The sequence below is a fragment of the Lipotes vexillifer genome, unplaced genomic scaffold (assembly GCF_000442215.2).
Source record: "Lipotes vexillifer unplaced genomic scaffold, Lipotes_vexillifer_v1.1 scaffold520, whole genome shotgun sequence".
In the NCBI taxonomy this organism is placed as follows: domain Eukaryota; kingdom Metazoa; phylum Chordata; class Mammalia; order Artiodactyla; family Lipotidae; genus Lipotes; species Lipotes vexillifer.
Window position 1 is genome coordinate 603,877 of NW_006784004.1, and position 60,809 is coordinate 664,685.

A 60,809-nucleotide genomic window follows, 5' to 3' on the forward strand; every position below is an offset into this window, starting at 1 on the left:
GTGGAAGCTTTGTTTCCTTTCCCCGTACCATGTATGCATCTTTTCCGTTTGCCTGTTTCTGAGTTATATCCTTTTATAATAAACCAGTAATCTAATGAGTAAATAAGTTTCCTAAACTCTTGTTAGCAGCTCTAGCAAATTAATCAGATCCAAGGAGGGGGTCATGGGAACCTCTGATTTATAACCAGTTTTTCAGAAGCACAAGTAACAACCTGCGCTTGCAACTGACATCTGTAGAGAGAAGGAGGCTGTCTTGTGGGACTGAGCCCTTAACCTGTGGAATCTGATATTATCTCCAGGTGGATGGTGTCAGTATTGACTTGAATTCTCAGACACCCTGCTGGTGTCAGAGAATTGCTTGTTGGTATGGGAAAGCCTTCCCCACACTCACACACTTTACAATTGGGTGCAGAACCCAAAAGAATTTCGTTGATGATTTCATTTCCTGTGCAGAAGCATTTTAGCTTGATGTAAAGATTCAATGAAATACCTATAAAAATTCCAATGGCATTTTTCACATAAATAAAAAAGACAATTCTACAAAAAAAAAAAAAAAAAAAAAAAAAATTAATAGCAAATATGTTGTGGATTTCTCAGGCGTTCATTCATTGAGATAATCATGGCTACAAAAAGAGCCCCAAATTCAAGAAGCCCATAAGCAAACATTCATTGAGCCCCTACTGGATGCCTGATACTATGCAACAGATTAGGAAGAGAGCAGTAAATGAGATTGAGACATGGTCTTTGTCCTCTAGTAAGGAAGCTGGACATTAAGTAATTGAACTGTGATGAATATAAAGGAAGGGAGTTTAGTGAATGGTATATAAGGAGAAGCCTGACCTAGGCTACAGAAACTGGGAAAGCCTCTCATAGATGGTACACTCGACCAGGTAAGTAAGAACTTTGTTCACTGAAGTTTCCCCAAGGCCCCAAACTTTGACTAAAGCTCATTATATATGTGTTGAATGAGTCAATGAATGAAATTAGGTGACATTTAATCTGAACCCTAAAGGATAAATAGAAATTAGCCTGATGAACAAAGAAAGGAGGATTGTGTGTTAAAGGGGAAGTGTATTAGCTGTTTTGTTGCAAATTACCCCAAAACATAGTAGCTAAAAGATGACACTGACATGTATTGTCTCACATAGTTTCTGAGGGTCTGGAATTCAGAGGTGTATTTAGTCCAGTGATTTTAGCTCAGAGGTCTCTCACGTGGTTGCAGTCATAATACTGACTGTTGCTGTTAGTCATCTGAGATTTAAGGTTAGAATTTCCCTTCCAAGATGGCTCACTCACATGGCTGTTGACCAAAAGCCTCAGAATCTCACCATGAGGACCTCTCCATCGGGCTGTTTGAATGTCCTCATGAAATGGCAGCTGGCTCCCCCTCAGAGTGAGTAATCAAAAGGAAGCTAAAGCCACAGAAGTTTTTGTCATCTAGCCTCAGAAGTCATGCATTCTCATATCTACAATATCCTAATTATTAGAGGTCAGGTCTGTTCAGTGTGGGAAGGGACTATACAAGGGCATGAATAGCAGGAGGCAGAGATCTTTGAAGGCCATCTTGGAAACTACCACAGAAAATTACCGGTGTTGCTCTTAGAACCATTCATTCATTTATTTTATTTAATTTATTTATTTTGTTTGTTTATTTTTTGCGGTACGCGGGCCTGTCACTGTTGTGGCCTCTCCCGTTGCGGAGCACAGGATCCGGACGCGCAGGCTCAGCGGCCATGGCTCACGCGCCTAGCCGCTCCACGGCATGTGGGATCTTCCCAGACTGGGGCACAAACCCACGTCCCCTGCATTAGCAGGCAGACTCTCAACCACTGCGCCACCAGGGAAGCCCCAGAGCCATTTATTTTTTAAAGAGAAGATAGAATAATACAAAATAATTAGTATGACTTCTGTTCATCAATATAGGTAAAGAAAATGTTGTAATTATTACAGATACTTAACTCCATGTTGAACTTTAATAATCCATTAATATTTTAGTAATTCTGGTTTATCCTTTAAATATTTACTTTGGAAGATGATATTACAATCCTATCATGTTCTTTGGATTGGGAGCGGGGAGACGTTTCTGCTGATTCATACATATTTTCTCCCCTTTCCCCTGGAACTAACAGTTGCAAAATGCCCAAGAACTAGTAAGTAAATAACTGAATCACATGAGTTTCAAACACCTGGACAATGTTAGCTTTATGTGCTAAGGAAGCCAGTTTGTCAGATTCGAGATAAAACTAATATCTCTTAATAAAAGGTTGTGTTGTTTTTAGAATACAGAATACAAAGGAGAATATTGGGCAGAACATCCTACAATAAAAATGTTTTGGGAAGTATTTCACGAATTACCATTGGAAAAGAAAAAGCAATTTTTGTGTAAGTATTTCTAATTTTGTGTTTTATGAGAATGGAATCTAATAAACTTATTCTCACAGGAGGTTAATTGATTCACTTTAGTGGATAAGGTTTTTTCCTTATTATTCCAAGGTCCTGTTTTTAATTTTTCTAATCTACATTATTACATGTGTTTTCATATTTTGAAAGCTAAATTCAGTTAGCTTCCAAAATAGAATTGTTTCTTACAGATGAAAGAAAACAATTTATAACACTGATTACAATAAACTAGGGATGTAATTCCTTTTAGAATTTCTAAAAAGATCTCTGCAGTATAGCTCTTTTCTGTGTTCAGTCTTCATTTTCTTTTTCTCTTTGCTTCTGCATGAAAACTTTGGGAATTGGTGTAGAAAATAGAACTCTTCTATTCCAGGACTTCTCTTATTTATAGCCTAATCTGTGTCTGTTTTGCATATCATAGGATGACAGGTCATTCTTCAGTGATTGGAGATTTGGCTGCCAATTATAAATTTCTGTTTAAAAATGACAGAAACAAGACAAGTAGAAAAAGGGATCATAATCAAAACTGCATTTTGTTTATAAACTAGTTCTAAATGGCTATTCTTTTCAAAAAGAAGTTTTCTCAGAGTGTTTCAGGGACAATAGTAATTCATGTATCAAACATTTATTAAGCATCTCCTGTGTGCTAATATTAAGATTACACTTTTAAAGAAAAAATATTGTTTGGATGTGTCTCAAAATCATGCTTCCACAAATTCTGGAGATAGGCTTCCAGTAGAAGTAACATTTCCATTAGAGCAAATGTTACTGTAAAGCTTTGCTGTAGTGATTGTCTTAATAACTTGATACTCCATATTGTTGTTTTGATAAAAAGTAGTTGGCTCAATGGTTTTTTTCTTGGCAGTATTTTTGACAGGTAGTGATCGCATTCCTATTCTTGGTATGAAGAGTCTAATACTAGTCATCCAGTCAACAGGAGGTGGTGAGGAATATCTCCCAGTTTCCCATACCTGTTTTAATCTTCTGGATCTTCCAAAATACACGGACAAAGAAACTCTACGCTCTAAACTGATCCAAGCTATTGACCACAATGAAGGCTTCAGTTTAATATAACTTTGGAGTTATAACTATTCAGTTTACTGCAAAAGCATTAAACTATTTGTGTTTTTTTGTGGTGATGAATGCAGCAAGGTGACAGAGGTACTATTATAATTCTTACTTGCAAAATGTTCGATGCAATGAGTATTCATGAAAGCCAAAAAACATTAAAGGAAATGAACAAACTGTGTTAATATTAAACTTACTGTACAGAACCATGGATTTTTTTTTGCCATCTTCCAATAAACATACATGTATTGTGAATACATGGAAGTTTTACTAACATGAATTTTAAGAGTTTGCGTATTTCACAAATGATCTGGTGTGTGAGTGCATGAAAATGTTGCTTAATTTTTCTTCAATCACAGCTGAAAAACCTTTAACTTTGGCCTGCAATAGTCATTTGATTATTTTTTCATTTTGTAAATACTGTTAAGTTTTGTAATAAAATAGTTATGTTCTGATACCAGTACAGTTTCTATGGTTGTAATTGAACTGAGCTGACTTTTAAGGGTTAAAAATTATTATTTAAACCTTATTCTGAGAATCTATGAAAGCAAAAAGTTAGTATGGTGAAAATAGTCTTTGCTTTTTTGCTAGAATACATGTCCTTGTGCAAATCTAAATTACAAATAGAGTTCTCTAAATAACTTATAGTTCTTTCCTTTTGTGACTCTTGAGATACTATTGATAAATGGGAGGTTATCAGAAAGCTTAATATTTAGTAATGGAAGAACTTTGTCCTACAGTTGCCAGAATACAGTCACTGACTACTGTGAGAACCAGTCACTGGGTTATAGCTTTTAAAACTATTGATGCTGCAGGTTGGTATTTAAATGGAATTTTCAGTGCTTTAGAACTGTTTACTTGAATTTTAAGAAACATCTTAACAGTTTTATGGTGCTGATGCTTAGTTATCTCCTGTCATTAAATTGTAACACTGAGTGATGCAACACGTGACTTTCTACTATAATGCAAATATTTTTTTAAATTTATTTTTTAAATGCCATGAAAACTGTTTAAATAATATTCATTGGTTTAATATTTAAACTTTCATTGGTTCTCACATAAGATTCCAAATTCTTCAAAATGAGTAATGTCTCAGGGAAGGTCTCTTAAAATTTTGGATTGATAGTTCCCATTCCCATACAAATTCATCTATTTTATAGAGGTCCCCAAATCTCTTATCTGTAATTCTGAAATCCAGAACAACTCTGAAAAAAAATTGTGTATATAATTTTACAGCAAAACCTGATCTGAACTGTTGAGGCTATTTATGGTATTAAATGGGACTATTTGTACGTTTTACTGTGGCAATGTTTAATGTTTGATTCCTTTCTGTGTTTGATCTAGGTGCTGCCTCAGACCTCTATGGGTTGCTACGTGATGTGTGCTTTAAAAAATTCTTTAACATTCATAATTCCAAAATGCTGCAAATGACCCCAAGGGTTTTGGAGAAGGGATTGTGGACCTGTACTTTTATTAACTTCATTTATTTATTTATATTTTGTCTGCGTTGGATCTTTGTTGCTTCGCACTGTCTTTCTCTGCAGCAAATGGGGGCTACTCTTCGTTGCGGTGCATGGGCTTCTCACTGTGGTGGCTTCTCTTGTTGTGGAGCACGGGCTGTAGGTGTCCGGGCTCCAGTAGTTGCAGCACGGGGGCTCAGTAGTTGTGGCGCACGGGCTTAGTTGCTCCACAGCATGTGGGATCTTCCCAGACCAGGGACTGAACCCGTGTCTCCTGCATTGGCAGGCGGATTCTTAACCACTGTGCCATTAGGGAAGTCCCATGGATGCCTGTACTTTTCAATAGTTTAACAAACTTTGGTGGACCACAGGTGTCTTTCTATAGATACAAGCCAATAATTTTCCTTAAAGTACATTTTTCCCAATGAAAATTCTTCCATGTATCTGTTATTATACTGTTTCCCTGCACATCCATTCCTTGAGAATATTGATTATTCACATCGAAAACTAAATGTTACGTATCAGATGCTTTTTTTTTTTAGTAACCTCTGTTTGCTATGAAGCTCACCTGTGAAATAGCAGCCACTCTGGATTAATACAGGTGGAATTCGTTTAACAAATATTTTAACAAGGGCCTGACATCTTATCTGGGAACACAATAGTACAAGGCATAATTTGGGTAAGTCTGATATTTTCCTGTTTCTGTTGCTGCAGACCTACAGTAGAATTAACAGCAGGGAGATTCATGGTAGAAAATTAAAATACCACTGAAGATTTTTCAAATTGCCATTTGCTTATTAAAAAGCAACAAAAATACCGAGCTTTATAGATTAGAAAGTAGGCAAATGCTGACTGAGTTCATTAAATTATAAGGACCATGATTAGTGAGTTAGCTAAACTTTTGAAAATACTTGGCCTCCACACAGACCTATTTATAAGAGCAACTGTATGTTTTTAGCTCTCCTAAGTCAGTAGTAATTTTAACCAATAGCCATTGTTCAGACTGATTGAGAAGGCAGTAGAACCAAGACACGCCTTTAAATTGGCATGAAATAAAACCAGAATGCAGTTTTCAAAACAGAAATCTAAATTAAGAGCTCCAGCCTTCACATAGGGCCCACTCATAAGGACCATTCATTAGCGTTATTTCTAACAGGTTTGTTTTTTTTGCATTGTAGATGATCTTCACTGCATTTAGTTTAAGCAAGTCTTTTGATGAAGTGTAACATGTAGAAGGCAGTCTTCCTCCGCATATGGTGAGCTCTCTGAAAGCACGGGGGAGTGGCCCTGCTGCTCCCAGCCTCTTCCCAATCCCCAGCCTGTTTTGCACTTGGGCCACATCCAAACTCCTTATTATAGTTTTGTTCTCCCTTCTGAATAGCTCAGTAGCTGCCCACTCTTACACTGCTAACACTTCTAGAGATAAATTGGGAATAGTCTGTTTGTTTTATGTAAGTCTGCCTTACCTTCCCTGTTAGGCCAGCCCCCGGGAATGGAGTGTTAAATGCAGAAGGGAACTCCCCAACTCCTTTCCCTTCTCAACCCTTTCTATACTTTTTAATCACCTGGGGCTACTTTTTAATACTATGTGTAAGCCCCACCTTAGGCCTGTTAAATGTCAACCTGTAAGTGGTGATGCTCAGGTTACTTTCAAAAACTTCCCAGGTGATCTTTAATCCCAGTTGGGAGGCACTTAAAAAGAGGAGTCATTAGACCATTTCTCCCCATTTCTGCTAGCATCCCAAGGCTGACTCTGTTCATTTTTAAGGAGTCAGAAGAGCTTTTTGATTATGTCTATGCTGTAAGGCAGATGCTAATTAAACCATGTACCAGTGGATATATGATGCATTAACCAAGGGAAGTGGAAACAGCACTGAATACATGGCTTTAATTAAGTCAGGTCTTGCCAGGTACTTGATTAAACGACCACGTACCCTCCTTTTTAAGGTGTGAACTACCTGACTTCTTTTTCCATTTTGTGCATATATGGAATGATGTCACTGTTTCTTATTTTTATAACATCTGTGGATGGGGTTTTACAGGTAATTTTTCTAGTGCAAACAAGATATACAGGGGCAGAGGAGTTTTCTTGTTTTTAGATTCACTTCAAGTCTGCTGGGGAGGAAGGCAAGCGACCTGAGAGCAGGAAACTGCCAGTCAAGATTTATTCATTACATCTTTGTAAGGGGCGTGTTCCTGCCCTCTTGAATAGTAGGTTTCCGGGTCAGCCTCAGAAAGTTCATACCAAATGTGATCAAGAGTCATTTTTTGTCCACCCCTTGTGTTTGGACACAGGATTACAGCACATGAGTTCAAAGTGCTGGTCCTTTGTCAAATCTTCATATGTCAAGTTATTCTTAGGCAGGGTTAAAGGAGGGGAAAAGTCAGGGCCTAAGGCTCCTGGCCTAGAGTGGTTGAAATATTAGTTTTGAAACGTTTGGTGATACACCAGTTGCTACAACCAGAACTTTCACTGTCAAAGTACTGTTCTGGTGAGACTGATAAGATATAAATTGAAGAAATGTAGTATGAGAAGAAAGCATCTAATATAGCCCTCAAAGCTGTACAAAAGCTGCAAAACTTTTAAGATTTTATACCTTAAACCATGTAAGTTAACAGAAAAAAGTCAAATGACAATTTTAATAGACTTTAAGACAGTGTACAAGTATAAAACACTGGTTTTGTATTTCAAAAGTTGGAGGAAGATATCCAGTCATTAAACAGTCTACAAAACATATGCCAGTAGATTACATAAAAGACTGTACAGTATAAAAAGAGCTGAAAACAGTCTTCACTGTAAAAATAAGTTAAAACAAATTTTTCAATTTAAAATATTATCTATAGCACAAGCACAGATCATGCAAATGGCAAACTGCATTCTTTAGTGTAGTCAAATAAATTCAGATTGAGACATCTTTCAGGTAGGGAAATGACCATTCAATAAAATTCTTTTCTCTGGCAGTAGCTGGGTATTTTATGCTTAAAGAACAGCTATATTTCAAACCCTTTTTGTTAAGTTGTAATAAATACTAAAGCAACACAGGAATACTTTATTTGAGAGCAATGTTGGGGGAAAGGTCTGCAAAATAAATTCTTACTGTGCAATTTTATAAAGTATGAACTTTTTTGAAAGGCTAGAAGCTTCTGCAGCTGAAAAAGTTGATCTCTAGTTTTAAGGCAGGCTAAGCTTTTAAATACGTTATAAGAACTAGTTTAACTATTCTGCTATTACAAGTTATACCACGCTTATCTCCGCTTATCTCCATAATACTAGGCTAGTAGTTTGGTGTTTATTACACACCAAATCCTCCCAACAGGAAACATGTACTTACTGGCTTTGAAACTGTAATCAGGGGGTCTGCTGCTCTCATTAATGGGGGGCGGGGGGAGAGGCAACAACAGTCCAAGATACTACACTCTCCCCCCCAGTTGAAGTACCATTATTATTGATTCATAAAGGCTTTGCAAATTCGCATCTTGGCAGTTTAATACTTATGGAAAGAATCAGTGCAAGCTCTACCACCGTGACTGATAGGTATTTAAACAACAATGGCAAATATTCTCGAAACTAAGGGGACCCAGGCAGGCACTATTGTTTCTAAAGCAAGCGAAACATTTCCAAAGCATTTATTTGTTTTTTAGGTTAGTTTTATGAGCCAATATAGACATTACTATATGTCCACAGGAAGTACAAAAGCCATCTTCATTTGAACAAATATTCCTGAAACTGTTAGCACCAAGTCTCACTTTAAAAAGCAAAGACAACTGAGTGCTCTCCCACATATTGTTGACTTCCTTCTACTCAGATTGCATGTCATGAGATATTTTAAGTTAGCTGCCACAAGTTCTGGAAAATGCCAGTGTTTGAAAATAGGTAATTGTGCTAATGAAGAATCAAAAGTTTAGCGGAACAGAATGAGGATTTCAAACCATTCGGTGTTACAAAGAAAAGTGTGAAAATACCATTCTTTGGTCTAGATTAGCTGTTCCCTTTACATTAATTTAACATTCCAATGGCTTTTTGAAAAATTTAAAATGTTGAACCTCACTAGGCAAAAACAAAATTATATATACATATGGATGTATCATACAAATGAACCTTTAAAAGAAAGTCTTGTCCAACAGCTGATTAAAGATACTTAGGTACCTTTCTGTTTTAAAAAAAACTTAGTGTTTGAGTGTATAAGCACAGAAATAAGTAAGTTAAAAATTACCCATGGGGAAAAAAACTGTTTTACCAGTCTATAAATATTATACCTTTCTGGTGTCCTTGCTCTACTGAGTTCACAAGTAAACATTCAATTTGACATGCTCAAGATCCTAATGCTGGTGGAACAATTCCTGTACCTGGACAAATTCTACATTATGATTTGTTCGATGGATAGTTAATGCATGTTGCTTCCTGTTTCATAGATGTAGCTTCATTAACTGCCTCTTGATCACCTCCATCAGCTCCAAATCCAGTTCCTCCGGCTCTCTCATTAACATCAGCATCATCTTCCAAACCATTGTAAAATTCTTCAATCTCACTTTCATCCTCCATAGGTTCTTCTAAACTTGGACTCTGGCATGTTCCACTATCACTGTTACTGCCACAAGAACTAGAGGATAAGACATCATCTTCAGAGTCTGAATATACCTCAGCACCATGGAAAATATAACGGTTTGGTGGTAAAAACAGATATTGATTACCTGAAATACAGTAATAAGAGAGAAGTGGGTTATTTCCAGTTTTCTAAGACTTGGTCTGAGTGGGCTGTCTGGAATAAAGTGTAGCTTTTAGCCTTTTACCTGAGTATCATTCTAGAGGCTATTACTGTAGTTTCTCAAACACAAGCTATAGACTCAGTCCTGCATGAAAATCTTAGTTCTGCCACTCATCAACTTTGTAAATTGGGAGAGTTATCTCTGTGCCTCAATTTCCTCATCTGGATATGAAATAATTTTCACAACCCTATGAGGCAAATGAAAAAAATGTAGACAGCCACGTTCAATGAAACTCCCTTTGAACAGATTTGATGAGATGAAATGAAGTATCCAGCCCACCACCCACCCCTCTGAATCTATTTTTACAAGAGTCCTATCACGTTAAAGTGTGAGAAGCACTGATCTAGCGCTGGCCTTTTAAGCTTTCTTTCCCAGCGCCTTCCCAAATTAGCATTTGCAGTATAAGATTTGACCTCCGATGGTAAGAAGTATTCCCTGCTTTTGTTTACATTTTGATGTAAGTGAACGGGTAGGAACCTTAAACATTAATGATGAAATGTTTTATACCCTTATATTCACAAGCACCAAGTACCTTCTGACTTAAGTCTGTTATCACACCGTGTTATTATTGCACCATATCACAGACTGATTCACAAAAGCCTGACTAACTGCATAGTTTATCTGGAGTGACATAACATCTACCAAACGTACCTGAGTTTCTCTTCAAAATGACTTTCAAGCTTTTTTATACCCCATCATGACCCAGTTCTCACCTATTATGTGTTGCAGCATGGAAACCACTTATTTCATTGTGTTTCAGGGACTGGAGAAAGAAAACCCCACCTGGTGCTTCTAATTAGGGCCATGTCCTTTGAATCACATCCCCTCGCAGTCTGTTAAAGGGTCCCAGCACATGGCTCTCCTGCCCTTTCCTTTCTATAGGTTAGGCCATGTTTATAAAAAGAACACTTCAGGGACTTCCCTGGCAGTCCAGTGGTTAAACTAAGACTCTGTGCTCTCAATGCAGGGGGCCTGGGTTCTATCCCTGCTGGGGGAACTAAGATCCTGCATGCCATGCGGAGCAGCCAAACAAATAAATATATTAAAAAAAAATTCTTTCTGCTCTGGCCTCCCCTGAAGAACTGAATCATCTATTTCTCAGTGGAAGTACCCTATACCTATCTGTTTCTGCCCTCTTGGCAACCCTCAAGACATTTACATTTTACTTCCTATGTGCTCCAACTTCCTCCCTTTCTGCCTCAACCTCACAACAAACAGTGGCAAACTAAAATGAGTAAAGTCCAGCTGTTTGGTTTTAACCGCTAAAAATGTTAAGTTTTACACTCTTTACATCCGTTATCTTTTCAGATGCTCACAATGCTATGAGAGAGAAGTAGATCTGACAACTCAGTCTAATTCCAAAGCCTGTACCTTTAAAGGTCTAAATTGGTAGACTAAAACCAAGGTATAATACCACTTTCCTGGAGAGTTTTGTATGTTTGACCCATCTATCAAAAAGACAGCCAGAGAATGCTGCCAGTGCCTAGGGAGACTTTGTATATGATAGAGACTTATCTTACCTGACTAAATCAACAGTAATTTCTCTGCTTCTGACTCTTGCCACATTTGAAAGCGTAAAGTATTCTTCTATGGTCTTTCTAGTTTTCCCCACGGAAGACGTTCCCTTATTACAGTTCAAGACCAAAGTCAGAACTTAGGTTTTTTAGAAAGCCTTCAATAACCTAGTGCCCTCCAAGTAGCATAAACCTTTTAAAATATCACCTATTTTTTTCTCATTCACCTATTTTTGTAATTATATACACAAATATCAGTAGCTTGATCAGTGTCTCCAGAACTTGCTGTATGGAAAATGCCCAAACGCTTATTCAACTGAACTAAAATTTATTTAAAGCAAATGATTACAACACTTAATACATTTGTCTCAAATTTCTTATCAGTTTTCACCATGTATATAGTAAGTGGAATGGGACTTGATGTTTTAAGCTGTACAAAGTTGTTGCATCTAAGAGCACAAGTTTCTGTTTGATTAATACTTGGTCATAAGTGGTTTCAAAAAGTAGAAAGTGATTTCTCTTATGTTAATACTTACGGATAGGGACTTCCCTGGTGTCGCAGAGGTTAAGAATCCGCCTGCCAATGCAGGGGACACGGGTTCGAGCCCTGGTCCGTGAAGATCCCACATGCTGCAAAGCAACTAAGCCCGTGTCACGGGTTCGCCTGGTCCGTGAAGATCCCACATGCTGCAAAGCAACTAAGCCCGTGTGCCACAACTACTGAGCCCTAGTGCTGCAACTACTGAAGCCCGTGCGCCTGGAGCCCGTGCTCCACAACAAGAGGAGCCACCGCAATGAGAAGCCCACGCACCGCAACGAAGAGTAGCCCCCGCTCGCCGCAAGTAGACAAAGCCTGTGCACAGCAACAAAGACCCAATGCAGCCAAAATTAATTAGTTATTTTTTTAAAAAAAACTAATTGATAAAAAGACTTCCCATGTGTCAAAACAGGGTAGATGGTATTTCTGATACTCAGTGGTGAAGAACCAGCTGTTTTCTAGATCTGAAACAACACGACCTAATGGTTAAGAGAACCCAGAATCCACCTGGTTCTTCCACACCCTAGTTGTTACCTTGCCTGGGGTACTTAACCTCTATGGTCCTCGGTTTCCCACCTGTACCAGAGTAGTAATCGTTCCTGCCTCAGGATACTAAAATCAGAAAATGTGGAGTCACTGCCCCACAGTAAGTACCCAAATCTCAATCATTTCTACTAGCTAAAGCTCTCTCCAGAAAATGGCACAGCACTCAGCATTTCCCAATTAAATGCTTACCTTCTCATTCCCTAGGGAAACACAAGGTACAGAGCATGCTTTCACACCACTTTTCCCCCATATTACGGAAGATACCGTTTATCTTTTTCTGGCTTAAAATCTCAACTTTACAGTTTCTCTAAACACAATCAACTATTACATTTAGCCGCATAAAATTACCCTAACTAGCCTGCCCAAATTGCTCACTTCTTACAAATATTTTAGAATAATTATAACCTTCAAAATGTTTCAACAGCCTTTCTTACCATCAAGCCGTTTACTAATCTGCTCCTTTGCGAGTCTAGCTGGCCAGCATTTTCTCACTGTTTCAGCAACTGAAGTTCTTTCATTTTTCTCCCCAGTATTGGAGGCAACATTCTTCAAATCCGGACTCTCCAACTGTTCATTAACACTTTCAATGCTCCTAGCAGAAGTCTGTACTTCCTGTGATTTTTCTTCGACACAGTTTTTTGATTCAGACACATCTGGATCAGCAACATTACTCTTTGTTTCTTGGTCTAAAAGAGTGACAATCACTGAAGAATCTGCTGGTGAGGTTCCTTCTGGTGAACTCGAGCCTTCTGAAATATTGAGGGGTGTGGGTGGCAACTCTGACAAGTGAGCCAATTCTTTTTGTGTTCGTGGAGGTTTTTCAGTAATTTCTGAAAGCTTTACAGGGTTGCAGCAAAGTTTGGCGTATTCACCACCTAACCTGTGACACAATTCATTAATAATGACATCACAGTCTCCAAGAAGCTCTACATCAAAATGCAGGTGAGGCAAAGGTTCCCTATTAATTAATATCTGAGGCACTTCATGGGGTATGGAACCTAAGAATAGGGTGAAAAAAGTGAGAATTAGAGAAAGGAAGAGAGGTACACTAATAAAACCAAAAGAAATGCACTATGTAAAAATCTAACAATTCCCTGGCAGTCCAGTGGTTAGGACTCTGCGATTCCATTGCCACGGCCAGGGTTCTATCCCTGGTCGGGGAACCAAGATCCTGCAAGACGTGAGGCAATGGCCAAAAAAAAAATCTAACATGCTCCCAATACCAAAGACAACTCTAGTATTCAACCAAGCTATTACATACCATCAAACTATCAAGTAAACAGATGGGCAGCAAAATTTCAGGTTCTGCTCCTGTCACCTGGTTACCTCTGGGTAATCGCCTCACTTTTTATTCTGTATTCAATTTCCTTGTCTGTATAATGGGGTAATAACAGTACTTCTCCACAAGCCTGCAGTGAGCATTGATATGCAGAGAAGAGTTCTTGGTGCAGTATAAGTAATAGTTATTCTACTAAAATGGCTTCTGATATGTGAAAATTCATACCAGTCTGTTCTCCACTATTATGTACCCAATGTCTTACATTTTTTAAAAAGTACCTTTGCCTATCACCAACATGTTTTACTACCCCACAGGAATCTTGGAAGAAGTTCTCTGCCTCACATTTAAATAGAAAAAAATAACATGCAAATAAGCTTATACATTAAATTTTCTTTCTTTCTTTTAGTTACAAATTGTTCTATAATCTACTTTAACAGAATTTCAAGCTACTTGGGGAAGGCTGAGTTAAACTGCTAAAGCCACTACATGTGGGCTAGGAAAAAGATGCAGGATTGGAGAGCTTAACTCTTTCTTCCAGCAGTTTGCTCTATCTGTTTGCTGGTATGAGGGTCCAATTTTAATTCTCCAGTTAAGGGTTTGATATACTCTCCTCTCCTCTCCTCCTTCCCTCACTTTTATGGCACAAATGATGCTACTGAATTAGTCCCTCTATCTTCCTCCCCCTTGCTTGCTCACTAGAGGGAGAAAAAAGGTAGATGGGAGCATGGATTAAAGAAATATTCCTGAGAATAATAGGGACTTAAATTGTTTTTGAGCATTTTTATACACATGAACACCCTTGTGGGTAGAGCTGATCCACATACAATGATTGACAAGGCATGACTGTTATTCTTACAAAACAAACCAATCATTGTGAGCCCCAAAATTCTACATGAGTACGTTACACATCTATCAAGCTATACATCTGAACTTACTGGACCAAAAATCAATTACATTTGAAAGATCAACTACTCAAATTAAGACTAAAACTACAGATTATTTTTAATATGTTTCCTCAGTATATGTAAAATTAGGTCATGCTAACTCCTGCCACATTAAAGCACATTCCACTGAAAAGTTTAAGTTGAACTGTTTCCCCTTGTTATTAAGAAAGCCCTCTTCCCCCACTGAAATGTCAGATTAACCAATCTTCCTGAGCAAGAATATGTCACCTAAAACAAAGTTTGGGGGCTTCCCTGGTGGCGCAGTGGTTAAGAATCCGCCTGCCAATGCAGGGGACACGGGTTCGAGCCCTAGTCTGGGAAGATCCCACATGCCACGGAGCAACTAAGCCCGTGTGCCACAACTACTGAGCCTGTGCTCTAGAGCCCCCGAGGCACAACTACTGAGCCTGTGCTCCTAGAGCCAGTGCTCAGCAACAGGAGAAGCCACTGCAATGAGAAGCCCGCACACAGCAATGAAGAGTAGTCCCTGCTCACCGCAACTAGAGAAAGCCCACGTGCAGCAATGAAGACCCAATGCAGCCAAAAAAAAAAAAAGTGTGGCTCTTCACTCTTGAACAAAAAAAAGAATAAGATCATTGGGGTCTACTCTACAGACCCACAACCCATGGCAAAATATATAGAAATGGTTCTCTAAAAAAAATCATCACCCACTTACTCGGAATTAGTGCTACTGGTCTTACTTTCAGGGAAGACCCAATAACAATGAGAAGATCAACTTCATCTTTGTCATACTTCATGGCTCTATGAAACTGTTCTGGTAAATTTTCACCAAAAAAGACAATCTCTGGTTTCATGATAGCAAGTGGTTCATCAGCTGGGCACCTAGGACATCGAGGAACCACCTGCATGTTCCAGATTTTAGTTGAGGTGGGAAAGAGAAGGGCAAGCCCGAGTTAGAGTCAACATTTCCACACTTCCCAAGAATTCATTTCAAAATTATCAAAGAAAACAGAAAAGCTGAGGATAAATAGCAGGGAAAACTGGATAAAACCTAAACATTAACTATCAATGACCCGTTAAGTTTATTAACATACAATGAAATACAATTTTGCTATTATCTGTGTATGCTGCTATTATATCTGTATAGACCTACATTTGATATTCAAGAGGCCATTATAAAGAGGAAAAAGCAGCATGTGTATATATGTACACAGATGAGACTTAACTTTTAAAAAAATTAAAGTTTGTAAAATACGATTCCATTTTAATATGCTATCGTCTCATAATTATATGATTAACTATATATGCAGCTAAGCATACAGAATTTACTTCTGGATGGTTTTTATTCTCTGCCAATATTTTCCTGTATTTTTTGGTCAATGAGCGTACATGAAATTTTTTACAAAATGAATCTGACAGGCACTTTTAAAAAGGGAGAGTAAGGAGAAAAACTAATGTTAAGTAACACCACACTTAATGATCTGGGTTTTTATTTTAGGCTTATATATTAGGTAGTCTACTTCATCAATCAAGAGATTATGTAGCAATGTTTTTAACTTAAGGTTTTGAAAGGTTTTTGTGTATTTCTCTGGAATTCCCAATGGTTAACATTTGTTTTCCTGGATGTTTCTGTACCACATAAATACTTCCAGAAAAAAAGGACTGAGGTAAAAGAAACAGATCAGAGACATGCACAGTTCCTAAGATATGGGTGATAAATTACCTGATTAAAAATATCTCCTCGTACAGCTTCACAGTCAACTTTATATTTACAAATCAGGCAAGATGCTGTTGCAAAGGAACCTAAAAACAACCAACATGTAAGCTTGACAACAGAAAAGCTAGCGACTTTAAAATTTTTAAGAGACTCCACGCGAGAGATGCTGATATAATGATGCTTCCTAAAGCTACTCTTTTAATAAAATATACCAACTCCTCCAGGACTAAAACTGCAGACTTGGAAGGTTACAACTGTATTACCTTAGCTTAACAGCTGTGTTTCAAAAACAGTTTAGATACATAAGAAAATGGTCTGTTCATACTTGTTTTAGATTTAGTCTTCAAATTTCTGAAGCCTACATCTGAACTACTCAGCAGTTCCTTTGGTTTCCTAAAGATGCCATGTTTTTTTCATCCATAGCTAATATTACTTTTGTAATCAAAAAAGGTTATTTAAAAGAATTTAATGTTACATAATTGCTGCATCTTTTGAAATCCAAAAGCACATTAATATCTAACATTTTGTACAATTAAGTGTCAAGGCCAATATTTCTGGTTTCATATTTTTGCAATCTACTTTCCTTCATTTATCTACAATTCATCAGATAACATGATTAAACAATAAGGCTTAATCTCCATTCCTGGATGGCAGCCTTTTTTCTAATCCTAACTTTTCCTACAAAACTAATATGTAACAGAAAAAGCAATCCTGAAGTTTACTAACCATGACACTGAATTATCCTTTGGATTCCTGCAACCTGTTCCAGTGTATCTATGTTCTGAGTATAGTTGCGAAGTAGTTTTCCTTCCTTATCTGACAAGGCTATGAATTTGTGACAAAGAGATGGCTGGAATTGTCCAGGATATATTTCCTAGATAATGCAAAAAGCAGAAAAAAAGATTATGTAAGTGTTAACAAATGTCACAGGTTTAACAACAACAAAAAAACAAAACTACCAATGATAATTAAAAAACAATACATGAGTATCTCAAAGCACCTATATAGATGGATGCCACACACACTTACGAAAGGATTGTTGCTGTCATGTGTAAAACTCAGCAATTAGTGAACATGGCCTCTTGAAAAGGATAAAGTCGACCCACAAACATCTCTTATAAATGCTAATTGATATTTTAATAAAAGTCAGAAGAAATACATACCTTAATATATATCTAATTTTTGTTGGCTGCAAATGATTTTTTTTGTAAGGAAAAAGGGAAAAAGTTTAAATTGAAATTAAAGATATCAAAGATATGGTGACTTTTTTAAAACTAAAAAAGGCACTGTCAACATAATATTAAAAATTTTTTTGATTCATCATTTATTATAAATATCAACCTGTTGGGAGTTTAAAGCTGAAGTTTTAATTCCTTACCAAAATTGTTTTCCTTCCACTGCACAGGCACATACTGGTATAGTATAGAGTTGCTCATGAATGCTGAGTTGCTGGATTTTGTGTGTGTGTTTTTCCCCCCAAATAATGCTTCAATGCTGTTTCTTCTTTAAAAACAAAGAATTCAGATATACACATGGCAAAAAGATCAGAGAAAAAGTATCAATTTTGGTCCTCTCAACTTTTGACAGTGTTTTCATTAAACTTCATTTAGTGACTATGGCAAAGGAAGTTTCTTCTCTTTTTTCTTTGAAGTAGTAGTTCTGCCTACTTCCTTTCCATTCATTACAGCCTCTAACCTATTACAATGCTAGCAAAAAAAAACAAGATACAACCGTATGTCCATCAAAAGAGGACTGGTCGGAGAAATATGGTACATCCATAATAGTGGAGTATGCAGCCATTAAAATGAATGAGGGAGGTCTCGATACACTGACCTGGAAAGATGGCCCATGACATATGTGAAAAAAAATCAAGCTAGTCACCACTATGTATAGCTTTGTTTTTGTTGTTGTTTTGTTATTAAGCAAAAATGGGAAGTATATGCAAAGAATACAGATACATTAATTTAAACATCAAGTCAGGAAGGATACAAAATCTATAAAATGGGGATGGGGGGGTAGGGGACTTCACTTCTGACATTATACAAAAAAGTTTGACAGTTAAGATTCTAGATGACTACTTCTACTTAATATTTCAAGTTTAGAAAAAACTACTGGGATACCTTTTAAGTAAAATATGCAAATCTCATTATAAAGACTATCACATCCATGTCCATATGCTGCTGAAAATGTTACATAAAACCCAAGAATTCTGCCTCTCATTCAAATTTTTATCATAAAGTTCATGAACTTTGCAATTTAAGAAAGACAATGCATATAGAAAGAAGTAACAAGTGAAGAGTTTATTAAAGCTAATGTTTATAGAAAACTGAAAGCCACATTATGTTTTGGACCATTAGGTAGTGCTCTCTATTAAACCACTGTTTTCTCCCCAGGTTGCTTTGTTCTAATACATTTACATTTAGAGGATTAAACACCAGCACCTTGCAAACCTCCCCTCTGGAAACAGCTGTTAAAGAGTATTTTAACAAATATTATAATATTCTAGGCAACAGATAAAATGGGATCTAAAGTAGTAAGGAAAGTGCTAATAGCATGCCAAAAGCAGCACAAGAACAAATGGCTGACTACCTCCAGAACAAGGCTGGGCAGAGTACCAGGACTCCATCCTCCTGGAATGAACTTTTGTGTGCCTTATCCCCACCCTTTTTTTTAAAAAGGGAGGGTGGGCTTCCCTGGTGGCGCAGTGGTTGAGAGTCTGCCTGCCGATGCAGGGGACACAGGGATCCCACGTGCCGCGGAGTGGCTGGGCCTGTGAGCCGTGGCCGCTAAGCCTGCGCGTCCTCCACAGCGGAAGAGGCCACAACAGTGAGAGGCCCGCGTACAGCAAAAAAAAAAAGAGGGTAAAAAGAACAAAAACCTGTGGGACACTAGATTCAGCTCTACACTCTAGTTTCCCTTCATGTCCTATCAGTTCAGGGAAATTTAGTCCTTAAATTTACCAATCAATTCCTGTAGTTGGGAATAATTTATGAAGGGTTTGTTTCATCTTATAAGCCTACATTTTATGATGACTTGAAACTTAACTTTGTCTGTTTTCTTTCAACTATGTAGTGGACCATGTCTGAATCATTAGATTTAATACTGTGTTCAAACTAAGGGATATAATCTGAAATAATGGGAAAAAAATTACTCTGAAAGGGCTGTTTTTTAATAGAAATTACTCCTAAATCAGGCTCTTACTTAACAAGGAAAGTTTGCTAAAAACTAATTGGAGATACAACTTTCAGATAAAATAAAGATTAATTCTTCATGTTGAAACTGTGACACTTTAGTTCTAAGCAAGACAGGCCATCCCAAATCTGAACCTCCTTAAGGCCCATTAAGGAACCAATCATGTGGGCTGGACCATTATTATTGCCACAGGGATCCATTTAGAATAGCACAGTTGGGACCAAAGGCTCAAATACTATTAAAATGACAGGCTGCTTTCACAGCAGTGTCCAGAAACACGCGAACAATCCAGTAATTGGCCACAGGCAACCAATGTGACCAAAACTAAAGCTTAGAACTATCTGCCACAGTAAGCTTTCATGTAGAAATAATGGTTTTTCTCCAGAGATGCTGGTTGTTTGCTTCTTAAAATTTCTAGCATATGAATGAGATTCCAGTCAAAAGCAGGGGTGTTAACTGCAGCCCCTCAAAACTAAAAGGACTCATCAAAGTTTGAGATGCCACCATGTGCTAGGTAGAGCTGTTAAGAAACCAGAATTTACGTTCTCCATGCTGTCAAAAAAATAAGTGAAACTAATTGATCCTGGTAAGGAAAATCCTCATAATCCCTGGTCTTGTTTCATTCATTCCACTAAACCATAGACTACTCAAAATCTTACCTAATCAATACTTGCAAATTAAAGTTAAGTCACCTGACAAATTCAACTACTTTTTTCCTGTGAAACATGTGGCTTCCCCAAGGAACTCAAGCTTCAGCAAACTTTTTCCACACTGGGACACCAGATAGCAAGTATTTAAGGCTTTGCGGGCCATTCAGTCTCTGTCCTTACGGTCTATGTGGCAACCACTCAAGTCTTCTATTGTAGTATATCTGCAGCCACAGGCAATAGGCCAATGAATGAGCATAGCTGTGTTCCAGTGAAGCTTTATTTACAATCACTGATACTAGAATTTCATATAATGTTCATATCATGTGAAGTATTATTCTTTTGATTTTTTCCCCCATCCATTTAAAAATTTTAGTTCACAGCTGTACATAAAAAAGGCAGTGGGCCACATTTGGACTGAGGCTGTAATCTGCCGGCCCCTGTACTAATCTAACACAAGAGAATTTCGATTAGTCAAGCATTCGTTACTACTTAATATAAGTAACAGGCATAACAGGAGCACTTTATAATAATGCTGAAGACTGGGCTGAGGACTGGGTTTTTACATTTTTAAGGACTGTAAAGGAAAAGAACACAGTATGACAAGAGTTCCCATGTGGTCCACAAATCAGGTTACATTTACTACCTGGCCTTTTACAGAAAAAGGTCTGCTGACCCTCCTGTAGACATGTATCCCCCATCTTGCAGATGAAAAAACCAAAGCACAGAACGCCAAAAGTCACAAGAGCTAGCCAAGTAACAGAACTATCATTCAAACCCAGTTTTGATGCCAAAGTGCAGCTGTTAACCACTATGCAATTTCTGATCCCTCAACCTCATGTTTCCTATTTTTCCTTTAGGCTAAATACCATTTCTATTAGGTACTGCAAATCAGTCCACTAAAACTAATCTAGTAAGTATATTTCACACTGCACATCCTTCACGGGATTAGTGGAGACTGGAATTCCAATCACCCTCTAATGTAAAAACACTCTTCAAGAATACATGTTCTCGGGGACTTCCCTGGTGGCTGGCTGGTGGTTAAGACTCCGTGCTCCCAATGCAGGGGGCCTTAGTTTGATCCCTGGTCAGGGAACTAGAACCCACATGCATGCTGCAGCTAAGAGTTCACATGCCACAACTAAGGAGCTGGTGAGCCACAACTAAGGAGCCCACTTGCGGCAACTAAGACCAGGCGCAACCAAATAAATAAATATATATATATAAAAAAACAAAACCCACACATGTTCTTGGGAATTCCCTGGCAGTCCTGTGGTTAAGGACTTGGTGCTTTCACTGCCATGCCCTGGGATCAATCCCTGGTCAGGGAACTAAGATCCACAAGCTGCAGGTTGCAGCCAAAAAAACGCATGTTCTCACAAATCAGTATGAGAAAGAAAAGCATCTCAATGGGGGGGGAAAAAAAAAAAAAAAGCTAAGGACAGGCAACTCAAAGATATACACATGGCAAGTAGTAAGAAGCAGTCATCTACACTAGTAAACAAAAACAGAACACTAATGAGAACATGCTAATTTTTTATTACACTGATAGTTTTAACTGCCTTAAAAACAACTCTAGATATCCACTAACAGGAGACTGATTATATATATTGGGGTACAACTATCAAACAGTACTATGCAGCCTTTTCTTTAAAATGAGGTATACCTAAGTGCCGCAATGAAACTACTTCCACGGATATTAAATGGGAAAAAAGCACTGTAGAGAAAAGGGTACGTGATTCTGTTGGTAATCATTTTTAAAGTATTATCAGAAACTTACAATACCTCTCCCCCCTACACACACACAAACAGGTTTACCCATTTTTTTTTTCCTAGAAGGAAACCCAATGAAACATTTTACCATGGTAACCTTTGAGAAAGAGATTAGAGGTAGGGAAGACTGAAGGGAGAGGCCAACTATCGTTTGTTGTGTACTGTTTGAATTTCTTTTTAAAACCATATTCACAACATACACACCAACACACACACACACACACTTTCTAAAAAATACTTTAATACTAATGACATATCACGGGAGGCTTTTTTTGTGGGGAAGAGGGCATGGGCATGCTAAATCAGTTTTCTCGTACACTTCTACACTTCTGATGGGAGTATATATTATACTTCTGATGGGAGTATATATTATACTTCTGATGGGAGTATATATCGCTGCCTGCTTTCCAGGCAGCAGTAAGGTAAAATAAATCAGGACCCTTAGCAGTTTTGCTTTCAGAAATTTATCCTAAGAAAATTATAAACATACCAGAAAGGACAATCAGAGCAATACCTTTTTAATAACAGAAAGCAGGAAACATCCAAAAGGAACACTTGCAGGATTAGTTACAGTAGACAACTTGATGAACACTATGACCGTTATCAAGTACTCAAGCATCTGAAAGTTCATTAAACAGAAATACTACAAATCCAAAGCAGTAGGTAAAAGAGCTCATTTTTATAATATACACCCAAATATAATACTCTACACTTATATGTAATCCACCTACACAAGTCAGTATTAACATACTGTCTTCAAGTGAATGGGACTGTGGCCTTTTCTGGGGGTGGGGGTGTGTGCTTTTTTTGGTTTTTAAGTAATGAGCTGGTTTTGAGATTTCTTAGCTTTATAACTACATAATCTGGTATATCTGCACATTATCAATAAAGTGACAATTTACTGAATAAATATATGTTTTTGGAAGTTCATATTTCTTCCTCTACTTTTTCTTGAATTTTATCACTTTAAGGGAAAGAACACTCACTGTATTCAATACGGGCGAGCAACTACACTCTCTGAACACAGTCCTTTAAAAAAAAAAGTTATCTTATACAACCTCAGTTTCACCTTCACTGACTCTTAAACCACTCATTTTTATCAGCACCAGTGAATTTAGACTCCTCAGGACCATGACCACAACCTCATTATCAATTTAAACCCTTATTATGCAAGAGGACAACAGTTCAGAACAAGAATATATAGCTTTAATGTTGGCCTTAATTGTTCTTGTGTAGAAGAATTCAAAGTGGTACTAAAGCTAGGCGCACTTAACATGCTGGTGCTCAAACAGGGAGCAATTTTGCAGGAGACATTTGGCAACATCTGGACACATTTTTGACTGTCAAGACTGGGGTGGGGGGCTAATGGCATTTAAAGGGAGGAGGCCATTGGTTGCTGCTAAATATCCTACAGTGCACAGAACCGCTACTCACAGCAAAGAATTATCCATCCCAAAGAGTCAACAGGTTGAGAAACTGCTCTAACGAACCAGTTACCTCTTTCACACACCTCTCCGTTACTTTTGAGTTTCCAGTCTAGATGAAATCTTGTTTCTTCTCATATACAATCAATGGCTTGATACATCTGTAGAAACTTTCCTTCCAAAATGCCTAAATTCACAGTATTTCCTGTTTTCATGGCTTTCTATTAAATTTATTTTCTCTCAAAAGGAACCCTCCTACCCTATTGGTGGGAATGTAAATTGGTACAGCCACTATGGAGAACAGTATGGAGGTTCCTTAAAATAAAAATAGAGCTACCATATGATCCTGCAATCCCACTCCTGGGCATTTATCCAGAGAAACCTATACTTCAAAAAGATACATGCAACCCCAACGTTCACTGCAGCACTACTTACAACAGCCAAAACATGGAAGCAACCTAAATGTCCATCAACAGATGACTGGATAAAGATGTGGTAAGTATGTACAGTGGAATTTACTCAGCCATAAAAAAGAATGAAATAATGCCATTTGTGGCAACATAGATGGACCTAGAGATTATCATACTAAGTGAAGCCAAACAATGACAAATATATCACTTATATTTAAAAAAAAAAGAGAGATACAAATGAACTTATTTACAAAACAGAAATAGACCCACAGACATAGAAAAAAACTTATGGTTACCAAAGGGGAAAGGGGAGCGGGGGATAAATCAGGAGTTTGGGATTAACAATATACACACTCCTATATATAAAACAGATAACCAATGAGGACCTACTGTATAGCATGGGGAACTATACTCAATATTTTATAATAACCTATAAGGGGAAGAATTCAAAGAATAGATACACATATATGTATAACTGAATCACTTTGCTGTACACCTGAAACTAACACAACATTGTAAATCAACTATACTTCAATTAAAAAAAATTCATTTTCTCTCATAACTAGCAAAGTAACTATCTTTTAATTAACGTTCTCCTTAGTACAGACACTGGAAGAAAACTTTAGGTTATGACTATTTTACTCATGTATTCTTTTCGGAATCCAGTAAAATATTACAATATTTACATACCCTCCCCATCCTTCATTTTTAAATACTATCCTTTATTCTTTGTCCTTACTTATTTGTCCTTCAGCATTTTCCTATTCATTTTTAAACCCAAATTAACTCAGTCTCTCTTACCTATTACTATTTATTTTAAGTGCTATTTCACCAACTAGGTACTTTCCTTTTGGCAGTTCCTAATGTAAGAATTGAAGTACAACAATCCTATATGAGTGGTAGTTATAAAGATTATTTATTTAGCTCCTACCATAACAAACTTTCATAGAGAAGTGAAACATGCTGCCCCTCCAACTTTTTCTTCTCCTAGGTACTATGAAATCTGTACACTGTAACACATTAACACTGTGCCATTTTTACTCCAATTCAGGTATTTTATTTTCTCTTAAGCACTGTCTAGATTTCTATTATGTGTATTTTTATAATTTGTCTTCGTAAGAATAATTCTTAATTGCTTCTATAGATTCTTACATGTTAAAACCAGTTTAAGCTAAAACTGAATACCCATTATATACATTAGACAACTAAGGTTACAATCTTTCTCACCATGCTATTTGTATTCTCAGTTACCACATTTTCCCCAAGTGTCAGGCAATTTAGTATATACTGAAGTGATGGGGAAAAAGCTGAAAAGTTAGTTTGAGCATGTTTTTTGTTTCCTCTCAGAACAAAGAATTTACAACAAAAACCTTGTGAGCATTACATAAATGCACTAGTTAATCAAGCTCTTATAATCAGATGCAAGATCAAAGTAAATTCTAGTTACTTGATGCCTTTCTTAAAGTGCTAATTTCTGGGGAATTCCCTGGCAGTCCAGTGGTTAGGACTCCGCACTCCCACTGCAGACTGCAGGATGCACGGGTTCAATCCCTCGTCTGGGAACTAAGATCCCACATGTCATGCAGCACAGCCAAAAAAAACAATTGTTAATTTCTGATAACTAGAGCCAGTGTCCTAGGTCCAATTCAAGAAACCAGTAACTAAGTGATATTTCATTGGTGTTCAAAATCATGCAGTATAACCCCTAGCACGAGTATGTTAAAAACAGTGAATCTTCATGAATTCATATTCTTGTAACAAAGGAAAAGAGATACTCTACATTATTTGTTCAATTTAGTGTGAACCAGCTGTCTGTTCCAAAGGCTAGATATAGATGACCATCATCACTGCTGATACATGAAGTTCCAAATTTTTTATAAGTTTCAAGTTGATTACTGGAAAGATTCAAATTTCTTAGTAGCCTACAAAATTTTCAAATTTAGTTTTCAGTTCTAGCAAGTAAATCATATCCAAGAAAATCTAATGTAATTTCCCCATTTTACTCTAATTCCCATTTATAAACACACTTGCACAAAACAAAATTACTTCTTTAGGTAGTCCATCAATCTAAGCTAGCACCATGTATTCTGAATTGGCAGAGCTTTTCTTATAGGTATGTAAATAGACCACATGATTTGAAAGTAGCTGAGGTTATCCCTTAATGGAAATTCAGGTCCACTTCACTTCTATGCTCATTAAAAAATAATCACTAGGGCTTCCCTGGTGGCGCAGTGGTTGACAGTCCGCCTGCCGATGCAGGGGACGCGGGTTCGTGCCCCGGTACGGGAAGATCCCACATGCCGCGGAGAGGCTGGGCCCGTGAGCCATGGCCGCTGGGCCTGCGCGTCCGGAGCCTGTGCTCCGCAACAGGAGAGGCCACAACAGTGAGAGGCCCACGTACCGCAAAAAAAAAAAAAACACTAATACAAAAGACCCTTTCAAATATACTAAAGTTTAGCAACAACAATTTTACAATTTCTTTCCATAAAGCTAAACTACAGAAAAGACTTCTAAAGTAAAATTTCTTGGGACTTCCCAGGTGGTCCAAAGGCTAAAGACTCCACGCTCCCAATGCAGGGGACCTGGGTTCGATCCCTGGTCAGGAAACTAGATCCTGCATGCCGCAACTACAAGATCCCACATGCCGCAACTATAAGATCCCGCGCACAGCAACTAAAGACCCGGCACACCCAAATAAATAAATAAATTTTTTTTTTTTTTAAAAAAAGATAAAATTTCTTGGGTATGGTATAATACATAGTTATCCCTCCATATTTGCAGGTTCCTCATCCTTGGATTCAACCAACTGTACACTGAAAATATTCAGAGAAAAAGAATTCCAGAAAGTTCCAAAAGCCAAAACTTGTATTTGCTGCACCAGCGACTATTAACATCATATAAGCATACCTCTGAGACATCATGAGTTTGGTTCCAGACCACAGCAATAAAGTGAATTATCCCAGTAAAGTCAGTCAAGTGAATTTTTTGGTTTCCCTGTACATATAAAGTTATTTTTATACTATATGGTAATCTATTAAGTATGCAATAGTATTATGTCTCAAAAAAAAGTACACACCTTAATTAAAAATACTTTATTGCTAAAAAATGCTAACCATCATCTAAGTCCTCAGCAATAACAAAGATCACTGATCCCAGATCACAGTAACAAATAATGAAAAAGTCTGAAATACTGTGAATAACCAAAATGTGGCACAGAGACACAAAGTGAGCAAATGCTGTTGGAAAAATGGCGCCTACAGACTCACTTGATCACAATCCCTCAAATTTGTAAAAACAAAAAAAGCCCACAGAATATGTGAAGGGCAATAAAGTGAAGCAAAATAAAACAAGGTATGCCTATATTAGGTATTATAAGTAATCTAGAGGTGATTTAAAGTATACAGGGAGGGGACTTCCCTGGTGGTCCAGTGGTTAAGAATCCACCTTTCAATGCAGGGGACATTCAATCCCCAGTCAGGGAACTAAGATTCCACATGCCACAGGGCAACTGAGCCACGCTCCTCAATTAGAGAAGCCCCTCACACCTCAACGAAGATCCAGCAACTAAGACCAAATGCGGCCAAAAATAAAATTAAATTAAAAAAAAAAAAGTATACAGGGAGGATGTGCATAGATTATATGCAATTACTATGCCATTTTATATAAGGGACTTGAGCATCCTCAGATTTCGGTATCTGAGGGATCCTGGAACTAATCCCCCTCAGATACCAAAGGAAGACTGTAACATCAAACTTTAAACTCCAGAGCAGAGCTGCCAAATAAAACCATAATATGAATCATATACACAATTCAAATTTTCTAGTAACCACATTAACAATGTGAAATCTTCCTCATTTATAACCCAATATCAAAGTATTATTATTTATACATATCATTATTTATATATATATAATATAATAAAATTTATATTTTGCATGTTTTTTATACTAGGTTTCCAAAATCTGGTATGTCTTCCACACTTACATAACATCTCAGAACACTTATGCACTCAACAGCCCCATGTGGCAAATGGCTTCTGAACTGAACAGAGCAGCACTAAAGACGCTAAAGCATAACAGATCAACCCTGACTCAAATGCAATCTAAGACTCTTCTCCACCTCTAATCACAAATTTCTCAGGCACATCCTCGTGTGTTAAAACCTAGCTACTATAAAACATGCCAGGGCTTCCCTAGTGGTGCAGTGGTTGAGAGTCCGCCTGGCAATGCAGGGGACATGGGTTTGTGCCCCGGTCTGGGAAGATCCCACATGCCGCGGAGCGGCTGGGCCCGTGAGCCATGGCCGCTGAGCCTGTGAGTCCAGAGCCTGTGCTCCGCAGCGGGAGAGGCCACAAGAGTGAGAGGCCTGCGTACCGCAAAAAAAAAAAAACATACCAAAGGCAGATGTTATAATCTTTATGATTCATAAAAAATATTCAAAATCAAAACAGTGATGTTACTTTTATATGATCTACTAACCTCTAAAAAAGCCTGGACAATGTAAAGGCCATTACTGAAGCGCAAATCTGAAAAATATGCAATAGCTTCTTCTTTGAAAATAAGCTCAATCCTAAAATGAAGAAAAGCAAATGACAATCCCTTCTGGGAGGAAGGGAATTCTGACTAAAATGACTTTATTTCAATGATTTTACTCCACCACAGTACTAACAGTCAATTTACTAGACTGCCATTCAAAACAATTTTTCATGAGAGAAGGTCAAAGAAACAACTGGAAGAATATGTAGTACCTTTGCAAACTTGAAGAATGGTCTTGGATCTTTTCTGAAATATTCAATGTCAAACATTGCTTGAGGATCTGGAAGGTCTGGAAAGTCTACTGCAAGGCGAGCATAAATACCATCTCTTGACCTGAAGTCAGGTATTCCACAAGAAACAGAAACCTGAAATACGCATGGCATAATTTGTATAATTAAATCTTCTACTGCTACCTTAATAATTATTAGTCCTCTTATCACACAATTAGGGAAGAGCTGAAAAATATTTTTAGTCTGAAACTTCTTTTGGGGAATGGAGATAATGCCCTACTTTAACTTCTAATGGAAATAAAACACTTAGAAAACCAATATAATTAAATCCATCACATATTCCATTCATAATGGGGTAAAGAATTTTAAGTCAGGCTAACTTTAAACCTTTATAAGCATTTAACCAACAAATTAAAACAATTCCAACTTGATTGAGAATGAAGTAAACCATTCCAAATTATTTTAACTAGAAAGCAGGCAAGAATTTCTATCACTGAACTATTTCCAAAGAAATCCCTCTTCTGGGTTAGAGTGCTACTACTTCAAGAACGCTAAATTTCTTTATTTTCCTTAAAAAACTATGTTGTAAAAAACAATATTTCAATTTTTAAGAATAGATTTAAACACTATGCTTTTTCTACAAATAAAGCTTGACATTACAAATAGGGACTTCAGAAGTTATCCTTTTGTTTCACAATTTTGTCAGCATTTACTCCACTTTAGCCTCAGAGCAAAACAAACTTGCCTAAATCACATCGGGGAGCAAAGTGCAACTATTCTTCATGATCATTTAAGATTAAATAACACCCTCCCTTAACCAAAAGGTTAGAAAGCAGGACTGATTTTTCTCCAACAGCTGTCCTGGTCGCTACCATGTAACATATTCTGCATTCAACACACAATATGAAATAGCCTAAGTAACTAGTTATTTGAGACCTAAAGTGGAACAACCCACCACAATCACATCACCTTAATTTAAAATGGAGGAGAGGTAGGAATCTGTTACCTTTCCAACACTGCATTACTTGCCAACACATATTAGGCTCCCCGTTTCCCCATGAAGGTCAAACAAATAACCAATTTCTCTATTAGACCCTGACACACTTTAATGCAAGCAAAATTCCCTGCATCTCCTTAGAAGTTGTGGTATAATGTAGGTAAAAAGCTTGCCTTAATTCCACTTACCTACTGTGCCAGTAAACAGACGTGAATCTTTTTTAAGGTTATTGAGAGGTTTTTAAAAAACTGAACCAATTTAGTAATTGCTCCTGCACTCACTTTTTAGCAGTTTCCAAACACAAATGCCCATCATCATATAAGGATAAATTCTACACCAGAAAAATGTTTCTGAATTGGGCAAGGCTTAAGAAAAAACATACACCACCCCCCATACTAGTGTTTTATACATCTTACATACCCCAGCTCCAGTTAGAACTATTATTTTTTTGCACTCTTGCAGTAATTTCACAGCATCTTCAATTGTATTAATATCTTTTCTTTTTTTCCTTTTTGGTGGTTCTGAAAGGATATTAATAACAATCTGCCAGAGTGTCATATCATCCAATTCAGGTGGAGGAATTGTTTCTGGCAGTAAATCTTTAAGAATCGTTCGAGGATCTGTGCCAATCATGAGATGTTGCTGAACAAAAGTATATGGACCTATATCAAGAGAGAAAAGAACTAGATCAGATCCACTTCCAAGTAATTGAAAATCTCATTTATTTTTTGAAGTAAGAAATTAGCAATGCTTAACACTGTTTTGCAGAGTAAAAAAATGCACTATAAAGGTGTTTCATTCACAGCATCTTCAGATCTAATGCTATATCCCAAAGAGATTAGGGAGATCAGGAGTTGAGCCTGCCCCTAGAGCTATAAAATACCAAGTATGTATTTTAAGAGTCAAACTAATTAACTACTAGAATTAAATTTCTATGGTTAAAATCTAGAAAAATACAACATAAACATGACAGAAGTATGTACAAAAGGGTTCTACAAATCAACACAGGAAAGATCTTACCAGTCCCGAAAGCCCAAACTATTTACCATTAAAGACATAAAGAAAAAAGAAAAGGAAATCTATACTTTACTATCTTTAAAATTTTTCCAGTAATAATCTTCAAGTTAATCTTAACCAGTCTCCCAAAATGATACATACAATGCTGATGTTCTGAGCTTTAATTCTCTACCCTGAAATTTCTTAGATCAGTTCCTAGCTTGAGAAAACCAAAAATACAGTAAATATAAACACTAAAAATGAACTAATCATTACTATGTTTAAGCAGTCAAGGCATTTTTGAAAAAACCCAGCACATTAAGAGAAAGAACATTTTGAGATGGTCATGTTACTACCTTGGTATAAAAATCTGATACTGTGCTCTACTTCAAAATATTTCTCATTTCATCAAAATACTTAATAAATAAATACTGAGGACAAACTATGTGCCAGGCACTTTTCTAGGCACTGACAAAACAGTCTACAAATCAGTCAGAAATCCCTGCCCCCGTGGGACTTATATTCTAGCACAGGAAACCAGCAATAAAAAACTTACATACAGAGATTATTTTTAAACAAAAACAGAACAAAGCACTAGACTTTCCCCTAAAACCAAGATGATATTAAATCTCATCAAACACCTAAGAACCTCATCACCAGGCTACAAGAGGACAGAAAAATATATTTTTTGCTGACATAAAAAGAGAATACTGAAAAAGATAGCTCTCTTAAACTGTGAAACCATACCTATCCGTGGTCTTGGAGTCCAGTCACTAGAACTCGCATGTGAGGCTCTATCATCCTCATCACTTTCACACGAATGGAAACCGTTGGTGATGATTTCATCACCAAACAGAAGGTTATCTGCAAAAGAAACCAAAAGTAACTCAAGGTTTCTGAAACAATCTGCATCTAAAATTACGAAGATCTATAATTATGATGCAACAATTTTCAATGAATATAACACTTAACATTCATACTGCCTGTGTAAAGAATGCCTACTGGATCAATCTGCACCATTCACAGCAACAGTATATCCTCATCTTTAGGGATTCTGCTCGGAATCTAAGTTTCAGTTCATCAAAATCTAGAAAGAAATTATGTCTACTTAATCAAAACACAAAAAAGTAGTAACCTAGTTAGACTGAATTTATCGATCACAAATAATAGTTCATAAAACTTATCAAATAAAAATTTACCCAAAAAAGTCGTGCAAATATCACCATGGCAACTTGCACTTCTCTCATATAACACTAAACATACAAAAATACCTTTGCATTATTCGTTTCCCTTATTAAACTATGTATCTTGAAAACAGGGGTTGTTTCTCTAATCCAATCCTTAATGCACACGTTGTTGCCTTTTGATATGATCAAATGGTCCACTGACTGGATTTACTGATACAAATATTAATAAAGACGCACATCTATCCGGATAGAAACTCTGAAACACTCAAGGATGACAAGACATATACAACTATCACATCTGCTTTACTATGCCAGAAAAATGTCAATTCGTGTTTCAGGGTTACATATACACACACAAGAAGATATTTAATCTAAGAACACGATTAGAGGAAAAATACTACTCAAAGTACTCTAAAACTACTATTACTCTCCTATGCCCACTATTAGTTGCACCACAGAGGGGTAACGTCTTTAGAAGCAACTACACTCTTTAAAATTTAAAACAAGTTTAAAAATAAAGGCCCTCCAAAAAAAAAAAACCACCCACACACAAATTGCACAGGTGTCAGTTTGCAAAACCAACTGCAAAAGGTTGGTGCAAGGGACAGTCAAAAAGTTTCAGGTTTAAGTGTGCGGGAGGTGGGGGGGTGGGCGGAGAAGCAAAAGACATTTAACAAAAGCAATACGTTAAAAGAGTAGGAGGGGAGAGAAACTTTTTCTAAACCAGCTGCGAGGCTAGCTCGCCCCGCGGCTGCGCAAAGCGCGAGGCCACTGGGGCGGGCCGCCGGCCGGGGGAGGAGGGAGGGGAGAGAGTGAGGGAGGGAATGAGTCCTCGGGCCGCTCCGGCAGCCGGGCCCGCAGCTCCGGAGGCGCGCAGCTAAGAAGGGCCCTAGTGGAGAGGGGGACGCCGCAGAGCCAGCCCCGAGCCCCCAGCCCGCCCGACACTCCCCCACCCCAGGAGGGGCCCCGGGAGGAGGGGGGATGCGCAGTCCCGGCCCGCCCGCGCCCTGCGCACCTCGGTACCCAATAGCCGCCGCCGCCTCTTCCTCCTCCTCGCCCTCGTCGTCGTCGTCGTCGTCGTAGAAGTCGTCGGCCGGCGGCGCCTCCCCGGGTAGGCCCGGGCCGCCCCGCCGGGCTCGCCCGGGCTCCGCCCGACGCCGGGGCCGTCTCTCCGCGGCCTCTTGCGGAGCGGCTCCCCGGCAGGAGGCGACGGGGCCTCCCTCTCAGTCGTCACTGCCGAGGGGGAGCCGCCGGGCTGAAAGGCGAGCGCCGCCTCGTCCGCCATCTTTCAACTGCCTCTCTGGCCCTCCTCCCTCGCCTCCTCTCCTCCCGCTCGACTCGCGGCACTGGCGCCCCCGCGGCTCCGGCTGCGGGAGATTTAAACCCCGTCACGTGACCCGCCCCTTTTTCGCCCCCGCCCTCCCGCCGCTCCCGCCACCCACGCGGGCCGGACCACAACACGGCGGGTCACGTGGCAGGCGGAGGCGGTGTGGGCCTGGAGGAAACGCGGCCGGGGCTGCTGCGGCCCCACCCCTCGGCGGCAGGCGAGTCTTACAACCAAACTTGTCTTTCAAACTGTCGTCAAATCACTGCTGCCTGGTTGGGTCAAGTTTTGGTTCGTACTGCGAGTTTCCGCTTTTGCCTGAAGTGCACACCTTGCTCGCCTTACTTTGTCTTTTCTGGATTTACGCTAAGGGTTAAAACTTAGTTCCTGAAAGGCGATCAGGAATGAAGCTGGCCAAGGCTCAGCTTCCTGAAATACGCTAGGTAGTCGGTCTCTTTGTTAACGGTTATCAGTAGACGCAAAAGGACATAGTTAACTCTTCAACCTCCTCACCCCATTCTGACAACTCCTCTTTGCCTCCTTTTTTCTCGTTGCTCCTCAACTGAACCAGTTGGTTTTTCTCCCTCTCTCCATCCTTTGTAGGGTGGTGTAGGTTGTCATATCCTGAAAGGCGTGTGTCAGCCCTGGAAAGACCTTTGACGGGGGTGGGAGGGTGATCAGCCTATCTGCTTTCTGGCCCCAGCTTGGCTCCAAATGTGGGATTTACCTTCTCTGGGCTTCATGGAATTAGTATACAGGGTAAAGTGGGGCGTTATGAGGAGAACTGGACTGAGCATGACTTGGCCCCTATAAACATCTGGATTTGGTTCGAATTTGAGGTCCTTCCCTTCTAGCGTGAGCACTTTATTTAGCTTTTCTAAACCCAATGTCTTCATCTCTAAAATGCTAATACCTATTTTGTAGGGTTGTTATGAGTATTAAATAAGATAGCCAGATGTAAAGTGAGGGGTACATAATAGCTAAAAAATATTACTTTCCTACTTGAAGGCCCTCTACTTTCCACTTTTCCTGAAATTTCCAGGACTCTGTCACTCCACATCTAGCCTTAAGTAAGGACCATATAATACATGGCAGATCCAGAGCCAAACTTGGCAGGCATCTCTGCCTCTGGACATGGCACTTCTATCCACTTAAGGGACCTCTGTGAGTTTATAGTATATCAGTCCTTAAGCTTAAAGTGGGTTCTGTCTATACCATGGCAATTACTGTTTGAACTTAAGAAACCAACTTACGGTGTTTCTTACTTAAAAAAAAAAAGTTCTAATTTTGAAAATGTAACTCTGGGGTCTCATCTAAAGCCAAAAGTCTTTGTACCTCAAATTAAACTGAGAATCTCTCCTTACAGCTGGTTGCTTCATTTCTGAAAGTGATGATCTCCTTCATCCTAGAAGCCTTGAAATCATTGAAGTGTTCCTTCAGATTGATGCCCTCTACTGAATCCGTCAGCAAATCCTGTTGTCTTTTCTTCTCTCCTACCCTCTTTCCAGTTCCTAACTACATAGGCACCTCACCCTTCCTGGCTGACATACTTGGCCCTGTTTCCTCCCTACTTCATCTATCTTATCTCACAAAATATTTCACAAATTGATTCTCAGCTATGTTGGTAGGATGTAATATATAAAATGAGAGTCAGTATCCTATCAAAATAGAAAGAGAATTCCCAGATTTTTTGAAAGAGACATTTGTAAGCTTATGGACATCCTATTATTTCATTCATTCATTTATATATGTTGTGCATAAAAGACACTTGATGGTGTTTATTAAATGCTGTGTGATCACTGTGATTACTACTGTACTGAAAGGTCAGATGGGGCACACATGGCCGGTAGGATAAATGAGAGACAGAAATTGTATTCCAAAACAAAATGAACCCTCCTAACTAGAGTTATGGCCTTACCAGTAGTTGAAAACTACTTGGGTGAAATTCAGATAATTCTTAGCCCCTAAAGCTGGCAAATTCACATTCAGTTTTTCAATCTCCCGTTAATCTGGCGTTGACCTTCTTGTAAATATGTTTAGCATTACTATTCTCTAAATTGAGCTTTTCATATTACAAAGCCACTTTTTTAAAATGAGGAAGCTCTTTTAAGTTCTCATATGGAATGATCTCCAAGTTGCATAGTGCAAAATGTAGAAGTGTGTACAGTATAATGCTATTTGTGAAAAAATAAAAGGGGGTGTGTGGAAAGGAGACCAAATGTATGTATTTGCTTCTATACGTGCAAAATAACTCTGGAAGCACTTAAAATACATACGTGCCTGCCACGTATTTGTCATACTTTTCTGCCTGTGCCTCCTTCCCTAGAACAAGTCCGCTCTACTCCTTATTCAGTACATTAGACTCTAATGATTAGAGAGCACATTCCCTATTTTATTTGTTAACTTATTTTTCTCTGTTTTATTGACTGTCTCCCCCAACTATAGCAGGAATTTTGTTCATCTGGTTCACCTCTGTATTGTCAGCTGTCTAGTAGAGAACTGGCACATATATTTATCACATATATTTATTGAATGAAAGAATAAATGAAGAACATAAAGGAATCCTGGCACATAGGAAAACAATTATTTAATGAAGGGTGATGGGAAGCATGGATGCTTAAAAAAATAAATAAAAAAAAATAAAGGCAAGGCAAGGAAATTTGGTTTGTAGCCAGCACAGTTCACATGAGAAAGTTAGTGAAACATATAATATGAGATTTCTGGTACCTTGGTTGACAGGATGAACATTGGTGCATTGGGCTGTGAGGTGTCTTCCAACACCAACAAACCAAATCTCTGATTCTCCAGACAATAACTGGGTGTTCAACAATTCAACTCATTTTTGACACTGAATACTGGGAGTTGGTGAACACCCCACAGCTCAAGGTCTTAGTCTCACAGGACTGCCCCCACTTCAGATGCCAGTCACAAGTTCTAGACCTCCTGGACTTCTGACCAACTGGCTATGAATTGGGAGTTCCCATGACACCCTTCTAAAGTTCAATAATTTCCTAGAGTGGCTTGCAGAACTCAATAAACTCAATAAGACACATCACTTATAATTACAAAGTAAAGGTAACTTTTGTATCCTTACAAAGGATACACATGAACAGCCAGATGAAGAGGTACAAAGGCAAAGTCCACAAAGGTGCTGAGCAAAGGGGCTTCTTTCATGTGGAGTTGGGGTGCCTACCCTCCCAGCACTTCATTGTGTTCACCAACTTGGAAGCTCTCTGAATCTCCTTGTTTAAGAGTTTTTATAGAACTTAATCTCTAGCACACCCTGCCTCTCACTCTGGAGGTCAGGAGTAGAGCTGAAAAGTTCCCATCCTCTAATCGCTTGGTCTTTCTGGTGACCTGCCCATCTCAAAGCTATCTTAGGGGTCCGACCCTAAGGCCTACTTTAAGCTACCTCATTAGCATAAACTCAGGAGTACTGGAAGGGCCTTCTTATGAATAATAAATGATGCTCCTATCACTCAGGAAACTACAAGGGTGTTAGGAGTTCTGTGGAACAGGGGACAAAAACAAAATATTTTGTATTATACCAAAGACTGTCATAGACGTCAGACACTAGTCACTAAGATTTTTAACTTGTTTTCTAGTCCTCAGCTTTCTCTTTTTTTGTTTTGTTTTGTTTTTTATTTTGTTTTTTTGGCCAAGCCACACAGCTTGTGGGATCTCACTTCCCCAGCTAGGGATTGAACCCAGGCCACAGCAGTGAAAGCCCAGAATCCTAACCACTAGGCCACCAGGGAACTCCCCTAGTCCTCAGCTTTCTAAGCAGACTTCAACAGTAATTTGGTTTCCCATATAGAATTTTCCACTTGGGAGAAAATGTTCAAAGAGCCAACATTAATATTCTGGCTGACTTCACAATTCTATTTAAATAAACAAATAAATTGGCCTTATACCCTTGATATGTCTCACATGACTACAATTAGTAGGGGAGTTAGTATCAACTCTTTTTGTACTAAAAAAATGATATTGGCAGAATGATTATTATTGTGAAAAAATACAAATACAGATTCCTACCTTACACTAGATACAAAAATAAATTCCAGGTAGACCGAAGATCTAAAGGAAAAAATACAATAAAAATATTATAAGACATTTTAGAATATTATATAACTTTGCATCAAGAAAAATCTTTTTAACTAGACAGGAAACATTTAAAATAGATATATTTTACTGTATAAAAATTGTAAATATGTTCAAATCTATTTGTAGACAGTAATATGCAAGTAAAACAATGAAGTTCCATTTTTCACTCCTCAAACACACAAAAACAAAACAAATTTTATTTTTACCATCTATTGCTTACCAAGATATGGGGGAACTGATACTATAATACATTATTGTCATAGTGTTGGAAAGTAATCTGGAAATATTTATTAAAATTATAAATACCATACATATACCTATACATTTCAATTTAAAATCTCATTTAGCTTAAAGAAATAAAAGTGTGAATATGTAAGGCTATGAACACAAGAATGTTTATTATGGCATTAATGTTGTTGGGAAAAAAGTCCAGAAACAATCCCAATGTCTTCAACAGAAAATCTGTTGATCAAATTATGATGTATACATACTATGGCATATTATGCAACCACTAAACAGATCTATAACTGTTGTTCTTGAGGACTGTTTATATGATACACTGGGAGTGACAAAAGTAAGTTGCACAAAAACGTGTATATTATGATCCTTTTTTATTATTTAATAAATATACCTTTTTATTATTTTAAAACCCCTATATGCCTATATAGAAACCTATATACAAATATGGCTGTAGAGGCTTGGAAGAAGTATGGAAAGTTACATATCAAAATGCTCATGTTTTAACATTCATGATGAAGTGGGTGGGAATTATTGGCAGGGTTGAAGACACCTCAGTAAATGTTTCTTGCCAAAATATGCATTAAAATGAACACTTTTTAAAAATATAATTTAAAAGCAAAAGAGTAATCATTTTTTGAAACTACAACCTGAGGGCTAGGCTCTGGGTTCTGGTGGCCTCAAAAAGCCCTTCCCACCCTGTGAGGCCTGAGCCATTGGCTGACTTTCCTGTCTTACATTGCTTCTTTTTAAATTTCCTACGTATAACCACAAGTTTAGCAGATGTTATTCTTTCACAGCTTCACGTGTTCTTTTGTCTTTTTTATTAGATTCTAAGTGTTATACTTCCCTACAGAATTTAGTATTCTGTACCTTATCAAACACCATTTGGGAAGCTGTGTGGGACTTCCAAACCAAATCAAACAGACAGTTTGGTAATGTAGCCTGCCTTCCACCAGCAATATAAAGATCGAGACCAATGGTTCTCAACTGGAGTGATTTTGACCCCCTTTCCTCCAGGGGATATTTGGCAATCTGGAGACATTTTTGGTTGTCACAGCTCAGAGGGAGGATGTACTACTGACATTCAGCAGATAGAGGCCAGTGATACTGTTAAACATTCTCCAGTGAAGAGGACAACCCCTCACAACAAAGAATTACCCAGCCAAAATGTCAAGTGCACAGTTGAGAAACTCTGGCCTACAGTCATGTGGCTATACACAAGGAAGCCTGGGAAATTGTATCATTCAGGGTGACAGAATGGAACTGAGGGCAAACAGACAATGATCAGCATTGAAATATAGTCCAGGAGGAGATAAACATGGGAGAGTAGGAAGACTTGGAGTTCACCTCCCTCTGCAAATACATCAAAAATACATCTAGGGACTTCCCTGATGGTCCAGTGCGTGAGACCCCACGCTCCGAATGCAGGGGCCCCGGGTTTGATCCCTGGTTCAATCCCTGGTTCCCTGGGGGGAACTGGATCCTGCATGCATGCCACAACTAAGTCCGCATGCCACAACTAAGAAGTCCTCATGCCGCAACTAAAGATCCTGCATGCCACAACAAAGATCCCACATGCAGCAACTAAGACCTGGCACAGCCAAAATAAGTAAATAAATAAATATTTTTTAAAAATCTGCATGTGGAGCAATTCTCACTAAAATCAAACTGGAGACAGACAGAAAGACTCCTGTAAAACCAAGACTGTAAGGAAGATCCACAAGGAATTGGAGAGGAGAGAAAAAGAAGCAATCAGGTTGGGGCCTGCATGCCTGGGAAGGGACATAGAAGAGGAGGGGGATTATATATACTCAGAGATCCTCCCCAGGGAGTGAGCAGTTCAAACCAAATACTGGGCACCCCACCCTGGGGTACGACACTGGAAGGATGAGTCCCCTTAGCTGGTTAGAAAACCAGTGGGACTATAGCAGGACTGTAAGAAACCTAGACTCTACTTGTGAACAGTGTGCACACACTTGTTTACTCCTGAAACAAGGCAGAGGAAACAGGATGGAACTGCCTGGGACACTGGCCTGTTTCCTGCGACCGACAGTGCATGACCCAGGCTGAGTCGAGCAACAGCTCCAGCCCCACAAGTTCCATGATGCAGCTCCACTTTAGGACAAGGACTGTCACAGGCAAGGAGAGTATGGAGTGGTAGGGGACAGAGCTGATTCAGGCCCAAGCAGCAACTGAGTCAGGTGAGGACAGACATTGCTGGCACTTGGGGTGGCAGCAGTTAGGGAGTGGTCTGGAATTCTTACTGGTGCCAGGACCACTCTAGCTCATGCCACAACCCAAACCAAGCATCTGCTCAGTCCCTCTTGCTCCAGCACTACTCCCCTCTGGGGTGAGGGTACCAATGCTGGGAGGGTGGAGAGCACACATTTAGAGGGGAAAAAACAAACATGGACCCAACCCTCAGGGCTTTTGCTCCAGTAACTTGAGACCTGCCCCCACCCCCAGTAGGCTGGTGCTGGCCAGTGAGCAGAGGAGGAGCCCCAGCTCACACCTTGCCCTGGCTCTAGCCCCTCCATCTCTAAACCCACCTCCCACCAAGATGATAGGTGCCAGGACACCGTGGAGGAAGATGTGACTCACACTGATGTCAGATACAGCTCTCCCACCAAGGCCACTGGGCACATGCAAACTGTATAGGGATGCTCTCACACAAGGACACTCCTTCAAGACCTGGATAAGTAAATGTTTCACCTAATTTCATAGGGACAGAGAAAGTCAAGCAAAATGAGAAGACGGGAATTTGTTTCAAATGAAAGAACAAGAGAAAAACCCTGACCACCTAATGAAACAGAGGTAAATAATTTACCAGATAAAGCATTCAAAGCATTAGCAATAAGAAAGCTAACACAATAGGGAAAAGAGTAGATGAGCACAGTGAGAATTTTAACAAGGAACTAGAAAAAAAAATCAGAACTGAAGAATACAGGGGGACTTACCTGGTGGCCCAGTGGTTAAGAATCTGCCTTCCAAAGGGACGCAGGTTCAATCCCTGGTCGGGGAACTAAGATCCCACGTGCCATGAGGCAACTAAGCCCACGCACTGCAACTACTGAGCCTGCAGGCCACAACTAGAGAGCCCGTGTGCTGCAACTACTGAGCCCATGCACTCTGGAGCCTGTGCGCCACAATGAGAGAGAAGCCCATGTGCTGCAATGAAAGATCCTTATACAAAACTAAGACCCAATGCAGCCAAAAATAAATAAATAAATAAACAAACAAATAAATATTAAAAAAGGAACTGAAGAATACAATAACTGAAATGAAAAACACAAGAGAAGGAATTTACAGCTGAGTAGGTGATAAAGAAGAATGCATAAATGATCTGGAAGGCAACTTATGATGGAAATCACCCAATCAGAACAGCAAAAAGAAAAACAAATTTTAAAAATGAGACTGGTTAAAGGGACCTGTAGAACAACATCAAACATATCAACATTCGCATTATAGGGTTCCCAGAAGCAGAAGAGAGAGAGAAAGGGGTTTAAAATGTGTTTGATGAAATTATGGCTGAAAACTTCCCAAAATTAAAGAAGGAAACAGATATCTAGGTACAGGAGGCAGAAGGGATCCCAAACAAGATGAACCCAAACAGACCCACACCAAAACATACCATAATTAAAAATGGCAAAAGAGAAGGAGAAAGAGAGAATTCTAAAGGCAGCAAGAGAAGAACAAAGAGTCATTCTTTGTTCCCTTAGCTAATAGCCTAAGGGAACCCCCATTAGGCTATTAGCTGATTCCTCTGCAGAAACTGTGCAGGCCAGAAGAGAGTGGCATGATTTTATTTAAAGTGCTGAAAGGGAAAAACCTACAACCTTACCCAGCAAGATTATCATTTACAGTTGAAGGAGAGATAAACAACTTCTCTGAAAAGCAAAAATTAAAAGAGTTCACGAGGGCTTCCCTGGTGGCGCAGTGGTTGAGAGTCCACCTGCCAATGCAGGGGACACGGGTTCGTGCCCCGGTCTGGGAAGATCCCACATGCCGCGGAATGGCTGGGCCCGTGAGCCATGGCCGCTGAACCTGCGCATCTGGAGCCTGTGCTCTGCAACGGGAGAGGCCACAACAGTGAGAGGCCCGCGTACTGCAAAAAAAAAAAAGAGTTCACAAATACTAAACCAACCCTAAAAGAAATGTTAAAGAGTCTTCTCTAAGTGGAAAAGAAAAGTCTTCAACAAGGAGTAAGAATCTACTGGAAAGGAAAAATCCCAATAGTAAAGGCAAATATATAATACAGGCTGAGGATCAACCACTTAAATAAGCTAATACCAAGATTAAAACAAAAAAATTGTAAAATCAACTGTATCTACAACAAACAGTTAAGGGATAAACATGAAGATGTAAAATATGACATCAAAAACACAAAACATGGGGCAGGGGAGTAAAAAATGTAGACTTTTTAAGAATGTGTTTGAACTTAAGTGACTACCAGTTTAAAACAAGTAATAGATATGGTTACAGGTCAACATATATGAACCTCATGGTAACAACAAATGAAAAATCTGCAATAGAGGGACTTCCCTGGTGGTCCATGGTTAGGACTCTGTGCTTTCAATGCCAAGGGCCTGGGTTCAATCCCTGGTCAGGGAACTAAGATCCCACAAGCCACATGGTGTGGCCAAAAAACAAAACAAAACAAAACCTACAATAGATACACAAAAACTAGAATGAAAGGATCACAAGCATACTACTAAAGAAAATCATCAGGGCTTCCCTGGTGGCACAGTGGTTAACAATCCACCTGCCAATGCAGGGGACATGGGTTTGAGCCCTGGTCTGGGAAGATCCCACATGCTGTGGAGCAACTAAGCCCGTGTGTCACAACTACTGAGCCTGCGCTCTAAAGCCCACGAGGCACAATTACTAAAGCCCACGTGCCACAATTACTGAAGCCCACCTGCCTAGAGCCTGTGCTCTGCAACAAGAGAAGCCACCGCAATGAGAAGCCTGTGCACCGCAACGAAGAGTAGCCCCTGCTCGCCGCAACTAGAGAAAGCCTGCGTGCAGCAATGAAGACCCAACGCAGCCAAAAATAAAAAGAAATAAATAAATTAAAAAGAAAAGAAAATCATCAAACCACAGGAAACAAAATCAAGAACAAGAAAAGAACAGAGAAGAGCTATAAAAACAACCAGAAAACAAGAAACAAAATGGCAATAAATACATAGCTATCAATAATCACTTTAGAATCCATTTAAGTAGCTCCAATTACCAGCTGGAATATGCTAATGATTTGACAAAAAAACCTCTCAATGGTCCAAATCTCTCTTTGGAACACTAGATATATGTATCTGAAACATTCTAAACCACAGAATCATGTCAAAACAACATGTGGGAAACTGAATCATCATCTACCAACTGAAAATCTATTACAGGTAAACTTTATTTTATTTTAATTTAATTTAATTTTATTTTTCTGGCTGCATTGGGTCTTCATTGCTATGTGTGGGCCCTCTCTAGTTGCGGCATGCAAGGATGTCCGCTCCTGCCATAATTATTTAACATAGTTTTGGAAGTCCTAGCCAGGGCAATCAGAGAAGAAAAAGAAATAAAAGGAATACAAATTGGAAAAGAAGAAGTAAAACCGGCACCGTTTGCAGATGACATGACACTATACATAGATAATCCTAAAGATGCCACCAGAAAACTTCTAGAGCTAATCAATGAATTTGGTAAAGTTGCAGGATACAAAACTAATGCACAGATATCTCTTGCATACCTATACACTAACAACAAAAGGTCAGAAAGAGAAATTAAGGAAAGAATCCCATTCACCACTGCAACAAAAAGAATAAAATACCTAGGAACAAACCTACCTAAGGAGATAAAAGACCTATACTCAGAAAACTATAAGACACTGATGAAAGAAATCAAAGATGACACAAACAGATGGAGAGATATACCATGTTCTTGGATTGGAAGAATCAATATTATGAAAATGACTATACTACCCAAAGCAATCTATAGATTCAATGCAATCCCATCAAATTACTAATGGCATTTTTCACGAACTAGAACAAAAAAAAAATCTTAAAATCTGTATGGAGACACAAAAGACCCGGAATAGCCAAAGCAATCTTGAGGGAAAAAAGCAGAGCTGAAGGAATCAGACTCCCTGACTTCAGACTATACTACAAAGCTACAGTAATCAAGACAATATGGTACTGGCACAAAAACAGAAATATAGATCAATGGAACAGGATACAAAGCCCAGAGATAAACCCACGCACATATGGTCAACTTATCTTTGATAAAGGAGGCAAGAATATACAATGGAGAAAAGACAGCCTCTTCAATAAGTGGTGCTGGGAAAACTGGACAGCCACATGTAAAAGAATTAGGGCTTCCCTGGTGGTGCAGTGGTTGAGAGACTGCCTGCCGATGCAGGGGATGTGGGTTTGTGCCCCGGTCCAGGAAGATCCCACATGCCACGGAGCGGCTGGGCCCGTGAGCCATGGCCGCTGAGCCTGCACATCCGGAGCCTGTGCTCTGCAACGGGTGAGGCCACAACAGTGAAAGGCCCGCGTACCGCAAAAAAAAAAAAAAAAAAAAAAAGGATTAAGTTAGAACACTCCCCAACACCATACACAAAAATAAACTCAAAATGGATTAAAGACTTAAATGTAAGCCCGGACACTATAAAACTCTTAGAGGAAAACATAGGAAGAACACTCTTTGACTTAAATCACAGCAAGATCTTTTTTGACCCACTTCCTAGAGAAATGGAAATAAAAATGAAAATAAACAAATGGGACCTAATGAAACTTAAAAGCTTTTGCACAGCATAGGAAACTATAAACAAGATGAAAAGACAACCCTCAGAATGGGAGAAAATATTTGCAAACAAATCAATGGACAAAGGACTAATCTCCAAAATATATAAACAGCTCATGCAGCTCAATATTAAAAAAACAAAAAACCCAATCAAAAAATGGGCAGAAGACCTAAATAGACATTTCTCCAAAGAAGACATACAGATGGCCAAGAGGCACATGAAAAGCTACTCAACATCACTAATTATTAGAGAAATGCAAAACAAAACTACAAAGAGGTATCACCTCATGCCAGTTAGAATGGGCATCATCAGAAAATCTACAAATGACAAATGCTGGAGAGGATGTGGAGAAAAGGGAACCCTCTTGCACTATTGGTGGGAATGTAAATTGATACAGCCACTATGGAGAACGGTATGGAGGTTCCTTAAAAAACTAAAAATAGAATTACCATATGACCCAGCAATCCCACTACTGGGCATATACCCAGAGAAAACCATAATTCAAAAAGACACATGCACCGCAATGTTCACTGCAGCACTATTTACAACAGCCAGGTCATGGAAGCAACCTAAATGCTCATTGACAGACGAATGGATAAAGATGTGGTACATATATACAATGGAATATTACTCAGCCATAAAAAGGAAAGAAGTTGGGTCATTTGCAGAGATGTGGATGGACCTAGGGACTGTCATACAGAGTGAAGTAAGTCAGAAAGAGAAGAACAAATATCGTATATTAACGTATATATGTGGAATCTAGAAAAATGGTACAGATGAACCGGTTTGCAAGGCAGAAATAGAGACACAGATGTAGACAACAAATGTACGGACACCAAGCGGGGAAAGTGGTGGTGGGAGGGTTGGTCGGGGGGCAGGTGAATTGGGCGATTGGGATTGACATCTATACACTAATATGTATAAAATAAATAACTAATAAGAACGTGCTGTATAAAAAAATAAATAAAATACAATTTTTAAAAAAAAGGACAAAAAAATTAAATTAAAAAAAAAAGGGGGCTTCCCTGGTGGCGCAGTGGTTGAGAGTCCGCCTGCCGATGCAGGGGACACGGGTTCGTCCCCCGGTCTGGGAAGATCCCACATGCCGCAGAGCGGCTGGGCCTGTGAGCCATGGCCGCTGAGCCTGCGCGTCCGGAGCCTGTGCTCCGCAACGGGAGAGGCCACAACAGTGAGAGGCCCGCGTACCAAAAAAAAAAAAAAAAGAAGGACACTGGCAGCTGTAGTTCTGGGGAGTACTCATTGGCCTGAGCTCTCCTGGAGGCCACCCTTTTCTTGCCAGAACCTGGCCCCACCTAACAGCCTATGGGCTCCAGTGCTAGGATGCATCAGGTGACAGCGCAGGAACACAGCCCCACCCTCAGCAGGCGGGCTGCTTAGAGTCTTCCTGAGAACACAACTGTCCACTAAACACACCCCTTGGCATGGCCCCTCCCACCAGAGGGACAAGACCCATTAACACCCACCAGTGGGCAGGAAGCAGTATCTCCCACCAGGAAGCCTGCTCAAGCTTCTTAGCCTCATCCAAGAGGCAGACAGCAAAAGCAAGAAGAACTACAACCCTGCAGCCTGTGGAATAGAAACCGCAATCACAGAAAGTTAGACAAAATGAGATGGCAGGGCTTCCCTGGTGGCGCAGTGCTTGAGAGTCCGCCTGCCGATGCAGGAGACGCGGGTTCGTGCCCCGTTTCGGGAGGATCCCACGTGCCGCGGAGCGGCTGGGCCCGTGAGCCATGGCCGCTGAGCCTGCGCGTCCGGAGCCTGTGCTCCACAAATGGGAGAGGCCACAACAGTGAGAGGCCCGCATAACGCAAGAAAAAAAAAAAAAAAATGAGATGGCAGAGGAATATGTCCCAGATGAAGGAACAAGACAAAACCCCAGATGAACAACTAAGTGAAGCAGAGATAGGCAATCTACCAGAAAAAGAATTCAGAGTAATGATAGTAAAGATGATTTAAGTTCTCAGAAAAAGAATGGAGGCACAGATCAAGAAGATAAAAGAAATGTTTAACAAAGAGCTAGAAGAACTAAAGAACAAACAGAATTACAATAAAATAACTGAAATGAAAAAAATCTCCAAAATTTACAAACAGCTTATGTGGCTTAATATCAAACAAAGAACCCAATCAAAAAATGATCAGAATGGGATAGGGAGGGTGGGAGGGAGGGAGATGCAAGAGGGAAGAGCTATGGGGACATATGTATATGTACAACTGATTCACTTTGTTATAAAGCAGAAACTAACACACCATTGTAAAGCAATTATACTCCAATAAAGATGTTAAAAAAAAATGATCAGAAGACCTAAATAGACATTTCTTGAAAGAAGACATACAGATGGCCAAGAGGCACATGAAAAGATGCTCAATATCGCTAATTAGTAAAGAAATGCAAATCAAAACTACGAGATATCACCTCACACTAGTCAGAATGGCCATCATCAAAAAGTCTACAAAGAGGGCTTCCCTGGTGGCGCAGTGGTTGAGAGTCCGCCTGCCGATGCAGGGAACACGGGTTCGTGCCCCGGCCCGGGAGGATCCCACATACCGCGGAGCGGCTGGGCCCGTGAGCCATGGCCGCTGAGCCTGCGCGTCCGGAGCCTGTGCTCCGCCTCCGCAAATGGGAGAGGCCACAACAGTGAGAGAAAAAAAAAAAAAAAAAAAAAAAAAAAAAAAAAAAAGTCTACAAAGAGCAAATGCTGGAGAGTGTGTGGAGAAAAGGGAAGCCTCCTACACTGTTGGTGGGAATGTAAATTGGTACAGCCGCTATGGAGGACAATATGGAGGTTCCTTAAAAAACTAAGAATAGAGCTACCATATGATCCAGTGATCCCACTCCTGGGCATATATCCAGAGAAAACCATCATTTGAAAAGATACATGCACCCCAATGTTCATTACAGTGCTATTTACAATAGCCAAGACATGGATGCAATTTAAATGTCCATCGACAGAGGAATGGATAAAGAAGAAGTGGTACATATATACAATGCAACATCACTCAGCCATTAAAAAGATTGAAATAGGGGCTTCCCTGGTGGCGCAGTGGTTAAGAATCCACCTGCCAATGCAGGGGACATAGGTTCGAACCTTGGTCTGGGAAGATCCCACATGTCACAGAGCAATTAAGCCCATGCGCCACAACTAGTGAGCCCACACGCCTAGAGCCTGTGCTCCACAACAAGAGAAGCCACTCCACAATGAGAAGCCTGTGCACCGCAATGAAGAGTAGCCCCCACTCGCCTCAACTAGAGAAAAGCCCGCGTGCAGCCAAAAATAAAATAAATTTTTTAAAAAAGTAAAAGGATTTTAAAAAAAGAAAAAAGATTGAAATAATGCCATTTGCAGCAACATGGATGGACCAGAGATTACCATACTAAGTGAAATAAGTCAGACAGAGAAAGACAAATATCATTATCATATCGCTTATATGTGGAATATAATAAAATGGTACAAACAAACTTATAGGGACTTCCCTGGTGGCACAGTGGTTTAGAATCTGCCTGCCAACGCAGGGGACATGGGTTCGAGCCCTGGTCCAGGAAGACCCCACATGCCATGGAGCAACTAACCCATGTGCCACAACTACCGAGCCTGCGCTCTAGAGCCCATGTGCCACAACTACTGAGCCCGTGTGCCACAACTACTGAAGCCCACGCCCCTAAAGCCCATGCTCCACAACAAGAGAAGCCACCTCAGTGAGAAGTCCATGCACTGCATGGAAGAATAGCCACTGCTCATCGCAACTAGAGAAAGCCCGCGTGCAGCAATGAAGACCCAATGCAGCCAAAAGTTAAAAATTAAAAAAAGAAAAGATTAGGAGACCACCTGAGACCCTGCACGACACACCCTAATCTTGTCAGCAATCCCACCCTTAAAAAAAAAAACTTAGGGCTTCCCTGGTGGCGCAGTGGTTGAGAGTCCACCTGCCGATGCAGGGGACACGGGTTCGTGCCCAGGTCTGGGAAGATCCCACATGCCGCGGAGCGGCTGGGCCCATGAGCCATGGCCGCTGAGCCTGCGCGTCTGGAGCCTGTGCTCCGCAACGGGAGAGGCCAGAACAGTGAGAGGCCCGCATACCGGAAAACAACAACAACAACAACAACAACAAAAAACACCACATTGAGATATCACCTCACACCTGTCAGAATGGCTATCATCAAAAAAGTCTACAAATAACAAATGTTGGCAAGGATGTAGAGAAAAGTGTACCCTCATGCCCTGGTGGTGAGAATGTAAATTGGTGCAGCCAGTATGGAAAACAGAATGCATGTTCCTCAAAATACTAAAAACAGAACTACCTTAGGGTCCAGCAATTCCAATCCTGGGTACATATACAAAAACAAAAACAAAACACTACTTCTAAAAGATACATGCTCTCCAGCGTTCATAGCAGCATTATTTACAATAGCCAATATACATATATATATACATATATATATATATATATATATATATATAAAACTTGGTCATAAAAAAGAATGAAATTTTGCTATTCGCAACAACATGGATGGACCTAGAGGGTATTATGTTTAGTGAAATAAATCAGACAGAGAAAGACAAATACTGTATGTTATCGCTTATATGTGGTTTCTAAAAAATAAAACGGAATTCCCTGGCAGTCCAGTGGTTAGGATGCCACGCTTCCACTGCAGCAGGCACAGGTTCAATCACTGGTCAGGGAATTAAGATCCTGCATGCCATGCAGCATGGCCAAAAAATAAATAAATAAAAATAAATAAATAAGTAATCAAAAATAAAAATAAAACAAACAAATGAATATAACAAAACAGAAACAGACTCATAGGTATAGAGAACAAACTAGTGGTTACCAGTGGGGAGAGGGAAAGGTGGGGGCAAGATAGGGGTAGGGTACAAACTACTATGTATAAAATAAAAAAACAAGAAGAATATATTGTGCAGTACAGGGAATTATAGCCATGATTTATAATAACTTTAAATCCAGTATAAAATAATCTATAAATATATTGAATCACTATGTGGCACACCTGAAACTAATATAATTTTGTAAATCAACTATACTTCCAAATAAATAAATAAATAAAACGTAGCAGTGAAACTGTGTAACTAGTGTGTCCGTTGGTTCCACCCATTATAACTTTATAAAAAGTTTCCTATTAGCTTATCACTTAGTGGATCCACTTCTTTAATGATGTTCTTTGATGAATGGAAGTATTCATTTTAATGTGGACTAATTTACCAATCTCAATCTTTATATTCAGTTGTTTGTTTTCTTTTTTTTCCCCATTTAAAAAATTTTGACATATAACATTGTATTAGTTTCAGGTGTACAACGTAAGGATTCAATATATGAATATATTGTGAAATGATATGTTAACCAAAATACCTTTAGTTAACATTTTTCATCACACATAATTTTTTGTGTGATGAGAATTTTTAAGATTAACTCTCTGAGTAACTTTCAAAAAATAATATAGTATTGTTGGGCTTCCCTGGTGGCACAGTGGTTGAGAATCTGCCTGCAAATGCAGGAGACATGGGTTTGAGCCCTGGTCCAGGAAGATCCCACATGCCACGGAGCAACTAAGCCTGCGCGCCACAGCTACTGAAGCCTGTGTACCTAGAGCCCATGCTCCACAACCACTGAGACCGTGTGCCACAACTCCTGAAGCCCGCACACCTAGAACCCCTGCTCTGCAACAAGAGAAGACACCACAATGAAAAGCCCGTGCACCGCAACGAAGAGTAGGCCCTGCTCACTGCAACTAGAGAAAGCCTGCGCGCAGCAATGAAGACCCAACACAGCCAAAAATAAATTTATTTTTTAAAATATATATATAGTATTGTTAACTATAGTCTAGTCACCATGCTCTACATTATACCCCATGACATATCTTCTAACTGGAAGTTTGTGCCTTTTGACCACCTTCACCCATTTCGCCTACCCCCCCTCCCCCAACCCCCGCAACCATCAATCTGTTCTCTATGAGTTGTTTGCTTGCTTTTAGATTCCACATATAAATTATATCATACAGTATTTATCTTTTCTCTTTCTAACTTACTTCACTTAGCATATGCCCTAAAGGTCCATCCAGGTCTTCCCTAGTGGTCCAGTGGTTAAGACTCCACACTTCTTGGAGGGTTGCAAGGGGTGCAGATTCCATCCCTGGTTGGGGAGCTAAGATCCCACATGCCACACGGTGCGGTCAAAAAAATATTAAAAAAAAAAAAAGCTAGTGACTAAAGGTCCATCCATGTTGTCAGAAACCACAAGATATCTTTCTTTTATTATGGCTGAATAACATAATATATATTACATTTTTCTTTATACATTCATCTGTTGATGGACGCAAGCTCTTTCCATGTCTTGGCTATTGGAAATAATGCTGCAATGAACATGGGGGTGCAGATATCTTTTCAAGATAGTGATTTTGTTTTTTTCAGATAAATACCCAGAAGTGGAATTGTTGGATGATATAGTAGTTATATTTTTAATTTTTTGAGGACTTTCTACACTATTTTCCATAATGGTTGCCTTCCCAATAACATTACACAGGTTCCCTTTTCTCTACATCCTCCCCAACACTTACCTCTTATCTTTTTGATAATGGCCATTCTGATAGGTGTCAGGTTCTGATTTGCCTTTTCCTGATCATCGGTGATTTTGAGCACCTTTTCATCTATCTCTTGTGGATTTGTATATCTTCTTTGAAAAAATGTCTATCAGATCCTCTGCCTATTGTTTAATCAGATTATTTTATTTTCTACTGAGTTGTAGGAGTTTTAGATAGATAGATAGATAGATAGATAGATATAGATAGATATTAACCCCTTATCAGATATATGGTTTGCAAATATTTTCTCCCATTTGGTAGGTTGGTTTTTCATTTTATTGATGGTTTCCTTTGCTGTACAGAAACTTTTTATTTAGTTTTTAAAATTTTATTTATTTTTTTGGCCACACTGCATGGCTTGCAGGATCTTAGTTCCCTGACCAGGGACTAAACCCGAGCTCTGGCAGTGAAAGTGCTGAGTCCTAACCACTGGACTGCCAGGGAATTCCCTACAGAAGCTTTTTAGTTTGATGTAGTCCCACTTGTTTATTTTTGCTTTTGTTGCCTTTGCTTTTGGTGTCAAATCTAAAAAGTCACTGCCAAGACCAATGTCTGGGAGCTTTTAGCCCCTGTGTTTTCTTCTAGTAAGTTTATGGTTTCAGGTTTTACGTTCAAGTCTAACGCATTTTGAGTTGATTTTTTTGTGTTTGGTGTAAGACAGTGGTCCAGTTTCATTCTTTTGCACATGGCTATCCAGTTTTCCCAACACCATTTACTGAGAACACTATCCTTTCCCCATTGTATATTCTTGGCTCCTTCGTTGTGTTTTTTAAGTTCTCTATATATTCTGGATCAAATTCCTTTGTTAGATATTTGATTTGCAATTATTTCTCCCAGTCTGCAACCTGTCTTTTTATTCTATTAACCAGCTCCTTTGCAGAGCAGAGGTTTTTAATATTGATAAAGATGAATTTATTCTTTTTCTTTTTATGAATTTTTCTGTTGGTATCATACCTATAAACTCTTTGCTTAACCCAATGTCCCAAATATTTTTTCTTTTTCTTTCTTTTTTTTTTTTTTGGGCCACCCTGTGCAGCTTGCAGGATCTTAGTTCCCTGACCAGGGATTGAATCCAGGCCCTCAGCAGTGAAAGTGTGGAGTCCTAACTACTGGGCCACCAGGGAATCCCCTGGAAGTTTTATAGTTGCACACTTTACATTTAAGTCTATGCTTCATCTTGGGGTAGTTGTTTTTTTGTTTGTTTGTTTGTTTGTTCGTTTTGTGGTACGCGGGCCTCTCACCGTTGTGGCCTCTCCTGTTGCGGAGCACAGGCTCCGGACGCGCAGGCTCAGTGGCCATGGCTCACAGGCCCAGCTGCTCCGTGGCATGTGGGATCTTCCCGGACCGGGGCACAAACCCATGTCCCTTGCATCGGCAGGTGGACTCTCAACCACCAGGGAAGCCCTTGGGTTAGTTTTTGCATAAAGTATTTAAGTATGGGTCGAGGAACTTTTTGTTTTTGTTTTGTTATTTTTTGCCTATGGATATCTACTTGTTCTATCACCATTTCTTGAAAATACTATCCCTTCTATGTTTAATTGCCTTTGTACCTTTGTCAAAAATCAATTGATCATATTTGCATGGGTCTCTTTCTGGACTCTATTCTGTTCCATGGATGTACATCTCTACTCTTTCACCAGTACTACACTATCTTAATTGTGTAGCTTTATAGTAAATCTTGAATTCTGGTAATATGTCCTCCAACTTTGTTCTTCTCTTTCAAAATTGTTCGGACTATTTTAATTCCTTTGACTTTCCATATAAAATTTTAGATTCAGGTTATCAGTACTATCTAAAAAATCTTGCTGGGATTTTGACTGGGATTACGTTGAAACAATAAATCAATTTGGAGAGAATCAACATCATAACAATACTAAGTGTTCAAATATTCCAACAGAGCACACCTCCGTATTTCTTTAGATCTTTGATATAGTTCAACAGTATTTTGTAGCTTTCAGTATATAGATCCTGCACATATTTTATCAGATTTATACCTAAATATTTCATTTAGGGGTAGCTACTATAAATGGTAATTTAAAATTTTTTAGAATTCTAACTGTTCATTACCAGAATATAAAAATACAATCAATTTTTAAAATATCCTACTTATCTGTGACTTTGCTAAACTCATTTATTAGTTTTAGGAGCTTTTTAGTAGATTCTTTGATATTGTCTACATAAACAATCATGTTGTCTGAGAATAGAGACAATTTTATTCTTTCTTTTCAAATCTGTATGTGTTTCTTGTTCTTGCCTTACTGCACTGGTTATAATTTCCAATATGATGTTACATGGGAATAATGAGAGCAGATATTCTTGCCTTCTTCAGACATTAGAAGGAAACATTCAGTCTTTCCTATTATGTATGATGTTAGCTGTAACTTTTTGTAGATGTTCTTTCTCAGGAGACGAAAGTTCTGTTTACCCCTAGTTTGCTGAGAGGTTTTTTTTAAAATCATAAACAGATGTTGAATTTTCTTTTCTTTCTTTATTTGTTCCCAAAGCTTTTTAAAAAATATTTATTTTTGGCTGCACCGAGTCTCAGGTGCAGCACGTGGGATCTTCGTTGTGGTATGTGGGATACTTTGTAGTTGCAGCATGCGGACTTCTTAGTTGTGGCAATGTGAACTGTTAGTTGCGGCAAGCATGCGGGATCTAGTTCCCCGACCAGGGATCGAACTCAGTCCCCCTGCATTGGGAGTGTGGAGTCTTACCCACTGGACCACCAGGGAAGTCCCTGAATTTTCTTAAATGCTTTTTCTGCACCTATTGAGATGATCATATGGTTTTTCTTCCTTAGTCTCTTGAAACAGTGAGTTACACTGATTGATTTTTGAATATTGAGCCAGCCTTGCATTCCCAGGATAACTTCCACTGGATTCACTTTGCTAACATTTTGTAAAAGATTGCTGCATCTATGTTAGTGGTACTCATCTGTAGTTTTAATTTGTTCTAATAGCTTTCTCTGGTTTGGGACTCAGGGTAATGCAGACTTCCCAAAATGAGTTGGAAAGTGTTCTCGTCTCTTCTATTTTCTGGTATTATTTCTTCCTTAAATGTTGGTAGTCTGGAGTTTTCTTTGTTGGAGAATTTTTTTTAAACTTATATATATATATATATATATATATATATATTTATTTATTTATTTATTTATTTTTGGCTGCGTTGGATCTTCATTGCTGCGTGCGGGCTTTCTTTTTTAGTTACGGTGAGTGGGGGCTACTCTTCGTTGTGGTGTATGGGCTCCTTATTGTGGTGGCTTCTCTTGTTGCGGAGCATGGGCTCTAGGTCCACGCGGGCTTCAGTAGTTGTGGCTTGTGGGCTCTAGAGCACAGGCCAGTAGTTGTGGCGCATGGGCTTAGTTGCTCCACGGCATGTGGGATCTTCCCAGACCAGAGATCAAACCCATGTCCTCGGCATTGGCAGGCAGATTCTCAACCACCGTGCCACCAGGGAAACCCTATTGGAGGACTTTTAACTACAAATTCAGTTTCTTCAATAGATCTAGAACTAAGAAGGTTATCTATTTCTTCTTGTGTGAGTTTTGGTACTTTTTAATCCTTCAAAGAATTGGTCCCTTTCTTCTAAGTAATTTAATTAACACGACTAGACTTATTTGGAGTACAGGGACACCTCGGATATATTTCGGCTTTGGTTCTAGACCACCATGATAAAGCGAAAAATGCAATAAAGTGAGTCACATAAATTTTTTGGTTTCCCTGTGCATATAAAAGGTGTTATGTTTACACTATACTATAGCCAAGTAAGTGATGTCTGAAAAAAATGTACAGATCTTACTTAAGAAATATTTATTGCTAAAAAATGCTAACCGGGACTTCTCTGGTGGTGCAGTGGTTAAGATTCTGTACTCCCAATGCAGGGGGCCCGGGTTTGATCCCTGGCCAGAGAACAAGATCCCACATGCATGCCACAGCTAAGAGTTAGCATGCCACAACTGAGGAGGTGGTGAGCCACAACTAAGGAGCCAGTGAGCTGCAACTAAGGAGCCCGTGCGTGAGCTGCAACTAAGACCTGGCACAACCAAATAAATAAATAAATACATAAAAATTTTTAAATAAATAAATAAATAAAATGCTAACCACCTTCTGAAAATGCGGGGTTGCCACAAATCTTCAATTTGTAAAAGACGCAAAGTCTGTGAAGTGAAATAAACTGAAGAGTGATAAAACGAGGCATGACTGTATTATTATTATTATTTTAATATATTTATTTATTAATTTTTGGCTGCATTGGGTCTTCGTTGCTGCACATAGGCTTTCTCTAGCTGTGGCGAGCAGGGGCTACTCTTTGTTGTGGTGCATGGGTTTCTCATTGCGGTGGCTTCTCTTGTTGCAGAGCATGGGCTCTAAGCACACGGGATTCAGTAGTTGTGGCATGCGGGCTCAGTAGTTGTGGCACGCAGGCTCACTAGTTGTGGCTCATGGGCTCTAGAGCACAGGCTCAGTAGTTGTGGCACACGGGCTTAGTTGCTCTGCAGCATGTGGGATCTTCCCAGACCAGGGCTCAAACCCATGTCCCCTGCATTGGCAGGCAGATTCTTAACAACTGCGCCACCAGGGAAGTCCCTGACTGTATTATTATTATCTTTTAGATGTCTGTAGGGTCTGCAGTAATACCTCCTCCTTCATTCCTAATATTGGTAATTTGTTCTTTTTTAAAATATTTATTCATTTATTTTGGCTGTGCTGGGTCTTAGCTGTGGCATGCGGACTTCTTAGTTGTGGCATGTGAACTTCTTAGTTGCAGCACGTGAACTCTTCGCTTCGGCATGCATGTGGGATCTAGTTCCCCAACCAGGCATGGAACCCAGGCCCCCTGCATTGGGAGCACAGAGTCCTACCCACTGGACCACCAGGGAAGTCCAGATATTGGTAATTTGTGTCTTGTCCTTTTTTTTCTTGGTCATTCTGGCCAGAGGTTTATTACTTTCACTGATCAGAATTAGGGAATTTCCTTCTCCAGCTCTCTCCTCTCCAGATTTTCCCCACACTCTCTAGCTACCAGGGTCCCCTTTTCTCAGTTTTCTTCTTCTTCTTTTTTTTTTTTTTGCCACACCATGCAGCATGTGGGATCTTAGTTCCCTGACCAGAGATTGAACCTGTGCCCCGTGCAGTGGAAGCGCAGAATCTTATCCACTGGGCCACCAGAGAAGTCCCCTTTTCTGTTTTCTCACTAGAAAGATTAGTTTTTATCTTGGAGTTTTAGTTGCCAGGCTGCCACAGAGTTCTGCATGATTGGGGCCAACTTTTGGGCAAAGCAGTGAAATAAAAGAGAGAAAAAATAATGTGGATTCCCCTGACACTTTTCAGATCACAGGGTCCATTTATCTCAGTTCTTCTGGCCTAAAAGATAGGTTTCTTGTTGGGATTTTAAATTCCTATGCTACTGCCACCACAGTGTAGCTCTGTGACTGGGGCTGTCCTTGTGGTAGGGCCAGAAGAGGGAAAAAAAAAGGATATTTCCTCCACATTCTCCTGCTTGTAGGAACTCCCTTTCATGGTCTTCTGACCAGAAATATAGCATTTCACTAGGAGTTTCTGAAGCCTGTGACAACTGTGCAGTTATGTGCTGTGGCTATCTTTGGGTCAAAGCCAGGGGATAAAAGATTAAAAATATGGGAAACACATTCCTGTGTGTGTCCTTCTTCACCTTTGGGTCCCCTCCCCTATCTGCCTGCTACTATTTACTTTTATTTATTCATTTTTAAAAGTTATTTTCTTTTCTTTTTAAAAAATATTTACTCATTTATTTTGGCTGCGCTGGGTCTCAGCTGTAGCATGCGGGATTTTCGTTGTGGCATGTTTTTAGTTGCAGCATGCGGGCTTCTTCTTAGTTGCAGCATGCAGACTCTTAGCCACGGCATGCATGCGGGATCTAGTTCCCTGACCAGGGATCGAACCCAGACCCCCTGCATTGGGAGCATGGAGTCCCACTCACTGGACCACCTGGGAAGTCCCTACTATTTACTTTTAAAGAGTCCTTTTGTATTTTTGTCCAGAGTTTTTGGTTCTAATCACTGGGAAAGATAGGGTGTAGTGGGCTTACTCCATCTAGGTCAGTACCAGAAATCTTGTAAAGTCTTTTATGGATCACATATCATATTTCTGTACTATAAAAATATATATTAAGTTGAAATTTAGTTTAAAAAATTCCCCTGAGTGTTAAAAACATTTCTTCTGGATTGAGTTACTATTACCATTATTATTATGCAACTTACCAAAACAACATTAATATGGTTCTGATAAATAATTATTAAGAAAAAAATTTGTTGGAAGAGCTATCCTAATGACATGAATGGGAGTTTTAAATTTAAAAAAATTATTTTAATATATGTGAATGAATATTAGTTATTATTAGAATGGGACAGGTCCAGCATCAATAATCTCTGAAAAACCTTCTCCATCTCTATAAGTAGATGTAAATGGAAGGAATTCTGTTATTGCTCTGTCACCCAATGCTTTGAACTTCTTCCTAGTTATACGCCAAAAAAATCACATAATTTTCTATTTTCAAAAGTTATTTTTAATGATTTAATAGCTGTCAATTTGTTTAGTTTCTCCTTTGGTTTTTGGAAGAACTGGAGACTACCTGACTTTCAAAAGGATTTGTTACTTAGTGATTTGTCATTCATTTCTTCATTTTGCGAGAAAGTTAGCAAGACTTACAGACTGACTACCAATTATACCCAGTTTTCTTCTATTAGAGGTACCTTGTTTAATAAAGGCTAGAATATTAAATATTGTTAAATTCAATACAACAAAACACTTTTGATCATAAAATTTACATTGCTTTAGTTTTCACATTTAAAATGAAAAATTTTCTGTTACCTTAGACACAGTTAAACAGCTCAATAGGCACATGTGGCTAGTGGTTACTCTACTGGGCAGTGTAGGTTTAGAAAATGTCCACCACATAATCTAAATAGTAAAGCTAGTCCTCATTATCAACCTAATCAGCAAAATCAAATTTACTTTCTGTCAGAAAAAGTCTTCATTTCTCAAGCAAAAATTATGTTAATGTGCAATGTAACTGTTATCAAAACACTTTATAAGCTATATAAACTATATAACACTTTTTAAACTACTATAACAACATATAAAATAGATTACTAAAAGCAGCCAAATAAGATTTTAAAGGTGGTCAAAAGGTGCAAACTTCCAGTTACAAAATAAATAAGTTCTGGAGATGTAATGTACAGCAATGGTGACTATAGCTAGTATCTGGGAGGAACAGTTTTCCTCTACCCTTCTAAGTTCTTCAGGCTGGTCTAACAATTAAATTGACATGAGACAGATTAAAAGGAGAAAAATCAAACAAAAGTTTTAGAACATGTGTACACAGGAAAGACCCAGGAGAACTGAGTAATGGTCTAAACCCTCACCTTAAATACCATCTTCACCTAAAGACAAAAGAGGGCATTGGGGTAGTGGTTTGGGACTTCAAAGGAGAGGAAGGCAATTTACATGGAGATGCATAAGCAGATATCAGGTAAACAAATGTTTGCTGGGTCATGCAGAGACAATGGGACACAGAGAGGAATTTTAACTGGGATTTTGCTAGGTTCCTCTGTATCTACCACACCTAGTTTGTATTGTAGTATCTCTGGTGATAGCTCCCTTCCAGGAACATTCTTTTAAAAGGTTAGGGGGAAGGTCAAAGTTTCTTCCTGAGGCTTTTGGGCCTTAAAAATAAAAGGCTAATATAATCTTCATGCCAAAGAGACACATTTTGGGGTGGCAAACTTTGCTCCCCTACATTAGTAATAGTGTATTCTATATTTAAGTGTTGCTAAGAGAGTAGATCTTAAAAGTTTTCATCACAAGAAAAAAAAATTGTAACTATGTGTGGTGATGGATGTTAACTAGACTTACTGTGGTGATGATTTTGCAATACAGTCAGCCCTTGAACGACTTGAGGGTTAGGGGCACTGACCTCCTGCAGTTGAAAATCCACTTTACAGTTGGCCCTCCATTTCTGCAGTTCAGCATCTGCAGATTCAACCAACCTCAGATTGTATAGTACTGTAGTACATATTTACTGAAAAAAATCCACACATAAATGGACCCACGCAATTCAAACCTGTGTTGCTCAAGTGTCAACTGTATATACGTATATCAAATCATTACGTTGTACATTTGAAATTAATATGTTACATGTCCGTTATATCTCAATAAAAATAAAATAAAAATAAATGAATAGAGAAAATAATTAATCACATTTTTATAAGATCAACTTACATACTACTAAAACTTCTGTAAATATATATTTAATGTATAATTAATAGAATTTTAAAAGTAAGTATTCGATAATGTCACAAAAACTTTATTGAATATAACCTCTTTTCCATTCTGTAAGGTCAGCGACCACCTATTTTTTTCACTTTTGGATTCAGATTTTCACCCAATGCCTAGCATATTGCTCTGGAGCTCAATAAATGTTTTTTGTTGTTGTTGTTGTTGTTTGTTTTCTTCGGTACGCGGGCCTCTCACTGCTGTGGCCTCTCCCGTTGCGGAGCACAGGCTCCGGACGTGCAGGCTCAATGGCCATGGCTCACGGGCCCAGCTGCTCCGCGGCATGTGGGATCTTCCCGGACTGGAGCACGAACCCGCGTCCCCTGCATCGGCAGGCGGACTCTCAACCACTGTGCCACCAGGGAAGCCCAATAAATGTTTTTTGAATGAATCATGAAGTTCGTAATCATTAATACTGTATAACTTCACATAGCCAATTAAGTTTTGGTACTAGTGCCTCGAAGGAAGAGTCAGAAACCCAACGGGGAAAACTAAGATAAGTAATATTTTCTTCAATGGCTTCCAATTCCTAATGATGGGAAGCCCCTTGAACAGTATTTTCTCTTTCGAAATATGTCTCCATACTTGAGAGATAATGGTATAAATCAGAATGATCTGCTGTAGTCTAACAATTTTTCCTAGACTTCATATGGCAGAAATTTCTCTGTGGTTAAGTGGTAAATATAACAGGCTAACTTCAGATTAGTAAGTGAGGTTCCATGCTAATAGCACAGACCTTCTGAGGAAAAGGTGGTGCAGAAAGGCTTCCCTGGTGGCGCAGTGGTTGAGAGTCTGCCTGCCGATGCAGAGGACACGGGTTCGTGTCCCGGTCCGGGAAGATCCCACATGCCGTGGAGTGGCTAGGCCCGTGAGCCATGGCCGCTGAGCCTGTGCATCCAGAGCCTGTGCTCTGCAACAGGAGAGGCCACAACAGTGAGAGGCCCGCGTAAAGAGTAAATAAGCTGCAGATTAGCTGGCTTTCAGGGCAATATTAAGGGTTGGCTAAATAGAGCAATGCAAGAAATAAATGTTTTTTAAAAAACAAATAAATAAATAAACACAGGGGTTAGGGATGCCGACCCTCTGCGCAGTCAATGTATGTCCTTTGAGCTTCTAAGCTTACACCTATCTGGTATAAGCAGATAGGGTAGGAGGTCCCTAGAGAAAGAGAACTAGGCATGGCTTTCTTGACATAAGAGAAGCCATTTTTTGCCTCCTGGCCACAATGCTTGCCCTTTAACAGGTCTCAGTAATTAATGATCTTAAGACAAGTGAGGGAGTGCAAGAACAAAGGAAAAGCAGTCAAGAAACAACACATGAGCAATAAATACAGTGCTGGTTCCTCCTCAAGGGATATACATAACAATCTGATACAGAACTTCGAGTTCTGCAGGAACTATGGCTCCCACCCTGGTGGAGGATGCTGAGACCCCAAACTGGTCTGAATGTAGGGAATGATGATGTTCTTTTCTGACCCTTGTGACTTCAATCAATTAAACCTTGGACTCTGGCAACCTTTGCCCCAATTCTATGCTGAATTCTCTTCTGCTCAAGCCCCTTCATGAATATGCATACACGAGCCCGAACCCCTTCAGGAATAAACAGGTACCCTTAGCTTAAAACTTCCCCAATTTTCCTGTTCGGGGAGACACTGCTTTGGGAAAGATCCCCGGTGTTCTCCTTGCTTACTGCAAGAAATAAATCCTTCCTTCTCCTGCTCTTTGGCTTGGTTGTGTCTTTTGGCTCAACACCCACCAAGAAGCAAACCTAGTTTTCAGGTAACAGTGGTAACTTTTTTTTTTTTTTTTTGCGGTACGCGGGCCTCTCACTGCTGT

General features: G+C 39.2%; 2 protein-coding genes across 2 annotated transcripts in view; one reads left to right on the forward strand and one right to left on the reverse strand.

The window, feature by feature from the left end:
• Positions 1-3,474, forward strand: part of HERC4 (HECT and RLD domain containing E3 ubiquitin protein ligase 4) — a 130,533-nt gene extending 127,059 nt beyond the window's left edge. The window contains 2 exon segments of the mRNA XM_007456472.1: positions 2,280-2,382; positions 3,266-3,474. Of these exon segments, the coding sequence (XP_007456534.1) occupies positions 2,280-2,382; positions 3,266-3,474 (312 nt within the window).
• Positions 3,475-7,536: 4,062 nt separating this feature from the next.
• SIRT1 (sirtuin 1) lies at positions 7,537-32,870 on the reverse strand. Its single transcript, XM_007456473.1, is given in 10 exon segments — positions 7,537-9,620; positions 12,728-13,291; positions 15,193-15,379; positions 16,201-16,280; positions 16,921-17,068; positions 28,388-28,540; positions 29,823-30,064; positions 31,146-31,262; positions 32,601-32,709; positions 32,712-32,870. Coding segments are annotated over 10 exon segments (2,088 nt in total). The 3' UTR covers positions 7,537-9,291.
• Between the last annotated feature and the right edge of the window lie 27,939 nt (positions 32,871-60,809).